The sequence below is a fragment of the Gallinula chloropus genome (assembly GCF_964237585.1).
Source record: "Gallinula chloropus genome assembly, chromosome: 2".
NCBI classification, from domain to species: Eukaryota; Metazoa; Chordata; class Aves; order Gruiformes; family Rallidae; genus Gallinula; species Gallinula chloropus.
In genome coordinates this window covers 146039051-146091371 of record NC_140086.1, presented here as the reverse complement: position 1 = coordinate 146091371, position 52321 = coordinate 146039051, and the positions used below count along the sequence as shown (strand labels likewise).

General features: G+C 40.7%; 2 protein-coding genes across 3 annotated transcripts; one reads left to right on the top strand and one right to left on the bottom strand.

Annotated features, from left to right (window-relative positions):
• Window positions 1-1135: 1135 nt before the first annotated feature.
• On the top strand, window positions 1136-12523 carry MASTL (microtubule associated serine/threonine kinase like; the record flags this gene model as incomplete). The annotated part of the gene is made up of 9 exons (XM_084260690.1): window positions 1136-1220; window positions 2619-2725; window positions 3004-3133; window positions 4280-4452; window positions 5595-6839; window positions 8451-8589; window positions 11496-11609; window positions 11698-11799; window positions 12366-12523. The coding sequence occupies exons 1-9, from the start codon at window positions 1151-1153 to the stop codon at window positions 12521-12523; spliced, it is 2238 nt and encodes a 745-aa protein (XP_084116816.1). The 5' UTR covers window positions 1136-1150.
• Window positions 12524-15109: 2586 nt separating this feature from the next.
• ACBD5 (acyl-CoA binding domain containing 5) lies at window positions 15110-44808 on the bottom strand (the record flags this gene model as incomplete). Of its 2 annotated transcripts, XM_084279917.1 has the most annotated exons (12): window positions 44660-44808; window positions 43231-43351; window positions 41711-41783; window positions 37980-38091; window positions 27320-27457; window positions 26361-26561; window positions 25548-25654; window positions 23285-23561; window positions 21210-21409; window positions 19606-19656; window positions 19202-19311; window positions 15110-17055 (listed from the first exon to the last, which is right to left on the bottom strand). In XM_084279917.1, exons 1-12 carry the CDS (start codon window positions 44733-44735, stop codon window positions 17043-17045), a joined length of 1479 nt encoding a protein of 492 aa, XP_084136043.1. In that variant the 5' UTR covers window positions 44736-44808. The 2 variants fall into 2 exon arrangements, with proteins under 2 accessions (XP_084136043.1, XP_084136044.1); XM_084279918.1 differs by lacking the exon at window positions 15110-17055 and having other exon boundaries at window positions 19198-19311.
• Between the last annotated feature and the right edge of the window lie 7513 nt (window positions 44809-52321).

Genomic DNA, 52321 nt, shown 5'->3' with positions numbered 1-52321 from the left:
GGCTAGCAAATAATGGTCTATTAAAAGCAAATGAAAATTGATCTCCTCTGTCATCTGAAGCTTTCATTACTTTATCCAAGTGAAAAGTATTGTGTGGGAAATGAAGTTAGCACAAGAAAGCTTCTATCAGAGTTTGCTCTTGGAAATTAATTTTTTTTTGAGAGGTAAAAGCTATTTTATGTTTTACTTGCAAACTTGAAATGTGTTTTAAAAAGTTAAATTTAAAACACTTGAATTGCAGGTGATGGAGTACCTTATTGGTGGTGATGTCAAATCTCTTCTCCATATTTATGGATATTTTGATGAAGAAATGGCTGTTAAGTATATTTCTGAAGCAGCATTGGCTCTTGATTATCTTCACAGGCATGGGATAATCCACAGGTAAAACCTCCTACTTTTCTTTTAAAACAAAGAAGTATTTGTTAGTGTGGGGCTTTCATTTTTCACTCAAGCACATAACCAATCACCATTTCATAGTAACAGCTACATCATTTGCTAGAGCTTCTGGAAGCTCTTATGGCATGTGTGTGCTGTAGCAATGCCATAAAATGCCCCCTAAAATAAAACTGGTGTGTGTATGTTAAGCAGACAAGTACAGCTGCTTTCCCCAGCCCGTGTGCTCTCTCCCCCAATACAGCAGTGTACTAGCAGCTATGCCACCTCATAGGTCCACTCTCCCTGTGGCATTTAAATGCCTGTTCAGGAACCCTCTGGATACTGCAAGCGGGCAACTGTATGACAAAGGGACATTGACTACACTAATGCTCCCCCTGTAAAGAGAGTTCTTTGCTGCATTCAGTAGTGCTGCAGAAAATACATGAACTTTTACTAGAGATTTGCTTGTCATGTGTAGGAGCTAAGCACTGGTACATATTGTGATGGTGATACTCATGAAGAATGTGTGTTTAACATACTAAGACTTAGATGGTGGGTTGACAGGCCTGAAACATTTGTATAATATTTAGTGCAGGATATGTTTAATTGCGTTAGGGTACTCAGCCAGTTGGGATCTTCTGGCTAAGATAATGTTATGGAGAAACAGCTATAGCCAGTGTTTTGTATTGAGTGTTTCTGGTCAGTTAACTTTCTTGGTATTGCTCTTTTTGCTGACTTCAATATTCATGTCTTCAGGGATCTGAAGCCAGACAATATGCTCATTTCTAATCAGGGTCACATAAAGTTGACAGACTTTGGGCTTTCCAGAGTTACTCTGAACAGAGGTAAGAGTTGTCAGTATCCTTTTGGTTGTATTAGAATGCATTTTTGTCACACTTCGATATTCTTGAATGCTTTACATTCCTGCAGAGGGCAGCTTTCAATTAAATAAGCATCAATGTTGCAGTAATACCCGATTTCTAGTAATTAAGCACTGATTAGGTACATGCTAACAAAGGATCTGCTCTATGCGCTGCACTTCAAAAGCTAAAATATTTATTCTTTGGGACAAGGATGTATGAAATAGGATCTAGAGTCATTTCTCTTCACAGAAAACTTTGAAATCTTTATCTCTGAAGTCCACTAAGAGAATTCAAAGGGTGAATGAATAAATCTGGCTTTTTCTCAGTGTTTCTCTGCTTATTTTGGTCCTTCAGTTCATATTCCCTTGTCCTTGTATATATTAATTTCCAACCTGATCTTGAACCTTCCAGATACTAATATGAGGAATGGGGGATGGTGGTGAGTCCCTAACAGGAGATTGTAAATGAGCACTTTTTCCTATGAATGTACTGTTTTCAAGTAGCAGAATATATAGCTGAACACTCAGGTGACTGTCTGGCACAGGCAGCAGGCTACAGATGTTGAAGTGAATAGCCAGTTCCTGAGCTAGCTTGCACTTCCAACCCCTTTTCCATATCAGACAAACTAATACTAGGCAGCACTAGTTTATTTTTGTCAGATGGGTACATCCTTTTTGTAAAGTTGAAGGAATGTAGAGATGCAGAGTTGTCTATGGAGTTTGATTCGTGGGTTTAATAGTATGGAAGAAAATCCCCAGTATAGTGTATTTTCTATAATATACTGCTTTAATGGGTAGGTTCCAATGAGGGTGTCCCTCCCCCCCCCACGGTGGGGGATTGGAACTAAATGATTTTTGAGGTCCCTTTGAACCCAAACCATTCTATGATTCTCTGATAGATTATTGTATCTAGAAAGCTATAAGCCTACTTGCTTCTAGTGAACAAAAAAAATGTCACCCAAGGTTAAATTTTCATCTATGAAAAATTCATCTGTAGTTCTTGATGTTTTTGGAAGAGAAGGAAGCTTCAAATAAAATCTGTTGTCTTAGCCCACAGGCCGTGGGCTGGAGTTGCCTCCTAAAAACCAAAGCTGGTATCATGTTAAAAAGCATAATATGACAGGGTATGTTGGGGAAAAAAATATTTACTTTTATGGTTTCTGTGTTTATGAACTGTAATTTGATGATGGATGTGCAGGAAAAAACAGCTTCTGTTGAGTAAGTATGTGTGCATATGTCTTCACTTGGGTTTGGCTTTTGTGTAATTGTTCAGTGCATGGCTAAATTTTTCCCTCTTGATAAAATTGAAGCAAAGTTACAGACATTTACTTAATAAATAACAAAAGGAAAACCTGACCTCTTTATTTTTTCTTGTCTGTAGAGATAAACATGATGGATATCCTTACTACACCATCAATGGCAAAGCCAAAACAAGACTACTCACGTACTCCAGGACAATTGTTGTCTCTCATCAGTTCTCTGGGTTTTGTAAGTAATTCTCACTGTCTTTGAATGGCTTCATTCTTTTGGCTTATAAGGCTATTTTTGCACCCCTTCTGCCAGCTGATGGAATGATTTATTACATGTTTCCAGTACCATGAAGTTCTGATTTTGTTACCTGGGACTGTCAAAAATAACTGGTAAATGGGTATGGCTAAGTTGCAATGCTCAAGTGTAACAAAGAATGTGTGAAGCTACACCCTCCATCCTGGATATTTTTGTTCAGGATCCATTAACTTTTAACTGTGCTTCTTCCTGCTTGCTAGTATACTGCCGGAATGAAAATGCCAAGGCGCACTTCAAGTCACTCGTCTGGCAGTCTGCATGAAATGACTTCTCCCTTACCTATGGTCCAAAAGGAAAACACCCCCCTCTCAACTAAATTGGTCAAAACATGTGAGTATCCCAAGCCTTGTTCTGAGTAATAGTCTCGTGAGTAACTTGTACCCACTTAATAGAACGTGCATGTATCAGTGTCTCAGTGTGTGCTATTCCTCCAGTACTTAAGGTCTGACATACTTTCACCTATACTACTTGTCATTTGATTTTTATGTTTTCAAATGTATGACCACTGAATTCGAAATGTCCCTTTGAGATTTTACATAAATAGTGTCAGTTCTTGGCATACTTACATAACTAGATAAAATCGTTTTCGGTGAGTGCTTTGGAGATTTCTTATCTGCTGCTTTCTCATTTCTAACCTGAAATAGAATGCTTTGGGTTGGAAGGGACCTCAGGGATCATCTGGTTCCAACCTCCATGCCATGGGCAGGGACACACTCACTAGATCGGGTTGCCCAAAGTCTCATCCAACCTGGCCCTGAACACTTCCCCAACATCTCTGGGTAACCTGTTCCAGTGCCTCACCACCCTCATAGGAAAGAATTTCTTCCAAATGTCTAAGCAAGACCTACCCTCTTTCAGCTTGAAGCTGTTACCCCTTGTCCTATCACTACAGCCCGTAATGAACAGCCTTTCTCCTGCTTTCCTATATGACCCTTCTAAGTATTGGTAGGCTGTAGCTAGGTCTCTCTGGAGCCTTCTGTTCTCCAGGCTGAATAATCCCAACTCTCAGTCTGTCTTCATAGCAGAGGTGCTCCAGCCCCTGGTCATCTTCATGTCCCTCCTCTGGACTTGTTCCAACAGCTCCATGTCTTTCCTGTACTGGGGACCCCAGAGCTAGACACAGGATTCCAGGTGGGGTCTCACAAGAGCAAAGGGGCAGAATCCCCTCCCTGGACCTGTCAGCCACACCGTTCTTGATGCAGCCCAGGACAGGGTTGGCCTTCTGAGCTGCTAGTGCACGCTGCTGGCTCATGTTGAAGGCTATTATGGTGCTACCCTTGACATTGCCTTTAAATTCTAATCAAGTTCCTACTTCAAAAAATGAGTGAATTGACTGTGCAGGAGAGATGATGAGAAATTATGATGTCATGCATGGCTTTCTATAAGTCCCTGTGATGTGAAAACTTGACATAATGTGAAGCTATTTAATGTGTTGCATATTTGTATCTACATTTGAATTTTTTTTTTTACTTCAAGATCTTGATACTTCCCAGTTAACTCCTGTGATGCCAGTGAGAAGTTTAACTCCCACTCTACTTCAGTCAAGAAAAAGGTTTGGTACTTCCAGTGTCAGTAGTCAGTCATACACACACCTGTCCAGTATGGAATCAGAATGCTACAGCAGCCCCAGGTGGGAGAAAGATGTAGAGGTCAGGACTGTTTCATCTTCCCAGTATAAATTAAAACTAGTTTGTGCTTGTAACTTGTATTGCGCATCTCTATCTACTCACCCCAGTTACTTTATGTGTAGAGAAGCCTTCCTAGAGGAGAAGGAGCAGAGGTGGTAATCCTTGCTGAGTAGGAGTTTTGGATCAAACAAATAGGTTTGGGTTTTTTCTTCAAACAAATAGTCCTGTGCAACATAACAGGAAAAGCAAATGACTTAGCCTGCAGCAAAGGAGTGAAAAGAGAAGGCTTCTACTGGATGTCACTGGTTTAGCCCTATACCAAGTGGGCTATGCTGGGAGCACTGGCTCTTTGGAAGCTGACCTTACCCTTCTAGTTTTATTAGCTCAGTCTGCAGACAGAAATATTTCTTTAAAAGGCAGAACTTGGGGAAAAACAATAAATAAAAATAATAATAAAAATACACCTCCAACTTCTATTAGCTGTTAAACTGAAGAGCTTAAGGCTTGTATTACTGAAGGTTTTTATATCAACTAATCTAATGCCAGTAATTACAGCTGCCTGTCTTATTTTAAACAGTTAATTCTGTACAAATGTAGATCTAAAAGAAAACGCTGCTGTGCTATTTAGCCCCTTGCTGCAATTTCTATTTAGGTCACACAAAGAATTATAAATTGTTTGAAACAAACTTTTGTTTTATCTGTCCATTTCCCAAGGCCATGTTTTTGGTGTTGTGTTGCCAACAGTAGCAGTATCAGATTTTCTTGTCATTTCTGAAGCATAATATGTCATAGTATTGGAGTTCTTTGGTTCAGGGCTTTGAAACTGAGAACTTCTGTTGCTTAACTACATAACATAAAATCACAAATACAATTTTAACTGCTATATTTCTTCATCCTTAAGCATTTTAAACCACTGCATTTTCTATTGTATTCCAGTAAACTTATTTATGTTCTTAAAGTCAAATGATGAAATTAACTTAGTTTTGAATTCTTGTGAATGTGTTATGTCACATTTGGCATTGCCAGTGTTTCTAAAGAATAGATAGCACTTGGCAGTTTTCAGTTCTGTATGGAGGTAGAACAAGGTATTTTAGAGGACACATTTCTGTAATGCTATAATCCTGTTTTTCTTGGTACTCAAAGCCTAATGTGCTCATTTCCAGCAAAGTGAAGATGACCTATGTTCTGCAACAGGCAAGACAAGTAACAGTGGGTCAGCTCTCCTTTCAAATGTGGAATTATTAAATAGCAATGGAATTAAAGTTTTAAAGAAAAAAGAGCTGGAGTCTGCCATTTCTCCCATCAGCAGCAATGATTCTGAGAGCAGGCAGAAGTTGGGAAGTGAACATTCCGAAATAACAGATACTCCTGTGACCACACTGGATGCGAAAGGCACAGTCAGAAAATGCCTTTCTGAGAATAAGATCTGGGAAGAAAAACTCTTTGTAGATAAAAGAGAGATGGCTAATCAAACAGGAGAAACTTCCAGTCAACAAAAGGCACCTTCGAGGCAGAATAAGCCTGTCGAGCCTATTGCAGAGGAAGAAGTTTTTGAAAAGCCAGGTGTAAAAAGAAACTTTGAATTAGTGGACACAAGTCCCTGTCAGGAGCTTAACTACGTTAAAAAAAGCAACGCAGAGTATAAACGTGGCTGTCAGATCTTGGAATTTCCTGCAGACAGAAGGACAGGTCTGACAGCAGACATTCAGTCCTTACTGCTCGGTGATGATGGGTGCCTACGTGACGCATGCAAAAGCAAGGAAGAAGTTAAGAGTCTTACTGGTAACCAGGAAACAGTAGAAAAATCACTTGCTCCAGTTATAGCCAAAAATCTTATGCATGATCTGGATGAAGACTATGAAAAAGATGATAAAAAGGAGTATATGAACTCAAGTTTTTTGGGCACTGATGATGAAAAACCTTTAGGAATCCTCAGTGCGGATTCAGACTTATTTCCTGAAACGTCTGCTACAGACAGCCAATTAGAAAAGCAGCTTCTAGATTTGGACAAAAGTGTCAAAGACCTCTCCTTTGAAGAGCAGAAACCAGAAGAGACACAAGCACTGTCACCAGAGTCCCCAGATGCCTCACAAAACAGAGAGGAGGAAGCACATGCTGGCCAGGGCAGCAAGCCATTAGATGTAAAAGATAATGACCAAAACCACATGAAAGAAACTTACCTTGACACGGCATCTCCTCCTGCAGAAAAGACAATGGAAACACTGAATCTCTTTAAAAAAAATGCTGTTGTTTTTCGAAGTTATAATAGTCCAATTAATATATCTAATGTGTCTGAGCCGTGCAGCATGGCTTCCTTGGATATACCGGAACTCTCCCCTGCGTGTAGTGGCTCTTACCCAGCAGCGATTACTCCGTTGCAGAAAGGAAGGCCGTATCAGGTCTGTCAGGTATGTCAGGAGACATGTGTTAGACATCAGGCATCTGAAATGATTTCGGGTGTTAATTTAGGGGAAAACTGAAGTAGTTTGAGGTAGCCTCTCAGAGTGGCCTTTGCTGATAGGCTTTCACATACTGCACCAGTGTGGCCAAAACTCTGTGCCACAAGTTTGCCTCTGGCTTCACGTGCATTGTCTGTCCACCTCTCCAAAAATTCCTTTGCTTTTACAGTGAACCAGTAAAGAAAGCCTGTGCTATTTTTGTCTCATCCTACTTTTAGTGAAGTACTACTTGGGAGTTATTACAGGTTTCCTGATGTAATGAGAAATATTTGATTTTTTTTTTTCCTTTTTCTTTCAATCCTGCACCCCTCTCAAAGCCTGCAGGTGAGGTTCAGCTGCTAGGAACTGCTGTTGTCCCTGCTGTTTTCTTCTTTGTCTTGGTAAAAGTGGTGCTGCAATACATACTCTCATGGACCAATTATAAGCCTATTACAAAGATCAATGCAAACAGTAACAGCTGCTTACAGGTTATGAAGTTTTTGCTTTGACCTTTTCAATTCTGATAGTAAACAAAAATCTTATGGTCCCAAAGTAAATTAGAACCCCAATGTGCGCCAAGTAAAAGGTTACATTTTAATCAGTGTTTCCTGTTTCTTTTTGGCACAGCTCTACAAGACCTTCATCCAGTTCCTTAGGTTCTAGCTGTAGAACTAAAGCTTTGACAGAACTGGCAGTGTTGAATGATTTGGTATGCCAGAAAGGGATGTTCAAAATTTTATTATTGGGAAAGCCCTTTTTCTGGTGTCTTTGTATTCCTAGCTTCTGTTTCATCTGCATAAAATTTTAATTGACTGAAATTTAGCTTGCATTCAGCTGAAAGGGAGTTAGTAGTAAGCATGTCAGCTCCTGAGAAATAAATGACTGATGGCACTGTATGTTTTTTGAGACTTAGACTTGAACAGGAGGATACATTTTTTTTATGTATTTTTGTGATGCTTTTTAAAATCACATCATTGTGACCTGACTACCTGTTTTCTGTTTTAATAGTGGATTCTGTAGCCTTTATGACATAGTCATAATGACTTGATCTCTGCTGCACTGAAGATGAAGTTGGAAACAAAACTATACAGTTATTTGGGAATTAAGGGTGCATTGAAAAATAAAGACTGAGGGTGTGCAAGACAACGTAGTAGGATCTTCAGGTCATAACAGGAAAGAGTTTGCTGCAGTCAGCCTGTTGTCTGGGAGAACATATTGATCTCAATGCTAAAACTGAAGGCTATTTTGATACTGTATTTACTATGTTATCTTCAGATTTGAGTTTGAAAGAGGAGTTTAGGATTGGTTGGGTGGGGGTTTTTTGAGGTGGTACTTGTGGATTTGATGCTGGAAGAAGAACTTAAGGAAAAGTTTCTTCAAAAATTAATACAAGGCTACTCCAAATACTTCAACTTTGTTGAGTTAGAAGTGCAGCTCACACATGCTTTTTGAGGGGAAAAATGTACGTTTTGTGATGTGTTTGACTTAAGTATCAACTGTTACACCCATTACTACACCTGGAGATGGGGGGTTCTCAGCTGGTTTTGTTTGACGTCTGAAATACTTGTTGCATCTTTTCAGACCCCTAATCAGGGAGATGCTGGCACACCATATAGGACTCCAAAGAGCGTAAGGAGAGGTGCTGCCCCAGCAGAAGGTGAACGCATCCTGGGGACCCCAGACTACCTGGCACCTGAGCTTCTTTTGACAAAGCCTCATGGTAAGATGGGTAAACCATGGAGTTTGTAAATACTTGAGACATTTAGAAGTGTAAATATGTCGATTTTCTAGAGCTCTAAAGCCTTCAAATGATACAATAGCAAGTTCTTTGACAAAAGCTACACACTAGGTATTTTTAATGTGGATGGCTGCGTTTGCTTCAGCTGCTCCTTCCATTTACTTTCCTCACAAGACCAGAGGTTTTGATTATCTAGTGTAGTCTTGCCTGCTGCTAATCTAATCCATTGGCAGTTGTACTTGGGCAGCCTGAAACTTGTGTATGGTTTAGCAATCACAGCCTTGTCATCCTGAGCATCCTTTGGGTTTCCTTGAGGTGAGGCAGGGGTAATTTAGGTTTAAGCCTCCAATTATTCTTAGAATGCATTTTGTGTTTATTGATCTTGAAGTGTTACATACATCCAGACAAGTTTATAAAGTATTAAAATCAGTTGTTGAGTTCAGTGACCTCACAAAACGCTTAAGATTTCTGGCAGCATCTCCATCAGAGTGGACAGGAGTAGCCATCAAGTTTAGGTTTTTTTGCAGAATACTATAATAAAATGGCACAACTTCAAAGTACATAAACTTCCTTAGCTCAGATCCTGAGCTCTACTGAGACTAGAGAAAGTCTGAAATATTTTCCTGCTAACTTGCAAGAACCATTAGCAGAAAATAAATGCAATGTATCCCTGGTGTGTTTGTTGTATTTATAGTTACATTTTATTGCCATGTCAAAAGTGCACTTTTATTTTGTGGCTCTAATAGTCTTAGGAAAATTGTATGAGATCTTCATTGAGAAATAGGGATTACTAATCTGTGGGACAATAAAAGCCTGCTGTATGCAGCTGATAGAGGTTAACTGTATGAAGAGATTTAACAACTTAATCATTACAACTACTAAGCATATATAGCTGTTGTTTTGTACTTCCATTTAGGAATCCTAGTAATTTGGCAGGCATTAAAACTGCATAATAGTTTGGAAATGCACCAGTTCTATCTGGACAGCGTGAAACTTGGTTGTGAGGTGATTTCTGTGCAAGTATTGAGTGTTTTCAGGTCTTTCGTGGTAACTTGGGAAGATCATGGGTTTTAAGTTGGGAAATGACAAATCCCATTACCTTCAGTGTTGACTTAGTTGTAAGTTCCCAAACTTGTAACACAGCTACAAACTATTTTATTCCCGTTTCTAACTTGGATTTAACATTACTGTCCTTATTGTTGAGTTACTAATTCAAAAAAATAATCTGCTTTCCCATGTCTTCAGAGATTCATACTTGATGTTTGTGTGTGTTAAGGTTTCTTTGCAATGGTTGTAATGTCCTTGCTTCATTGTCTTTTTGTACACAGGGACTCTGACCTCTGGTGAGTTTGCTATATGCTGTGCAGAAGTTGAATGTTCAGCGTAACTGAACAGTCAAAGCACAACTAGATCACAACTTCCAAGAAAGCTGTGTGTGTGTTTATATACAGAAAGATATGTCCAGTATGCATTCCACACAAAATGTGTGGTGCTTCCACAGGCCTCAGGGAACAGCAGTTATCACTGTGACTAGGCTGTCAGATATCACACATGTAAGCCTAAACTTCAGGAGTCAAGTCATCAGACACTGTGTGACAGGAAGTAAGCCAGAGACACTTTCTCTCACTGCCATCAGTCCGATTGCATACTTTGTGTACACGTGAAGAAGGCTCAGATGCTCAAGATCTGGGACTTCTGTTTCTTGCTCAGATACTGATAGACATGATTTAGCAGTGATACAGTAGGAGTTAAGCTAATATGTAGTTAAATTTTTTGAGTGGGAAAAATTGCTGCTGAAACCTGTGTTACTATATCCGGAGTTGTGATCTTGTTAGACTTTGACTGAAGCTGGGAACATTTTATCTGAGCATCCAAGTATCTCTAACAACAGTGGACGTGATCTCACTGCTTTGATTGTGCTTGGCTTGGTGGGGCACTCTTAATGCTGTTAAAAGTGCAATAGACTACTAGTAAAACTTCAGTTTTCAGCATTTCTATGCTTAGTCAGTCCTTTGAAATGGCTGAAAGCATTTGTTTTTCTAAACTTGAAGGTATCTTAATTTTTTTGATGTGCCAGAAAAATTACACTCTTGAAGTGGTCTAGTTTTGTATGTAGTGGTGATGTGGGGTTTTTTGGCTTGTTTTTTTCCAGCCAGTGTGGCATCTGTTCTTTATACAGTGGAGTGGGCACCACTTACAGATGTGGGAAGCTTAGAACGCATGCAGCGCAGTGGTGCCTGGGATTGCTTTGCCTGCTTGTTTAAGTAGGTTAATAAGATGGGTTTGGCAGAAATCCCACTCTGGAAATGTGGAAAAGCCAACTTAATAATAAGGGAGATGGCTTGTAACTATGCATTGCCCTAATCAACGGTGGTGTGATGGAAAGTAATTCCAGCTTCTTGCATGCTGGCTCATCTCTGCGAGTGGTCTTCAGTGTTTTTACATAAACTTACACAACAGAAAACGATGTTCAATAGTTTGAACTCTCTGAGTCTTCTCAAAGAACCTAGGGAAAGATAGGGGTCACGACACAGATCACTCATGCAAGCTCTAGAGCAGTTGTTAGACAACTGTTCCTTACCACAGAGCAATCTCTTGGAGAAGTCAGCTCTTGGATTCTCTGTGGTGGGAGTTAATTAGGTTGTTAAGAGCCCCCTTGCTTTTCTCAGCAAAACCTATAGTAATCTGTGACGAATTAAGGAGTGGACTGGCTTTAAAAAGTCTTTTAATGTATTTTTAGTCTTCTACATGATTAAGTACAACTGATTTTCTCTCTTCAATTTCCACAAAATTTTTCAGGATTTAAACACTTTCCAATTTCTGCCATGGCTAATCTTCAAATAGTTATAATTTGTGTTACCATAACAACCTGAATTTTTTCTTCTCAGGATCTGCTGTGGACTGGTGGGCCCTTGGAGTTTGTCTGTTTGAGTTTTTAACTGGAATTCCACCTTTTAATGATGAAACACCAACACAAGTCTTCCAAAATATTTTGACAAGAGGTAATCTATTTCAGTGATCTCAAGAAGTAAACTATGCATCTCCAATGTTTGTTTTATGGTATGAGTTAATTCATTTGTATCTTTCTAGATATTCCCTGGCCTGAGGATGATGAGAAGTTGTCTGATAATGCCCAAAATGCAATAGACATTCTTCTAACAATTGACAGTACTAAGAGAGCTGGTCTGAAGGGTTAGTATTAAAATTCTCTTGGGGTTTTTACTCATGAATCTTAAATCAGCATTAAAATGTACTAATCTATAGTTTCCCTGTATAGTGCCAGAACACTTAGTAGGTTGTATTTTCTGTATTGTGGGATTTGGCACTTCTGAATGAGGAAGTTTTAGGGGTGGACTGTTGGGTTTTTCTGAACTCTTGCTGTGATGCTGTTTTGCTATGAGGGGATTGCTCCATGAGCTAGCAAAACGCAGGTGGCTGGGAGTGACTCCCACCTGTCTACTTGGCACAGAACTTTAAGTGATGCTTAAAATCTCTGTGGTGCCTGTCCTGAGAAGTGCCCCTAGGGCACCTCTGATGTGGGGTGCATGCCCTGTAGGATGGATCCTCTGGGTAGAGGAAGAGTCAGTTGGCATGAGGGGTTTGGTCCCTCTGAGGCTGGGGGCAATCAAAACCCAACTGCAGTTTGTGCTTTTGTGACTTTCCAAACCAGCAAAATGGAGGAATGTCCTGTCAGTTACACACCTGGGGAACAAAGTGACCAAGGGGTACCATGTAATGCTCATGTGGGTTTGTTTCAGAACTGAAATGTCACCCCCTCTTCCATGGTGTGGACTGGGATAATCTGCAGAACCAAAGCATGCCGTTCATACCTCAGCCCGATGATGAAACAGATACCTCTTACTTTGAAGCCAGGAATAATACCCAGCACCTGACAGTGTCTGGATTTAGCTTCTAGCATCAAGATAAGTGAACTTCCTCCACATTTTTGTACATTTACAGGTTGACACAGAACACTAGTTTGGACTTAACTAAGCTTCCTTACCAAATTTAGCATGTTTTAAGTTATTAGTCTGTTTTTATTATATCCTTTATTCTCAAGCAAAACTACTGTGTGAAACTTAGCTGGTATCAAGTGCCTTCGTGCTACTTTCTCTCATGTACTGCACCTTACCAAGAGGCCAGCACATGGTGTTTTTATGAACTAACACCACCTGGCAATGATGGGGCTTTTTTAATAGCCATGAGTAACTCCGGTGAGGAGGTGTTGTAGCTATTTCCCAGTTAAGCATAATAAGGAAAGGACATAAATGCATGCTAATTGTACCTAATTCTAACTTACCTCTGGGTGGCTCAGTTTTGGGAGTAATCCTTTCTGACTAGTTTGAGTATGTATCCACTGGGCAAAACTGACTAGAGGTGGAAACCTGAAACTGTAACGCAGCATGGAAACCTCTTACTTCTGCTGCTCTCACCCTGAGAAGGGTTACAAGTGTTGTTCACAGTGAACTCAGGTGGATGTGGCTTGTGAGACTGGCAGCAGTAGCTGTCCTTCCCTAGACAAGGGGGTAGGGCACAGATACCTGGGGCAAGCCTGCCAGCAGTTTAAGCACTGCAGGAGATGAACTGAGCGAGGTACGTTTTAGCTGTTACTTGTTTTAAATGGAGAACGCAGAGTGTGTGTGTGTCCCTGCTCACTCATGTCAGAGGATGGAAAAGAATCACCAGGGTGTTAGCTGACAAGTGAAGCTTTACTCATACTGCAGCTGCTGTATATTAAGGACTATAATGTGTTGCAAATTACCAGACTGTTCTGTAGACTCCCAGTCAGATCTTAGATGTTGGCAGAACCTAAGCTACATGTGCATATTCACTGTTATCCTAATTAGGGGGAAATATGTTTAAACTCATTTTTAAATGCAACGCAACTTGCATCTGCTCAGTTTTAGAGATTCAGGTGAATCAGTTTAAATTAAATTATCTTCAGTATTGTTCTTGCAAGGGTGTCTGTCTCAGTTACTGAAGACTTTTATTTGTCAGGTTTGTACCTGGGTGCTAAGATTGCCTGTGCTAGGTGGTGGGGCTGGCCACCGGCCAGGGCAGAGGCCAAGCGGTCTGCTAGTTGCTTCAGCAGAGAGGCTTTCAGGGGAGAGAGCAGTCCTTTCATTGCCCTGCTTCCCAGAAGACAAGATGTATTGAGGATTTCTGAGCAAATGGTGTCTGCAGGGCTTCCTGCTGTCCCCCTGGGTAGCTGGGGGAGGAATGGGAACAGTGGAGAAAAAGGAAGTTTCCTAAAAGGATTGAGAGCTACTAATTCTTAATGGCTCCGAATTACCACACCTACAGCTGGGCTTTGTCACTCGTAGTAAAACAGTCTTGGCAAACTGCAAACCAGAGTGACTCTCATCCCCTGTGCGAAGGACTTTGATTTCAGAAAGCTGCTCCATTGTTGAGTCTTATGGAAATTAAAGTTATGTGAAAACAGAGCAAATATTTCAATGCAATAAATGCATCACTGAAGCACCATCCACAGATGATGTTCTCCAATTCTACCATGTTCTTCGGTGTTTTTCCTGTGTATGGTTAGAACATAAAAACTGGGGAAGGAAGAACAATACACAAATTTAAGTAATCATTAGTATTTCGTGCCATTGACCATTTCTAGTAATCTGAGTTAAAGTTCATCTTTGAATGAATCCATTTCACACTGTAGAACATGTTATTTCCTATCATGTTTTGAGCCTTACTGTGTTTTGGAGACCTTTCTGTACATAACCTGTATCTAAACTTGAGCTTCCAGCATAGCTTAGGAGAGGGTCTGTCTGGTGGTAGCTGGACAGAAGTGTGCTAAAAATGAGGGAGTAACTAACTGTTACACTTCCTTATCCAGGAGCAGCAGGTGGGGACAATTCTTACACCACTAACTCACATGTACCCTGCACAGCCCTTGAAGGTCCAGGCCCTGCACTGCTGCTGTGTGTTCCTAAGCTTGTAGGTTCCAGTGTGATCAGGCTTTACCTCAGGTCACTCTTACAGTAAAATACATTCTCTTCCTCTCCCTTGCTCTCAAAGCCTATATTTTGTGCACTTTTGTGTAAATAGATAAAATAAAAACCCTGCAGTCCTGCTGGTGTTTGCTTCTGATCCTCATTGTCTTTGAAGTGTCTCATGCTTAGGATCCTGCAGGGGGGTGGGAGGTGGATTTCTACAGAGAAGCCCAGACTCCATCCTGCTACCCAAAGCCAGGGATGATCTGTAGTTGAGCCATGTTGAGCTGGGTCTAGATGTTTCCAGTGCTACACAGAACTGTACTGCCCTCCAGCACCTCCACCACCATCTGCCACTTCTGCTTTCTCCAAGTTGAAGTATGTGTCTCTACCTGGGAAATTCTAAACAGAAGGTACTTTTCCTTACGTTTAAGACAAAAGACCAGCTCCTTTGAGAGCTGTTTGGGATACCCTGAGTAGCTGAGGCCTGGTTAGATGTACCGCCAAAGCACCCCAGGGACAGCAGTCACTAAGCATTAACAACATTCAAGAGCAAATACAAAATATTCAGGGATTGGTTTATTGAAACAGGAATAAATAACAAGGATGGCACATGCCTACATCTATTTCAGTGGGCTGTTAGCAGTTCAGTACCTGTGGGAATGTCTGGGCCACCTCCATCAGTGAGGCAACCGCAGCTGCCAGGGCTCCCACCACCCCGGAGGGAGGCACTGCAGGCTCCTTCCTCCTCTCAAGTGCTGCTTCAGGAGCTCTGGTGGGGTTTTTTAAAGTGACCTTCAAGCTCAAGTATTCTTCCTGTATAATTGTATCTATCAGGCTATGGTAAGAACCCAGGTGCTGTAAGAATGTCAAGCTCTGGGTCACACAGAACTTCCCCTCAGCCATTTGTTCAAACCTGAGCTTCCAGTAGGCCTCATGCCAGCACTCAGCTCTGGCAGTGGCAGCACTCTTCAAAGAGGGTCTGATCACATTGTTTTCATTTTACTCAGCTTTACAAGAAAATCAGAGGAGGGGGAAAAGTAACTCAAGCCCTTGCATTTGGCTAAAAAGATTGAAATTGCTCTGGTAAAACAAGCACTGAGTTGTGTGATTCTGTGTTTATACAGAACAGCTCGTATGAAAAAATGTTTTCAAACTATAAAAGATTTTCAGGAAGGTCAGAAAATAACTTTACTTGAGAATTATTTGTAACAATGAATGAGAACACACTGATAATATGGTGACAGTTCGGAACATTCAGCTCTTAACAGAACCTGTGTTTATGATGCAATTCTTTATAGCAAATGATGTCTTAGATTTGACAGAAAACCAATTTTAGTGCATTTCCCTTTTTCAGAGATTTAAACAACTCACATTATTTTACAATTCAGTATAAAGCTTGCTTTAATCAAGCAAACTTCAGACAGGTGTAACTCCATCTGTGGATCAGTTAATAAATAACCCGTGAAAAAAAAAATCAGCACCAAAATTAGCTTAGAAGTTCTGTTTTGCAAAGAAGTAGTGGAAGAGAGAACTCAAGCCTAATGGTGTTGGGAAAAGTCCACAATAGATTAGGGCTTGAGTAAATCTTAATTTAATTTGACAACAGAAAACTTACAGCGTGCTGAGCTTTTCTAAAGCCTTGAGAGATACGCTTACAGAGATAGCTTTCACCTCATTTTAAAGCACCTTGTGCCTAAAACTATGTATTTTGGTTAAAACAAGCCATTGTCAACAAGAATACAGTTATCAAAGTTAAAAATATAAGGTGCAGCATCTTTAGATGGATCCCTTGTACCACAGTTTCCACACTTAACATTTGACAGTCTCTCAGCTATGGCTCTAACCTGCCTGACACACATCAATTCCCCATCTCTGTTACAACATCAAAGGGCAGGTGAAGCATTCAGCTTCATTTCTGACCAATTTACATGGACATTTGCCCCACCTGGGTTTAGCAGCAAAAATAACCATCTGAATTCCTCAGAGTTGTTGTTGTATTTTTCCAACAGCTTCCAACATCCTGAATTCATACTTAGTTCTATCATCTGATAATATGGAACCCTGTGGAAAAACAAGCAGGGATGTCGTGATGGTAAAATTATTTCTATGTTAAAGTGGCAATTTTAAGTATTTCTCACTTATTCTTTTACAAAGATGATATTCTCTTCTTTATCTGACATCAGCCAGACCAGTAACAACTGAAGGCCCATCCACAAGCGTATTCCGAAACAATGTTCATCATATTCCAAAACAATTCATGTTCATAGGGTTTGGAAGATGGAGTTATTAAATTTATCTGTAGCCTAGGAGCTGTGAATCATTCAAGTTTCAGCATTAGTCCTTAAATGTTTAGCTCAAAGGTAGTACAAAATATTACTAGAACAGAAGGAACGTCATCCCAGATCCTGAGATTCTATGAGAATTCAGAATTCCTTCACTCTCCAGGCCCATCTTCTCCTAGCAGTCCTTAAGCCAAGCCAGGAATTCTCAGTTCAGTTTTCTAGAAGAGGAACCAAACACATTAGTTTAACGTGCCATCACTTAGGAGGTGCCTTTTCATTTGTATATTTAAAGAAATCCATTAAGGTTACACCTGAGTAATTTCCAAGCCATTGAACACAACGCCCTCCGTAAGTTACACAACAACCTGCGCCGCTTTCACTGAGGAGTGTGAAGTGCCAGGAGAAGCCTGAGCTGCCGGGGAGACTCCTCAGAACACCAGTCTGTGCTCTGCTGGCTCACAGCACAGCAACGCTCAGGAGCCAGTTTCCAGCCATTCCAGAAACCTGTCATCAGCACGTCCCAAATTCGGACGCCCTTGCTGACGAAACGGCAACCACCATTTACCAGAGCAAGACAAGGCAAGTGGGCACAACTGCCCAGAAGCCTCAGTGGTGCCACCTCTGGTTTCACCACACAGGGTGAGCACCACCAATGCTGCTAATGACAGCTCTGGGACAGGGCAACCACCCCGCAGACCTGTAGCCTCTGTGGGCACTGAGGTGGTCACGGTGCTGTGGGCTGGGCCTAGATGGTGCCGATCACTAACAAGTCTAGCTGGGGCCCAGTCATTAGTGGTGTGATGCCAGGGGTCGGTACTGGGTCCAGACCAGTTTAACATCTTTATTAATAACCTGGGTGATGGGGCAAGTCTGCAGATGACACAAAACTGGGCAGAGCGGTTGATATGCAGAGGGTGGTGCTGCCATCCAGAGGGACCTGACAGGCTGGAAAAATGGGCTGACAAGAACTTCATGAGGTTCAAGGAGGGGAAGGGACAAGTCCAGCACTTGAGAAGGAACAATCCCGGCCACCAGTACGTGCCAAGAAGCAGCTCAGTAGAAAAGGCCCTGTGGGTCCCTGTGGACACCAAGCTGAACATGAGCCAGCAAAGGCCCGTGGTACTGTGGGCTGTGTTACTTCTCCCAGCTGGTTGAGGGAGGTGATCCTTCACCTCTACTCAGTGCTGGAGAGGGTCCAATGAACAGCCATGAAGTTCAGTAAGGGACTGGAGCATCTCTTCTATACAGAGATGAACTCTGACACAGAGAGGTTGTGGAGTCTCCCTCCTTGCGAGGGAGCCAAACAAAGCCATTTGGGGACAGTCCTGGGCAACTGGCTTTAGGTGTGACTGCCTGAGCAGCGAGCATGGACCAGATGAGCTCCAGAGGAGCCTCCCAACCTCAACCATTCTGTGTTTCTGTGATTTACTGTATGAGAGAAACCCGTGAAAACTGTCAAACATTAAAAAGCTAGAATAATTTACACAAATTCTAGTAAGATCCTCACGTGTGCAGACTCTCTGCAGACTGACAGAGAAGAAAAACCTTAAAAGGTTAGAGCATAAAAAGCTAACAGAGCCAGGTGTGAGGCTGAGGTCGATAGCAACCAGAGATCATTCACTCCATTTTCTGATGCTTAGAGAGTTGAGAAAAGGTGAGAGCACAACTGTCCTTCAGCTGAAGGAAGTCAAGGTAGATATTAAAAGAACATCGTACCAAGGTGCTGGTAAATGTTAAATAAGAAATAGGTGACAGATGGGACCCTACAAAGAATCTGATAGAAAAACACCCTCATGGCACAAGGAGACTAGGGAATGTAGAAGCAGTGAAAGTGGATGAAGAGGATATTAGGAGTGAGAGGGTCAGAGAATGTCATGGAGACACTTCAAAGCTGTCCAGCCCCACCCAACTGTGTATAATCACTGGAATTACTTGTCCTGCACCACATTTCATGGATTTAACCTAAATTGCCACATCCAAAGTACACCACATACAAAGTAAAATCAACCAATGCTTTCTTATGCTGAGAAACTTCCAAGGCAAAGAAAACTATACATGTCTTTTCCTAGAATTCCCAGCTAATGGAAAGGACTCCTACAAGCTTTCAGAACTTCTTGTGCATTTGGCTTGCGTTCCTGGGCCTGAAACACACGCTTTCCTATCTTAACCATACCAAGGACTCTACTGCACAATCTGCTTTAGCCTGGTATCTTCTGAGCCACGAGTCTCTGATAACACCAGGGCACATTAAGCAACGTAAGGTGCATAAGACAGCGTCTCCTGTCTAAGTAACATGACCTCCCACCTGCTAGCTGCAGCGGATGAGATGCTGTAAATACACCCTACTGAACGGGTGTTCTTTACCTTCGCTTTCGTTGAAGATACACATGTACCAACCACTGGGCAATAAACGGCCATACAACAGCAAAAGCTAAAACACCAGGAGAAATTTCAAAGGGCCACCAGGAGGGTTTCTAAGGAAAACAGAAAAAAACAAATGTAGTCAGCAATCTGTGTGCACATAGTGAATAGCACACGTATACTTCCCAATGACTTCAAAAGCTACACTATCAAACTAGAAAATACTAGGAAAACCAGAAAAAGATTAATCTATCAAATAACTTCTTCAGACAGACATTATTTTGTATCTCCTAGTCAAGGGAGAGGCACTATGAAAAGCACATTCTAAGAGCAAGATATAAAGTATTTGTCTCATCTTTTTTCACCATTCACACTGCTTTTCACAAATAGAAAACCCAGTATTTTACCTTGACAGAGGAGGCAGGCTGATAATTCGACTGTAGTGTTGCAGATTTTGCCTTTAAATACAAACAAAGACTCATAAGTATAAAAAAGGAAACTGCAATTAATTTTTTTCTGTTTCACAAAATAAGAATATGAAGTTTCTCCTCTTGTGCAGGCTTTGCACTCTGTATATATGACAGTATAAGGCACAGAACCACCCTCATGCCACATCCCCTTTCACCACTTCGTTTCTGACTGCTCACATTTCCGTTACACTTTAAAGCATTCTTACAACATCTCTCTGTGTTCAAAAATGAATCAGTGTCATTTACTGGACCTTTATAGTTTTTCAAGGCCTGTCCTCTCCTAGCTTGTCATCACAACTTCCTCAACTCCGGTCCAGTCCCAGCAGTTGCAACGCAGAGTAGGAATCTCAGCGGCTTAATCTGCCTATTAAATGTTTGCTGACACTGGTTTATGCAAAGACAAAAAGTCCTGTTTCAGTGTGCCCTGAGCTGTAGCTACAGGCCTGTGTAACAGCATGAAGGAAAGAGAATAGTCTGCTCCAGATCTTCCAGGCAATCCAGAAACTGAGAAGCACCGGAAACTTTGAGACTTTTCTCACACACTATTGTGGTGCTTCCACAAAAACAGTCAGGATTTCAGGTCTTTTTGATTTATGTAAGTGTGAAGCAGAAGCTTCTGATTCTCCTTCAGTAAGGGTACCAAGCACAGCACGAACTGCTGGGGCAGTCATTTACTACTTTGTCATATACTGCTTGAGTTAAAAAATTAAAAAAAAAATTCAATCTGTATCCAAACATCAGGGTCTTGAACAGCTGTGATAGAGCTAAATCATGGTTTTAATAAATTCTTTTCCCTGGCTGCCTCAGATTTGTAGTGTGTGCATCCCATAGGATACTGCTTGTACAGCACTCTCATTCTCAGGTAGCTCAAAATACATCAGCAAGTCACACAAACCCAAATGTTTCAGGCTGCTGTTTGACTATTTTCACAGTACAGTCTATTCCCTGAATAAACAGTATTGCCACTGACACAGAAACACCACATCAATATACATTCACACTTGTATAAGACTTCTTTTGCTTATCTTGCATGCATGATGTGAAACTGCAAGAAAGCTGGATGTGGGGAAAGATGCCGTGAAGAATCAGTCTGCTAATGGAAAAATGGAGTCAGGTGTCTGCCTGCAAACATTCAGCCAGCTGGAAGAATGAGATAATTTCTCACTACTTTGAGATCTACTGATGTTAAGTTTTATCTGGAATCACATACTACTAATATTAACTGCAGAATCTCTGTATAGTGACTGTGTAATGTGTATCAGTAAATAGGGCCAAGATTTCCTGATCAGAAATCAGTAAAACAATATTTGGTTCATTTTTAGGTCAAAATGCATTGTTTTACTCATGTGTACAAGAGTCATGAATAATGTTCCTGACAGTAGGCACTAGGAAGACACTGTAAGCTGGAGTAAACTGTAGAGTATAACTGATATTTCTTTACAGTTTAAGAAAGTATTGTCTGAAGTTTTAATCTGAAAAAGCATAAAAGATACCAGAGTAAATTTAATAAAAATGAATCAAACAACTTCAATGAATCATACCTGTGATGCTGTAGCTGCCTCCAGCATATGCAACCTCTGAAGGACATTCTGCATATCTTCCTGCAACCGCATCAGCACCACAGCAATCTGTTCGTTGAGGCTACCCCTGGGTCCTCTGTCTGACCCCCAGCGCTCTCCATCCCCTCCACTGCCCATCTGTCCACCTTGTGAACCATCTCCTAGAGGCTGAAGTCTATGCCCTATGTTGAAGGAGAAAAACAGACACACAAGACACAGAATGGACAACTAACTCTACTGAAAATGTCTGCATAGAATCATAGAATCTCCTGAGTTGGAAGGGACTCAGTAAGGATCATCAAATCCAACTCCTGGCTCCACACAGGACCAGCCAAGTCAGAGCATGTGGCTGAGCACATCATCCAGACACTTCTTGAACTCAGTCAAGCTCAGTGCTGTGACCCCTTCCCTGGGGAGCCTGTTCCAGTGCCCGACCACCCTCTCAGTAAAGAACCTCTTCCTAATATCCAATCTGAACCTCCTCTGTCACAGCTTCATGCTGTTCCCTTGGGTTCTATCACTGGTCACCAAAGAGAGGAGATCTGTGCCTGCCCCTTCGCTCCTCCTTGTCAGGAAGTCACAGACCATGATGAGGTCTCCCCTCAGCTTCCTCCAGGCTGAACAAACCAAGGGACTTCAGCCTCTCCTCCCAAGACTTCCCCTCCAGACCCTTCACCATCCTCATCGCCCTCCTGGGATTGGGTTTAATAGTTCAATTTTCACCCTCCCCACCTGAGTGTGGGACTCCTAATCACAGGCTATGTTCAGGCTGTTCAAAAGCACTGGCAGGTTACTGCAACATCATTTAAGATGCTTCTTTACAGGCTCAGTGTGAGAGTTTCATTCAAGGTCCTAGAACTGCATAAACATTTAGCAAAAAATTACTAATTCAGATCCAGTCAAGTTCAGCAGTAAATTCTGCCCTAGTGAAAAGGACGTAAGATCTGTCTCATTATCAAGGGTAGGCATGTCTTAAGTTTGGCAGAGTCCCCATATGGAAAACAAGGAACATTGGAACAGAGTGATAAGAGAAGCATTTGAAACCAGTACTTTCCTTAACACTATATACAGCTAGCTTAACATAATAAAAACATAATAAAACAGCAGAGGGAAGGGGAGACTGTTAAACTCTGTGCAATCCTCTAATACGTTTTTCCTATCAGAGGTACCAACAGGCTGACTCCTGTTCTCACCTCTGCTGGCAGAGTGGTTCCAAAGAATGTTCATCAGTATGGTGATAGGTGCCTTTTATATATATATAAAATATACAAATGTTGTATTTGGAATGTCTCTTTAATTTTTGCATCTGATCACACACATGCAACATACAAAAAGGTATGCTATATATAAATAAAGTATGTCCTGGCTTTTTTTAAGTACAAGAATAGTAAACTTTATTCTTGCCTTTACAAACCACACCACTGGAATCTGGTGGTGTTCCTAGGGGATGGTATGAGAAGTGTTGTGGAATTGAAGAGAGCAGAGGGTCCAATTTAAGTTGAACATCTGGAGTATTAAGTGATTAAGAATCATTAAGTTTTAAGAATCCTAATAGATAGCATCATAATCCTTCTCAGGTGTGGCTAACACTACAGTTATATAGAAAAAAAGGTGTCACTGATACCTTTTCAGGATTTTCCATGGTTTAAAATAAGACACCGTAGAGGTATAAATGCATATGCATTTAAAAATAAGCGTGTACCTTGCAATGAAGCTCTTCTCATGCACAGACAACTCTGAGGATTACACTTCTTAAAAAGTCAGGTGCCATAAACAGCAGCTGGAGTTTAAGGTAAGCCAAAAGAGAAGAAGCCAGTATGCTTCAAGATCCACAGCAGGAGAAAATCCTTTTGTAATACTTGTTTTGAATGAAATAAACGCTCTGAACACAAAGCTGATGGCTACCCACTAGGATTTTGTTATCTATTTTTACTGTGAAGGACAGCAGCACTGCATGGTATGACTACCTCACCAGACAACGGTGACAAGTGCTTCTCAGGCACCAGAACTGAGGGCAATCAGGAGAGTGGGGAAAACAAAAGCCGCGTGCACAGTACCTCTCCCTCTTCTGACACTGTAGAAATCCGCTTTCTCTCCACCTTTCTTCTCCTTGTGAGGGCCCCCATTACTGGCTTTGCCATCTTCTCCTCCACACTTGACTTCACCATGTTCTTGAGCTGCTCCCTCTGCAGCATTTCCAGGTTGGAGATTTCCATAAGCCATGCAAGTGTGCCTTGGAAAATCCGTGTTTTCTAATGGAAGACTCTGATCTACATCCAAGAGATGGGATGAATGCTTTAAAGATCCTTTAGCTGACGCGATGATCTCCAAGGGCTACAAATTAACATTAGCAAGTAATTAAATTCTGTAAAATGTGACAGATAACCAATAAAAAGGAAGAAGCATCATCTCTACTTTCACTTCAAGGAAATAGTTTGCCCAGAACTAAGACCTTTAACAGGAGCAGTTGTTTTCCATACAATGTGCTTACTATTGTCTAAAGGTCCTTTTCAGAGGTAAGTATTCTCCAAACAGTGATACCCCTTGAATTACTTTAGACATTTACAACACAAGTAACACTCAGTAATCACTACAATAGAACATTAAGATCTGAAAGCATTCCATTTTCCCTTGTAAAATTGGTTTTGCCTCCCAGACAGTAAAGTGGTGTCCTAACTTGGATTTGTGAGCCACACCACCAGCAGTCACATTGTAGTAGCAACCTTGAGCAGGCAGTGTTTATGCTCATGGCAACGAGATCCCGTTGTTTATTATCAACCTGTTTGAAACAGCCTGGCTGCACCCTGTACCTCTCAGGAAACAAAAGAAAGGCATAGTACTGTATCAGCTTCTCACTCAAAATTGGTGGTTCTGTAGGAGGATAGTAAAAACAGGTAACATAAGTGTTGATCAGGTCACAATTACACGTTCTACAACAGGACTGCCTGAAGGTGGTTCAAGCAACCCTTTGTTCAGTGCAAGGACAAGCACTTGCACAAGCATATACTGAAGCAGACTGGGGATCTCACCTAGCTGAAAAATAACTCCATGAAAAAGTCAAAACAACCACAAGGAGAGGCAAAGAAATGGAAACAGTTGCCAAAATCCTGTTTGTCAAATAGCAGTTCATAAACCTGTACCACCAGAGCTGAAAGACAAGGTGTTTGCTACATCTTTTCCAATAAAAAGCTGTATTTAATTCTTTAAATGAATCTCTTCTATGTCTGAAATGGTACATTTGTAGCTCTACTTGTATATTTATCTACATATACCTGAACATTTCTTATTTTGTTGAAAACTGGATCTTTTCTCATGCTGCCTGGGAAATCCTGGCAAATTATCCACCCACTTCAGTTGAAGAATCTCAAACAAACTTGAACGATACACAGACGACTGGGAAATCTCGTAGTAAGAGTCCTTGCAGCACTTCTACTAAATCACTTTCCCAACACACTCCATTACTGGGTAAAATTTTGATTTGCTAAAAGGAATTCTCTAGGTCTTCAGAAAACAGCTAGACGAGAAAATGATGCAATAGCAGACGTCTTACTGGTCTTTCTGATCTCATGCATCATCCACATATTCCTTCTCAGAATCAGGAGACTGTCTGAGTACAATCTAGTAAGTCCACGCAAAAACTGGGCCTCTGAAGGAGGTCCATGCCAGTAAGTCAACGAAGATTACGATGAGCAGGAGTACAAATTCACTCAAAAGTAAGCCAGCACAGTTGGTGCCCACCTTTTATATGAAGGTCAGAGCTGTACATTATGACTGAAGAGAGCACAAGAGAACCCAGACATTGTGGTAACATCCCGCTTCTTTAGACCTAGGCCACTTTCAGGCACTGGCCTACAGGTCACCTGCTAGTGGTTGCTCTTCATTTATTGTCAGAAACAAACAGGGGATTCATTCATCAGTCCAGAAAAAGAGCATGCAAAAGGCCTTACCAAGACACTCCCTACTTCTTACAGAAAAAAGCTGGATTCTGGTCCCTATATATGTTATGAGACACTATATTTATTTATGGACACAACCCCTAGTTTCTTTGCACTGCCATTTCTGACAGTTGTTTCACTGCACTGTGTACCTTCCCTTCACATAAATTCTGAGGGCAAAATTTTCAAGGCTTTTATATCACTAGTAAATGAGCTATATAAGACCAAAATAATAAAAAGAACAAAACCCAGTAGTTGAAACAGGGGAAAAGTATGCATGAGTTACTTCATTCACCTCTGCACACCCATGTTCACCTGATAGGTGGGAGCCTATTTAAAAACAAGCATACCAGATCCAAGTACACCTAGGAATAATAACCCCTACCTCTTCCAGTCCAAGTTGTTCCATAGAATCACAATAGACCTCACTGTCTGAATCACTGGTTAAGTGCTGAGTTGCTGAGACCTCTTCAGTATTCTCTTCATTTGCACCTGTAAGGAAAGGAAATAATCACATGTGGTTTGTAAAGGTGAGACAAGCCTGGCAAAGAATAAAAAAAGGAGTGAAAATGGAAGTAAGCCTCAACTCATTGCCCCTTTTATCTATGATAATCATCCTAAAGTCAGATTCTGAATAAAGATGCTATATTATTATAGGAATTATCTAAAGCTTTTCCTATAACTCATATTTGCATTTCTGTATTATAAGTTGATACTTTTAATTTTTGCTTGTTTATTCCACTCTCCTTGCTAAGCTCAGTATAAAGAAGTTTTGCCTACCACTAGTTATCTTTTAAAATTATATATTTAGACATAAGTTTCAACAAGCCAACATTCATAATGCGTTCAGCCTTTAAGAATGACAAATATTAGCAATCTTCATTTCATAACAAATTAGCTTACAAACACAAACACTATTTGCATAAGTAGCACAACGATTTTGAAAGGAAACAATTGTTTTTCTGTGGGTTTGGGCCCCTCTGTCTCTGAATTCATCTTTCCATCTGCAGGAGATCCCATAACAAAGCCTTACTTTAAATGAGTATTGAACTACATTTTTGAGTGTTCTTTCTTCAAGTTTCTGCAACTGAAAGACACCACTGCTAGTCTCTGAATCCCAGGGCTAGGCTTTCAAGGAAAGAAATATTTTCCATGAAAACCATGTGCAAATGAAAACATGGTCTTGCAAGAACAATACCTTGGTGAGCACTGCTATTAGCTATTTCTAGGCTTGGCTCCGTTTTCTTTATTTCTTCCTCCGAGTTCAGGCCATTCAGGGCAGATTTGGTCTGGATGCCATTCTGCATGTCTGGGATAAAGCTGTCCTTGTAACAGCCATTAGCAACAATGCTTTCCAAATCCTTAGCAGCTGCTGATTCTGGTTTCACATTCTTATAGTCTGTAAAAGAACAAGAAAACTTTGCAAATAGAAAGTTACACACCTAATAGCTCAAAACCTACTTCTTCAAATAGCTAACTTTGTAATGGATTGTATGTACAATGTATCTGCAGAACAAAACACATAAATGCTCCTACAGTCACATTTGCAGGGGCTGTTTTGTTCTTGTAAAAGGTGTAAATAAAAAATTTCATTTACATGAAGAAAATATGATATTTAAAACATGAGTAAGCAAATCCAAAGTAGCTGCCTCTGATAAACTAAACAATAATCCTCATGCCTGGAGAAAAAATATCTGTATAAAATTCTAAATACATATTTTCATTTGGTTTTCACTTGATGCAGCTATTTCTCAAAACTCTTTATGGACCCCCTACACAAATCACACTGAAAGTGCTGTTTTATTTTCCCTGAAGAACTAAAAGTGATTTTCAATTCTATTGTTACAGCCCATGTAAGCATTCACAGCTCTTGCAAACTGCACTGGCAACCAAAACAATACAGGACACAGGCCCTTAGCAAACCTACCAACAGAACTTTCTAGCTTAGTCAAAAAATGTATGGCAGAGCTCACAGATTTCTACAGGTTCTAAATCTTACCCCAGGTTGAGACACTGCCATTTTTCACACACACACCCCCTTGTGCATTTTCATCTAAATCTCCTGAAGAAGTACAACAATCATAATTCTTTGGGATTTTCTGTCGCCTTAGGTGGTTAACTTTGGAAAAGACAATGGTCCCAGTGCAGAAAACATACCCTTTCCATTCAGCTGCAGTTCTTTTTCTTCCTCTTCACGAAGCCCTTCTTCTTCTGATTCTGCTCCACTATCACTGCTTTCAGCTTTTCCATTCACAGCCTTTATACTTGGAGCAGAATTCATGACATTACTAAGGTCTAAGAAAAAATTCAGAGAGGAAAAAAAAGATGTATTTCGAAACAAACAAACATACCCCCCCCCCAACAATCAATCACAGTTCTACAAAAGTATTTCTGTATTAGAAGATGTGCCAAATAATCCCAGCTTCATTTCTGTAAATTCTTCCTTAACTGGTTTAATGTATCTCTTTAGTCAGGCACTCTGTGGTGAGCCACAAGTGGTGAAGAGATTCTCAATGATACTGAGGAAGCCTAATAGAAAGAGACAGCAAGCCACTGTCATCTCAGTCTCAGACCAAGACTATTACCCACATTCACGGTACAGCTGCAGTGACTTTTTATCCAGGACCAGTGAGGCCACGTTTGTTCAAGCCCAGAAGTCAGCATTTTCATAGAAATTCCCCTTGGGGCTGAAATGCTTCAAACTGCTCTCAACTCAAAGGCAAATTTTAAAACATTCTATTCAATTATTTGAGCAACAGGATTCTCACATAAAGAAGTAAATACAACATCCCTATTCTCCTGCAGTGATTTAAGCAGACACAAAATGTGGTAAGATGACTCAAGTTTACACAGACCTTTATCTGGCAAAGGGCATATGGAAATAAATTCTCTGATTTCAGTGAAAAAAATGATGAAATAAATACACTGAGCATTTGTTTGCATGTCTAATTACATAAATATTAAAAATATATTGAAATAGACAAGGTAATTGTTAAATCCTTGTTTTACATATCTTTGATCACTCCAAGGATCACAATTTACTCTGTACAAGGAATTGCAAGGTCAAGATTCTTAAAAACCATGGAGAATTTAAGGGATGATACTACCACCTCCTGTACAGAAGATACAGTTAAATACATCCTGATGATCATGTAAGCATCCTACTTTAGGACAGAGTGATTAAGGTAACAGGAGGGGTTGACTCCAAGGCTGAAGCGTGTCCGTTTGAAGGGTCACCACAGCGTCCCATTTGCACAATTTCTCTGTTCCCTCATCAGAACCTTGAAAGATCAACTCTGACGTTTAGGCTTACGTTAAACAGCAATATAGTATCCAATTATACTGGAGTTGCTAAACCAGCTCCACTACTTTCTTGGCTGCACGGTAATTTAGAGCTAAGGGTTTTCTGCTTTAATGTTGCAATGAAGAGCCTTCCCACGTTCCTCTATTTTCAAAGCTTATCCATACTGCTTAAAAAAAAAAAAAAAGGCAAGCAAAATAACTTTACTTCTGTAGAAATACTGAGGATATAGAATATGCTGATCACCTTAGTTTTAGGGCATGATAAGCTTTCTGTGTGCATCACTGCTTTGGATTACTTTAATCCAGTCTTTATCTAAAGAGTAAAAAACCCCATGCTTTACTGTAAAAAGAGAACTGGAAAAACTATTGTCTGTGTTACTGACTGCAGAAATACAAGCTATCACATACTCATTTTCTCCTCACCAAAGAACACTTCTTATTTGCAAGGAGATTTGTTTCATGAAATAAAAATCCCAACATATTCCCAGATTATTTCTCACAAGCCTGCTTCATTTATTGTGAAACCCAGTTCTTGAGATGTTTTTCTGAGGAGCAGCAATGTGAGGAGAGTAAGGTAGCAGTTCAAGTTCTCCCAGCATGATCATTAAGCAGACACAGCTCCCTTGGCACCGTAAGGCATGAAACAAATAAGGTGTGGGAGCACAATCACCCATGTGTCCTACCCCATTGTGGGAGTAAACAGGAAAGACAAGACTAGGAGGAACATCAGTTGTGAAAGAAGGTGAATTAAAACTGTACACCTCCTCACGTTACCAAAGACACTGTAAAAAGCCCCAGCTTTACCATACGCTTTATTCTTAAGATTTACTTTTTTTCTTTTTGAAGGAAAGGTCTTTGAGCATTCAAGCTCTTCACTTAATTTCACTAAGGAGATTATTCATTTGGAGAAACTGCCAAATGACACATCTCATATTTAAATAAAGAGATGGGACTGTGGGGAAAGTATCAATAGTAAGAGATTGATGGTACAATGCCATGGGACACCTGAATAACTGAAATCCATCAGGTTTGTATTTCTTCCACAAAGTCATTCTTAGCAGCAGTGCTCCTAAACACAATAAAGAGGCACTGCTTTGATGCCCACTCTGAAGAACACAGCATCGTAGGCAGCTTTGGCCACTTGAAATACCCCACTTGAATGCATACTTCTCCTCAGAACCCATCTGTGCTATGATCACCAAGTCCTTCCCCCAGCTGCTTTTATACTACATAGGTAAAACCAGGGTTTGCTGCAGTTCTCCTTGTTACTTCAAGTATCTGGTAAGAAACCAGCAGCGATGATGACCAGTACTTGGGATGGTAGGACTAAAGACTAAGCAGAGCCAACTAGCAGTGAGCTCTACAGTCGCTGGTGTAGGTTAATGACTACTTCCTGAGAAAAGCATCTTTTAATACAAATTACAGAAGTCAACCCAACTTTTAAAACCTTATTTGCTTTTTGCTAAACCCACCCATGCCCCACCTCTCTATTCTGTTTACCTACTTCAACTGCAGGCAAATTGTTAGTAGTTTTTTCTGTTTCCCTAATTTAAATACTACAGAATCCCTCTCAGTTTATTATTTCCATCTCACTGTCTACACTACTGAACTGTGAGATTAGTGACAGTTTTCTAAACCAAAGTTGTACTGTTCCGTAGCTGTATAAGAAATTACATTCTTCTGTAAAAGCCTGGGATTTTTTTTCATGCTACATATCAAGAGCTGTGTAACAGTAACAGCATGCAAACAGAAGGATGAATGAAAAGGAAATGCCGGGATGGAAATGACTTGAAGGACACACCATGACTACTCAGTGACACAAAGCCTCTCAGCATGCTTTAAGAGATGTTTATTGTCTTCTGTCAGCTCTATTAAGCTATTTTAAGTGCAATTCTAAATATGTTTCTCTAAAAGCAGCACTACAGTTATTCTCAGTGATCTGTGTAATGGGGCCAAGATTCTCAAATATTTCATTTCTAACTCCCCAGATAGTTCAAGGCCATTTTTGTTACTTGTACAGAGGCGAGGAGCTTAAATGCCCCTGTGGATCTGCCCCAGCTCAAGGGTCATCTTACAAATAAAACCTAGCCTAGCAGGTTGGGGTTTTTTCAAATGCCTTGTAATTTTGGTTGTCTGATCAGGCAAGTAATTCTTACACAAAGCTGACATGCACTGAGGAGCTGTACTGTTGTCTGTCCCACTACAATGCAGTATCCTCACAAAGTCCTACAGCTTCTTTCATGCTTTGCAAATACCAGAGATCAGGAAATAGTCAACAACAGCAGGTGAAACACATTGTAAAACATTTAATTAGCTGTGTACAGCCTCATCATTTAATGAAAGTGATGTGCTTTTGTAAAATACCATAACTTTACTATCGGCTCAACAGCAGTAAAATCTTTGTCACTAAAGGATTACTTCCATGACCTACACTTACTTCACCTTATACAGAGATCCCTTTGCACTCCTGCTAAGTAGAGTCAAGCTCTGTCAAAATGTTAAGTATCAGAGAGACAGACCTATGCACTGCACAAAACTGTTCTGATAATCAGGTAACTAGAATTCTTTTCTTGCCATCACAGCCCAAGGCTTCATGCTTGCTACTGATCCAAGTAGGTTCCCTGCTTCAATTCCAGGTTTGTGCAACCACGTTCTGCCATTTCCAATTCACTCAGTTGCACAATCTCCACCTCCTCTCTGAAACTGATGTATCCCCAATACTGCGAGGCGTTATCACAGTGAGAAAGGTGGGGTACATGCAAGCATCTGGGAGCAATAAGCTCTTCAGCTAGAAGAACAAGAGCTTCCATACCCTCATTTCCTTCCATTCTTTTTAATATAGCACACTACAAAGAAAATTTCCAGGGGCCCAGTTTGCTCCAAAACATCTGTTGTGCAGTACTCAAATGAACCCTCATCACAAATAATGAGGTTTTAGAGAGGTCTCACAAAAATAGAAAAACATAAAATTCCTTACTTTGGCCACCACTGTTTTATCACTTTGAAGTGCATTAAGTGTAAGCTCTCTGAAAAATGTATTCCCCAAACACAGATTGCAGGAGCCAGATTTTCCTCTATACAGTTTTCCTTTTTTGAAGTTCAGGAAGACTTAACAACGCTACAACAGAGAAAAAGAAGCACCTCCTTTTTATTTCTTTTAATACACTCTAAAAGACTATAGCCTCATTTGGTCAGCATTCCACACTCTGCTTATGTGCTTTTTCAAGCTGTTACACTCAAAGAAATGTCACTGTGTTTCAAAAAAACAATTTAATCAACTATATCCATGTCTTTATTGACCATTTATAAACATCAAAACAATAGTTTGTGGATAAGAATGGAAACAGACAGACAATAGCAGCTTCTTAGACATCTGTATGAACTTGCAAAAACAGTACTTGGAATTACTGTCTAGTCATACTGGACCTTTATGGTTTTCAGTATCTATGGAGTTTCTCATCAATACCTATACCACCAGTACTTGCTCCCTTAATTTTCAGAGTACCTTCCATATAAATAAGGTTACCAAGCTTTTTGTGTTGACTTAGATCCTCACTCATCCCTGAGCCGTCTGCCAGTAGAGACAACCTGTCTGGGATGTCCTGACAGAGAGCAGCCCAGGGAGCAGAGCAGCTGCTGTGTACTGGCATTCCCAGTACTGGCAAGTAGTTCCACGAAGGCCACAGGACATCCCAAGTACAGGGCCACCAAGCACAGGCAGCTCAGTTACATGGTGCATGTGCAGCAAGACCAACAAATCCAGGCTCTGCCAGCTTACTGTCTACACCTTAGCCAACAACCATGTCAGAGAATGAACACAAAGAACAGCTGCTTCTTAGATATTTATAGTAATTTGCAAGAATAGCAAGATCATTCCAGGATGTCCCTGCATCTGGTACTACTCCCCTATGGGAGAATGAGCAGGGCTTGCTAAGCTCTCTTTGTGGAAGAGACACAGTCAACATTTGGAACTTTTCATGGCAAGCAGAGGAGCATTACAGTTCTGAGTTTTGTTCCAGAATATATAAAACATGAGCACAGTGAACTTAACCCATAACAAAAACTGAACTGTGCTTGAAAGCAACTGAAAACCGTATTGCTGAGTCATCTATAGTCCAGAAATTCTGGCCAACAATATTGTAGCCCAAATCAAAAGATGCTTTGCCTTCTACAAAAAAAAACCAAACCAAAACAAAACAAAAAAAAAAATAACCAAGGAAATAAACATTAAGATTATAATCTCCTGCCATCTACTCCAAGGCTACCAGTTGAACAGCCTTTTTCAATGCCAATATTAAACACTGCCTCACAGATAATACCGATGGCTTTTCCACACATCTTAGAAGCTATGATTAAAGTCATTATTTTTGCTATAATAAAGGTATGCAAGAAACACCAGCCTGTGCCCACTGGGCACTTTCCTGACAACAATCAAGACAGAGCTAACTACCTCTGTTCTTCCCCAGCTTCCTATACCTCTGTCTACTACTACTTTGCAGCATGTCTTTCTGGAACACAACTATGAGAAATGTGGATTTGAGTTCTCTAATCACAAGATTATGTCTACAAGTCAGACCCCAACGTTTTATAGCAAGTGGGTACATCTGCTATAACCTTAAGAGCTTTTGATAACTTATTTTCCCTTTTGCAGGAACTTGTCTGGGTGAAGGAAAAAAAATCCAGGTCCAACATCCAATTACACACAAAACCCGTTACTGTTGACTCAATCCAGCATGAAATGGAAAACAGAGAGGCTTTTCTTTTCATGGAAGAAAGCTTCTCTTAGCTCCCTTCACTCCAAAAGAAACAATTTTTATTCTTATATTTCCACATTTGGATACTGTGCTGCTCACCCTGTGGTGATACATTCACCATTATGTTTGAGAGAAGAGCTATTGATATCCTCAGGCTTGAGCTATACTGATGCTCTGCCCTAATTTCCAACGTAGTTAGAAAGCATTGGCATAGAACTGCTAATTTTAGGTCAAGTATCAAAGTAGGCTCAAAGTTGAACTGGAAAGCTTGAAACAGCTATGTACTGCAACAAGACAAGCCACAGCTTGTTGAGACACTGATCCACATCTCACTGAGACTCTCCACTGACTGGCACTTGCTGGCCCAGCCCCTTAATCCTATAATAATCCTATCTTGCATCAAACACTGCAGAGAGTATTCTAGATGCTTCTGAAGGGAAACTATTAAACTACAGAGGTAATAAAAAAAATATTTCCATACTAAGTTTCACACTAGCCTCCCCAAATATAATCTCTAACCTTGATTGTGGCTGTTAGCTTATAATTGGAAACCAGAAAAGGAGAAAGAGTTTAAAAAGTAGAATTTTACAAACCTCTCTCACCCACCCAGCAGCTCCTCCTGCCCCACCTTAATGCACTTGCCTTAATGCACCTCTCAGTTGTGCTGCTGCCACCCATGTGACATATCTATTAAATGATGGTAATTTCAGAGTAACAGGGATTTTAGTTCTGTTCCCACTTCTTACAAAGCATTAAAAAGACTCACAGCCATTGAGTTCCTTAAGAATCCTAATTAGGAAAGGAGGAAGGAGAAGGAAAGAAATCAGTTTAGCAGTATACTTGAAGTCAAACAGAAATGGAGAAGTCAGCATACGAAGCAGAGGGTGTTTCACAGAAGAGGCCCACAAACAAGCAGTAAGAAGGTGCCACCAAACACTCCATTATAAAGCAAAGATGTTGAAAATAACATGAGAAGCTCTTAGAGAAATTAGAACTATTTGAAAAGAGAAACTAATCATATGCAAGCTACAGAAACACAGTTGGAAAATAATCATATTTTAAGAGTAAGAGTAAGTGTTTCTACCTGGAAAGTAATAATTTGGAACAGTCTTGCTTTCCAAGCGTTGTCCTCCCCTGCAAGCCTGCCTACCTCCCGTACTGCCTTTGAAATAGAAGCATTTACATGCATCTGCTTGTTCTAAAACCACAGAGCTCAATATTGTCTTTCAAACCTCATTCCCATACCCAATGCAGGAAGACACTACACAAATATTAAATGCCTGTATCTGCCTGTGAGCCAGGCCAGCTCCTGCCATTCACACAAGCTGCTACTGAAACAGTGCCCTGTACGATGCAAGGTCGCTATGCTGCAACCAGCACTGCCCAAAGCCAGCACACACACCTTGCTTCAACAGGGCTTCATCTGGTGCAACTGGGAGAAATGCTCAGCAGGATGACAAAGGTGAGGAGTATTATACTGCTGAAACTTTACACAGCCTCTGCAGTGCAGAACTTGTCATTACTGGAGGCAATATTTAGTTTTCACGAAGGCTTACAAAGAATGCTGCTAGTCAGGGTAAAGGCCAAGGGTCATCTTTATTTAGGAGGATTTTAAAAGTCAATTAAATGCCTTGTCACAAAGCAGAAGGAGTACATAGAAAAATTCTACTGAAGAACTTGTGAACAATGTCCAGATACTTTGCTCAGCTGTTGAGATCATGTAGTGCAGACCTGTCAGGGAGGGATTTTCTTGCCCTCCTGATGGATTTGCTCACATTCAGAAAAAAGAAAAATAAAATCTACACACATTCTCAAGAAAACATTCAGAAGGATGAGTTGCCTCTGAAACTCCCAGTAGTTTTCGCTGAGCGACAAATCAGTAATGTGCTAATTGTAGCCACTTCTGGCTTCTTCAGGTATAACGTAAGACGAAAGCTTGAATGCCCATTCTGAAAATTTCATTATCTCAAAGCAATGGTATTTTGAAGCTTAGTTGCCTTTTTAGCATTGGCTTAGACATCAGATTTCTCATGCATTTATCAGCAAGTGCAAGAAGTTAAAAGGTTGCTCTTCTGAAGCACCCATCTTAACCAGCAGTCCTCCCTCTACACTTCCAGCAGTGGCAAACAAAAGGGTCCTCCTGTAATACTGCAAGTTACTTATTCTCTTCCTCAGCACTATGACAGCTAAGAGCCTACTTACTTCTTTGATGTCTAATATTTTATGACCCGGAAAATAATTTGTCAATAATTTCCTCTGTAAGGATGTACTTCATACCTCTCAGAAAGGGACTACTGACTAACTTTCCAGAGAATCTAAGCTTCTCACACAGCTGCAGGATAAGCTTTCAAAACACTACCCAGGTTATATCCTTTTGAAATACCTCAGCCTAGAGGGAATTCTCAATTTTCCTTTTTTCATAGCAAGTTTGTCCTGGTTATCCAGTGGACATCACGAGTCACTTTAATGCTGGCATATAAGACCTCAGTGTACTTCATTAAGGAGAGCAATGAGCTCTATCGATTCAGGAAGACAGTATTTCAATGGTTTGTATTTAACATTTTCAGTGAAACCACGAGGAGTAGAAATTAAATTTTAAAAGGCTACACTTTTCTGTTAAGGCCATTCTGCTAGAGTCAATACACACAGCCTATGCACATTAAACTTCCAGAAAATCTCTTCAACTAACTCAAGAATACGGTCAATTTTGAGGGAGTGGCATGCAATTCTTAGGCAGATAGTGATCCTCCTACAGACCAAAATCTGCTGGAAAAAAGAACGGAAGGCAAACTCAAGACAGAATGGGAAAATGGGGCGAATACAGTATGAGGACACACACTGAAGGGAAGGGTCCTGGTTTTCAGAACATACCAGTTACCTGCCTGTGAAAAAACACTGTCGACAACAAAAGCAATAGAGTAGGGGCTTGGGGCAGGGGAAGAAACAGCACTGGAGGCACTCATACAATCAAAACACAGCCATGCAGCTATTTTTAACAGTAGTGTAGACATGGGTGACAGTACCTCAAACACAGACTTTGACAAAGTTCTACTCTTTAACATGTATCTAGAAGTCCAAAGGTACTTATGCTTCCATACATCTGGGAAATATTTTGAGGTCTCTACTGTAAACAGTCATTATTTCCCACTTCATTTTTAATTGGAAGAGTAGTAGTAGCACTGAAGAAAGGATTTCAAAACAAAATGGTAAAGTTGTAACACACAACAGACTGAAAATTCTGCCTTAACTCACTGTGGCACAGTTAGATGTTGCATCTTTAAACCACACAAAAGACCAGATCCATTGCAACACTGACAGAACAAAGTGAAGTTAGATATGCTATTCTGTTTTACTTGCACTGCCATGTGTTTAAGCTGCCTCCTTAAAAAGCAAATATGCTAAATTTGTTACTGAAACAGGTATGGCATAACTTCTGTGACTCCGTCTAGATAAGTCACTTTTTCAGAAGTAGCTTGTGGCACAGTGCCACAGACACCAAGCCCAGGTAAATCCTTAGTACACAGATCACTGACGTGAATCTACTGATACTCTTACAATCTTGTCCATCAATCCAGCTGTATGGCAAGCTCATTAAATCCCACATATGAAGCATACACAAGTTTAGTTGAGGAAAAAAAAGTCACAGCTTTCAAAATGGCCATTGAAAGACTTCTACCATTACCTTTCCCCAAAAAGCAATTAAAAAATTTTCTCTAGAACTTGATACCAAAACTGTGTTCCTTTAGGTAGAGGGAAAAAAGAAGCCACACACAAAAGGCAACATAACTAGCTGATTCCTACTTCTTTAAACAGATTAAACAAATTAATTCATTTTTAACACTAATTCTAAGTAGTTTTTCTAAAAAAACTGTTTCCAAAATTGAAATGCAACAGGGCCAAGTTTAACTGTAATTTTAAACCAGATTTAAACAACTGTAATCCTTGTATTACAACCCTATGAACACATTACCCATAACATAAAGAACTGGCACTATCAAAACGTTCTCACAATGGTATTGCTAAATAAAAATCACAGCACTGATTTTTATGCAGCCATGACACCACTGGGTTTGCCACTTGTCAGCGATTTATAGTGTTTAAATAAATATTCCCCTCATGAACATGAGCCTGAAAAAACTTAACCTGAAAGTTTCCCAAACCCATCTTAGATTCTGTATGTATTACAGACACCATGATTTTTAAAAATGCATGGATTTTGATTGTGGGTTTTTTATTTTTAATTAGAGATAGGTGACAGAGCTGGATTACCAGTTCTGCATGCTGTTTGATAATCCACTGCAGTACACATTATAAATAGTTGTTCCTTTATTAATGAAAAGGCAGAAACTAGATTTGGTTGGGGGAGTTGTTTTAAACACTCTCCTTATTTTAGGAAGATGCTTCCTCCAGCAGCTCAAAAAGCCTGTAGACAAGGAGTAAACACACAGCTCCCTGGGGCTGTTTTGTACTTCAAAAGCAAAATCAACCAAAATCCAGCCTAATGAGGTGGCAAGCCCAGAAGTCACAAGTGTTAGCAGGAATTTACTACAGGACCAAAACAATGGAAAAGATGGACTTACACATAATTTATTATTCCTACCTTCCAAATACTTAGAGACTTTCTCCATTCGAACTGCCATATGGTAAAGAGAATGAACAGAAAGATGCAACATTTAGCTTTAAAATCATTTCTAGAAAACAAGCCCCAAAAATCTGGTACTGTGATTATTAGTAGTACAAAGGAAGTTATTTGTCCGAACCTGAGGTTAGGTCAGATCCTCTGTTCTTTTTATCTTCTACTATTTCATAGAACGGGCCTATTACTTGTAGTAATTCTTCAACTTTGTCCGTCATTGGCATACTCTCAAGAATCTGCACAAGTCCAAAATATGAAGCAACTTATGAAACAGCATTTCAACAGTGTATTCATTTCGACTGATTTCAGAAACTGCTGGTCACCATAAACCTCAGTAAGATTTCACTAAGTCACTTCAGACGTTAGTCCAATTTTTAATTTTTTTACTAAATGAAAACAATGTAAAACTAATTTAACAAACAAGAATCTTATCTAGCTGTATTAACTTTCTTTAGGTGAAGAGGAGATAGCTAATGTATTTGCCATCACAAAAGGACTGCCTCAGCACAGTATTAGACATTGGAATCCATTACTTCAGCAATTTCAAACTAAACCAACTCAAAGTTCAACAGGCTGCTATCTGATACAATTTATTTTACAGGCAAGTCTTCCCACAGAGAAAGTGAAACAGAAAGACTTCTTGTTAGAAGATTCTTCATATTTGTCAAACCTGCCATCTTCTGTAAGGAACAGATCAAACATGCCCCACTGGGTCCATCTAAACCCAAATGACAAAATGGGCAGAACACAGCAAAACGAAACAGTGCAAAGACACACTGAGCAGAGCAAACTAAACCCAAATTATTTTCTTGAAGTCATTTGGAGCATTTCCTTTTATAAAAGTTTATTAATTTTAAATTACAAAGCCAATACCTTTGATCATCTGAGAAGAATGCAAAATCTTAAATCTAAAATAAACAGAAGCAATTAAATACCTGAATGTTATTTTTAAAGTATACGATATTACTGTCCCATTCTATTTTTGCCAATAGCTTTGTTCCTCTTTCATCCTCTACTTCTTTATTATTGAGAGGCAATAGCTATAGGAGAAGACTTGGGTAGAAGCAAACGTAGAGCTACAGTACACCTCCACCTCCAGAAGAGCACCAAGAAAGCAACACAGGTACAAATTGCCACAGAACATGCTGTTCAAGAGCACCAAGCGCGTCACTAAGCAGCAGAAGCAAAAGCTACAGCATTACTTCACAAAGCAGGAGCTCCAGGCAGGCTTGCACAGTCATAAACCAATCAAGGATAGATACCAAGAGACAGTGATCCTATCAAACTGCAGTTTCATTGCCATGTCCCCAATCTATTCCACATATATAATTCACTCTGTATTTGTTAGAAATGCTCAGTGCTCAGGTACAGAGCTGGATACGAGCCAGAGACAAAACAACTGTGCAATTTATACTTCAGTAGCACTGAAACAAGAAACCTACTCTAATGTCACACTTGTATTCACTATGTATTTGCTTCTATAGCCTGTACTGTAAACTGCTTCATACGTGGATTTGTATCATGTTTGCACATAACTACTCTTCATCTATTCTAAAGAGACCTCAATATACTCTCTGAAACTTAAGGCAGTTCTCAGAATCTACCACACAGCTTCCATTAAAGTAAGCTTTGTAACTGCTAGCTTTCAGGTGAGCAGAAAAGAATACTTCCAAAACAAAATCAACTGCTTACTTATATAGCCTCTAGACACAATATGCATCTTAAAATTTGAAAATGCAAAATAAATTACATATCCCGAGTTACTGTTTTCTTTGGATGTCACACAATTCATATAGGAAGATTCTTATTTTAAATTAGAAACACCAAATCCTGTCAACATGTTTTTATGCTAAAATACTACTCTAATTTATTTACATTTCATAATATATTGTTTTGTTATATATTAGTTTACAACAAATGGGATATAACAGTTCAGAAGTGCTACCTGGAAGATAAATTAACCTTAAACAAAATGCTCAGATTCATCTTAGCTAAGACATCTCCTACCAGCATCTCAAAACCTCTCCCAAACACATCCCTCAACAGCTGTGATTTTTCAAGGCTACCACATGAAGGGAAAAAACCCCATCAAACAAGTTTACAATGAAAGTACCTTGTGATAGGGTCATCTGATACATGTATAGCCCAAACACACGTGCAAGTGCTAGGGACATGCCTCATGGGCAAGGGGGGGAATATGGCAATCTTATACACCCTTACAAAGAGCCCCATGATATCAGTACACAGGTGGGTTTTCAGCCCCTTCGGCACAGATAGCTACGCAGCAACAGCAGAACGGCCGCAGTACCACTACAGGCTTAGTGCAGGATATGCGGGTAACACAACCCGGTTGGATCCATCTGAAATGCACTTCTGTGGGCATTTCAAGTGGGATCAATCAGGTTGGAAAAGATGAAGCTAGTATTTCAAATGTGAGAGCTGAAGCAGCACCAAAGCAAGGTAAACAGATTTCCCAGTTTCAAAGCTGAGTGAGGCAATAAGTCATTTGCTCTCTGATCCCTAGATGTAATCTGTACAGAGGCAGAGTATTTGTGCTTCATTAGGGTGAAGTAAGTAGACTTTCTCACAGGAGACTTAATAGGGTCTTTTTAGAACAAACATTGCAGTTTCACTTAGTTTTAATGTCCTGGCCAAACCAGTTACTAGTTGAGAAAGCATAAGGTAATCTACTGAAGCATTAACACATTTTTTAATCCAAGATTTGAAATAAAGGACCAAATATCATGGTATGCATTCAAAAGGAATTATCAAAATTTAGTGGGCTTTTTGCCTAAATGAATAGTACTTTGCCTCCTGTGTTTCTGGAGCTGTTTTTCATTTTAAAGCAGCTACAGTACTAGCAGCAGGAGCTAACTTACCAAAATTACAGATAGGAAAGGGAGCCGTAGCCAGACTCCAGCTACTTGCCTACTACAAGTTTTTGTCATATCAACCATTAAACATGTCATGAGTTCAATGTCAATCAAGATAGTGGCCTAGCAGAAAAGCACGTGTGTTCGGAGTAGAACTATTTTCTCACCTTGATGCTAACCCCATTATAGTAAAAGTTCACAATTTTACTTTTATTTGTATCAGCTAAATAATCTTTAAGCTGAAAAGTGAAAAGACTGCAATGAAATGGGCTAGTTAATAAAGGACAAGCAAATTTAACTCAATGTTTACTTCAGTTAATACTGCAATTCCTGATTAATATAGCAAGCATGACTGTTTACACGTTGCACATCTATTTCAAAGACGACAGATCAAGTCACTCAATTTAACTGTTTAACTGCAACTACAACACAAAAGGAATATTTTCATGACAAATACAGAAGATTCAGGTTACTGAGTTCTTGGGAAAAAAAAAAATCAAAGATGATTAAGTGTACATATTATACTCATGTCTCCAGTCATGATAGTGAGATTCTCGCTTTTGAAGTCCTTCTGGAGGGTTGCTTTTCTTCCTTTCGAAAATACTTACCCCTTACCTCTCTCAACTCTGAGAACTGAGGCAGTTTCTTTTGTTGTACTTTTAAGTTCCACTGTTTTCCCCACTGCCCCCTTTACCATGACTTCAATACTTAAATTTGTTTGGCTCTGTCATTTAAGCTTCACAGCAGCTAGAACTCTCATGTTTCCTTGAAGTCAACCCGAAATTCTATAGCTTTGGAAGGAACTACATAATCTTCTTCTCCCTGCAGGCCAAACAGCCTAGTACTGAAATGTAACAGTTCACATAGGAATAGCTCATTTGGAGCTTTGACAGTAGTAGTCAGCAAGAGCCTCCTCATGTTCCTTAATTTATTTCTGGAACATTTGCTCTAGAAGATACCTTCCACTCATTAGCAAACTTACCTTTTTCATTTCTTCAACATAGGCTATCATGGCTTCTTCCTTGGACATGTCTCCCAAGGCACTCCAGGCATCCCTAGGAGAGAAAGTCGTGTACATCTTCAGTATCTGCAAGGCCTACTGGATTTTTTCAGTCTGGCCTTAAGTAGGTCAGTTATGTAATGCTCAGAGTGTCTCTGATACAAACAAATTGCATCAACAATTCACAACTTTATTTAAATTTTATTAAAAGTCCAAATATATAACTTTTTAGGATAATCACATAGTGGTTCATCAACAAAGAACAACAAACTGAACAGCTTGGGGAATGAAGAGTTCCTCACTGAGCAGCTATGATCTTGTACCCATTAAGTTATTAACAATCCCAGATAGGAGACACACACATTACCCTTTTGATTAGACTGATTTTAAGACCCTCTGCTACAGAAGAAGAAGAAAAAAAAAAGCAGACACAGACACTTCAGCCAGCACTTACAACAGCTGTCAGCAAGTTACAACAGGCTACAAGAAAAATCTGTCCTCTTGGAGTTTAGGAGGTGGGGAAAGACACATCAGTCACATGGACACACAGTTTAACAACTGCCCCCAGTTACCACAGCCGCTACTTATGACCTAAAAAATCTCACCCTCTCCAACTCTGCAAAATTCCAATCAAACTTATCAGTATTGCACAGGGAATGTCAGAACACAAAGCGGAATAAGACACTTCCTTACTCAGCCCTGCAGTTCATTTGACAGCATCCCTTCCTCTTGCCAGAGTATCTGTCCTACTTACAGCAAAACCCCAAGGTTGGCAGCTCACATTTCAGCTACAACCAACCAGGTGGGTGGAAGCTCACTACCCTACTCTCTGCACAGATACCCCTTCACCCTGACAAGAGAAGGAACAGAAGGGAGAAAACAAACAAACAAAAATATCAAAGGAATTATTTCACACATCCCAAGAAGACCACAACCATAAAGTAAATGATTATACCTCTTCTTTAGGAAAAATCATTCTTAAAGTATAATAAGCAAAGCATTCACATGGCTTTTCAAAGTGATCTTAGCAATTTAATGAATCAGAAGTCTTCCCAGCACAGGGAAGCCCTGCCACTGAGCAGACAAGCCAAAAAGACACATAAACCAGACCTCTCCCCAAGAGCATGAAGCTGTATCAATGACTGCCAATGAGCACTTGTTTACTTCAAGTTCACAGCATACATGATGTTTCACTTGAAAACGAAGAATTCCAGACTCTCTTCCACATCACTCATTCTGCAGAGCACCTACAATTTCATTCAACAACATTCAACCCAAGTAAATGTTTTCACCTGCAACTCTAAGGAGTTAAAAGTTATCTGAGCTAGAAAGTTGGAACACAAGACAGAAAACAAATTCAAGCATCAGAAGTTGTGACTGTTCTATTTGTTTTTTTTTTTAAATGAGAAATAAGCTCACTAAACTCTTTCTTCAAGTGCCACTCTTCTAAACACCTCCACTTCAAACATAAAAAAAACAAAAGAAGAGTCATTAAAAGTTACCATTTATATCTACCAATTGGATCCCAAAATCCAGGTCGTGGAATGTTACAGGGTCCTTGGGTTGCTTGCTTATAAAAGCTATAGAACTTGAGCATCATTTCATTTGTTGGCTGGAATGAACCTAGTGAAGCATTTTAAAATACAATTAAGTTATAATCAAGAATATTAATAAGTGTTTTACAAGCTTAGCATTTCTGTGAGAAAACAGCCTGCAGTTTGTTATGGCCTAATTCACAGCAGCACAATGTAAGTCAACAAAGAACATATTTTTGTTTCATCTACCAAGAAGCAGCACTACTGACAATATTTACTTTAGAAACAGCAAGTTTCAGGTTGTTTAAAGGACTATAACCTTTACTACTACTAAGGTCAGACTCCACAATTAGAATTAAAAAAGTAATAAGTAACATAAAGCAAGCATCTGTTCACTCAGTTTAAAGAGACAGATTCAAGCTCTCAATAAAGTATCCTGAATATCACTTCACTGTTACTATAACTTACTGAAAGATTCCCGAGTTAAACAAAATAAACCCCCGAAAAAGCCCTTAACAAAAAACCCTACAACCCCACAAACTCACACTCACAAAGAAAACCCCCAACCAAAACAGGCAGAACAAACCCAAACACAGCCTTCCACCTGTTATTTGTTTACTCTGGGTATTTGTCAGCACTCTCAACAGCTTTTTCACTATTTTTTCTTTTCTCTTCTTCCCTGTACAACACATTTTCATCGAGGGGGTGATTCAGGGAAGATTCAAAGCCAATCCATTAAATCAAATACTTTAAGGTTTTAGTCTAGTCATTGGAAAGTTACAGTGCCTTTAATCTTAGTATGTCAGCAAACTCAGGTTTACTTACACCAGGATTAATGATGTAGGCAATGACCAACTTTTGGTTTTAATTACTCTTATCAAAAAGATTCATTCTGATTTTCCTTTGCTTTTCCCTTTCAGCCGAGGCACTCAGCCTGACAGCTCCGAAGCCGTCAAACCAACCCCAGGATCGCAGAGGCCCTTCCCCGGCGCGCACCGCACCGCGGGCTGGGGGCGCGGCCAAGCCCCCTCCTCCCGGCGCCTGACCCAGGAACTTCTCTCCGGGCCTCTGGAGCCCCCGAACCGGCGTCTCTTCAGGGGATGCAGATGGCAGCACCAGGACTGAGGTTTCCAAGAGGTTCTCCAGCCGCCGTCTGCTGACCGGCCCGGGGCGGTTGAGAGAGGGCGGCCCTACTGCCCTAGTCTGAGCCGCCCGGCAGGCCGCGCCGCCGTCCCTGCTCGGGAATCGTCTGTCCCGAGGAAGCGGCCGCCGGGAGAAGAGGGGCCTCACCTCCCGGCGCCCTCCGGGCCCGGCCCGCCTCGCAGGTGCCGGCCGCGCGGCCAGGCCCCGCGGCGATGCCACTGGACTTCCCCCCGCCCCGCCAAGCCACACTTACCATTTTTGGGCAGGCTCTGAATCACCTTTACGGCTGCTTCGAACCTGGTGGCGTGCACGGAGCCGGTCTCCGCCATGTTCCTGTCCCGTCCCCTCTCCGCCCGCCGCCTGCTGATCGGCCGCCAGGCCGCGTCCGGCTGGGCGGGTTCAGCTCAGCCTCCCTCGGCGCAGCGCCTGCAGCCGACTGCACGGGAGACGGGCTGAGAGGCGCCAGGCCGTACGCAGCCACCCCCTCCGGAGACAGCAGGGCGTGGTACTCAGCCCCTGCCGCGCCCGGCGCCCGGCCCCCGCCCCGATCCCCAGCCCTCCCCCCGTCAAGGCTGAGCACAACCCGCTCGGCACCTCGGACCGGCTTCGCCCCGCAGGCCGAGCACGGCCCGCGGACACCAACAAACGACCCGCCCTCCCCCCACCTTCACCCCAGCTTCATGTCTCACAGCGGCGCCCTGCCCTTCCCTTCCCCTCCCCTCTCTTCCCTCCTCTTCGCGCCGCCCCGAGGCCGCCAGGAGCACGCCGGGAAAGGTAGTCCTGCCGCCGCCCCTCGCGGCATGGCCGGACCCCATGCAGGTGTCCCGGCCGCCCGTGTCCCGTTAGCGCCTTCTCCTCCTTCCGCCGCGGGGAGTAAGAACTAGCGGCCTTGAGGGAAGCGCTGGTCACCACAAGCAGCCGCCGTCGCAGGTCGCTGCCTCTCCGGCAGCGCCTCGCAGCGAAGGGCAAGAGCTGTTTGGGGGCGGCCGGCTATCCCCGGCGGCCCGGCAGAGGCTGAGTTGAGCCCCTGAGCCGGCCGGTCCCTGGGGCTGCCGTAGTTGGTTTGGGTGATGGCGAGTTCCGTCCTTGGGGCCGAGAAGACGTTGAAGTGCTGGTCCCAGGGAGTGGGACTGAGAAAAATTCGGTTTTCCCATTCTTTCCCTCGTTTCTTTTTCTCTGGTTTTCTCCTCTTTCTACCTTTTATCTTCCCAGTTTGTATATCTACATTTACACAGGATCACGGGATCCCAGAGCAGTAGGGGTAGGAAGGGACCTCTGGAGATCAACCAGTCTAACCCCCCTGCTAAAGGAGCATCACCTATAGGGGATTGCACAGAATCATATCCAGGCAGGTTTTTAGTACCTCCAGAGAAGGAGACTCCACAGCCTCTCTGGGCAGCCTGTCCCAGAGCTCTGCCACACTCAGAATAAAGACTGTTTCCTCATGTTGAGATGGAACTTCCTGTGTTCCAGTTTGTGCCCATTGCCCCTTGTCACTGGGCACCACTGGAAGGAGTCTGGCATCATTATAATGGGCATTTCAAAACATGCCATATTCCATCCATTTTATGGACCTTAGTTGTCCTCAAGAGATAAGCCCACCACTGTGGCAGTCTGCTTTGTTGCTTCCTCCCCTCCTCACAGCCACCCTCCTACCCATACCTAGTTCCATATAATTAATATAAATTACTACTGTAGCCACATATTTTTGTAATAGCTTTAAAGACTTCTATTTATATTAAAAGTTTAGGCATGAGATTTTAAAAGCCTGAAGCACACGGAGTAACTATTTCCATGGTATTCCGAGATGAAGATGAATACCAGTACAGTACCACCAGCTAGCTCAGTAGCTAAATAAATGAATGGCCTTATTGAAAAGCGCTGTGCATCCACTGCTCTACGAAGTCAAACAAAAGTGTGCTAAACCAACTGCTTTTGTAGCAGTTGGAATAATTTACCCAGTGAGCAACAGGAAGAATTAATAGCCCCTTTGAATAGAATCAAGTACAAAATCTTGGCATTTGAGCCAGTTCATTTATCTGGTATACAATATATATTTTAAATTCCTCTGAAGGCAGTTGTGTGTTCACAGTATATTCCCTCTGGAGGGAAAGCAAGCCCCCCTCAGAGAGGGAATTAGAGCAGATCAGCCCCTGCTCTGCTGAGCTGGTACATTCCACAAGGTCAGCAGCCAGCTGGCCAGGAGAGAGCTTTGCTGGAGAGAAGCTGACCCTTCAGAGGTGTTCAAATAGGATTCCCCACACTGGGCAAATGATGAGCCCATGTTATGAACACCTCTGTTCCACTCACGTGAACATCACAGATTAATTCCTCTGAATTTTTCAAGTGCTATATTTCTGAGGCTCTTGTGAGATTCATACTGAGATCTATCACCTTTTTTATCCATGAAGGTAGGAACAACAGAAGCTCAGATCAAAGGGAAGTGCTTATTTGAAGATAAGTGGGTCTCTGTATTTATACAGACGCTTTGAGCATGCAAAGAGTTAATTGCAAAAAAGTAATAAAAAATTAAGGGCCTCTTGTGAGGCCAGCTGATGTATAAATTCTATTTACCTGAGAAAATCTATTATGATGTTTGCCATTTTAATTGATTTAAGAGAAATGCAGTCTACATTTTTATAATGAATGCTCCAGACTTTCACTGGAAGTAGGCTTTAGAAGAGATGCAAATGCCAACCTATTTAATGGCTGTGCACAGAAACAGAAGCTGCCCTCTTTGCACTGCGATGTGTGAGAGTGTGAGATCTGCAGATCCAGAATGAGGCACTTGAAGTAACCCAAAATAATCAGTACTGTCATGCCCTAGGACAGGGATGAAATGGTAAATGAGAGGCAAATTTTGAGCACTGGTGAGCCTGTGAGAACGTATCGCAAATTATTAGTTAATTTAAATGCTTATATATAATACTAATTAGCAGTGCTATTAGCCATCCCTCTGCATACACTTTGCATTCTCATTGCAGTGACTTCCATGTAGAGTTAACACCAATCAGGTGTGGAATAGAGGTAATAAATGAGACCCTCTTGTCTGCTGCAGACATCCAGAAATGGATCTGCAGCTTTATCCAAAGGTGAGGATCTAGACTCCATTCTTTAGGGAACAAAATTATATCATGTTTGTCTGTTGTCTGGTGAGTACCTATTGGGACAACCACATGCTTGCAAAATCTAAGTGTGATCTGTGTGTTGAACTAGGCTGTGTTTCTGTTGCTCCACAAGAACAATCCTCAAAGCAATCACAAGAATGACCAGCTCTTACTCTTTTATGGTCCAGTATATGAGAAGCTCAACATTGGGAAGTGTGACAGAAAGATGGGTGATGCCCATCAGTGGCGACGTGAGGGAGGAGAGGCCATGGTACTCTGCTGCCAGTGTAATTTGGCAGTGAGTGCAATGTGTGACACTTAAGGTGTCTGAGTGCTTTGCTGTCTTCACACCTCACTTGGTGTTTCACAAACTCCTTATGGAGATCCTGTGAATTGCTAATACGATGCATTCCTGGCAATGTTGAGACATGTAAAATCTTGTATGGAAGCATGGTACTGTGGTTCCTGAAGGAGTGTCTGGAGAAAAGGTAGACAGGCGTGATCCCAAATGCAACTTTGGACCTATGCTTCACAGATGGATTAGGGATTGTTATCAAGTCCAGTGGTGTTATGGCACAGGTTAGTCTCTCAAAGTCTGATGTGTTGAGCTACCTTACAATCCTTATTTTGTGCTCTGTATAGGCTGCCAGTGTCCCTTCATGTTCTCATTTGTATCCCAGGTCTGCCTTGGTTTTCTAAGCACTTGCTTCCAGTGCCAGGGTACACCCAGTCCAGCTTGAAGAGTACCTTTGTTTTACTTGAGGGACAAAGAAGTCAATTAAGTTATGCAAGTAAAAAGCAGAAACTGGAACCAATTATGCCTGTTGGTCCCTCAAGGGTCTGAATCATAGCAGTGTATTTTACAGAAATATTTTTAAATGGTCCTTAAGGAAGTAGACCATAGTTTCATATGCATTATAAGCAAGTTCTGTAAGCCACCAGGTCCAAGAGCATGTAATTTTAGCAAAGATTACTTTTTGAAGTATGTAATGCAGCAAGGAGGGAGAATGAATTATTTAAAACCTAATAGTCATAATTATCAAGAACTAAGTTAGCATTAGAATTTCTAAGTCAAATCTACATGCTGATGAAGAATGGGAAGATGTTGTCAAAGGATAGAGCTTTTCATAAAGAGTAGTTTTCTACTTTGTTTACAGTAGAAAGGCTAATGTATCAAATGACATTTACTTACAGGATTTTAAAATGAAGTAATGAAGAATATTTGGCTACAAATAAACATCTCTGGAGAAAGAGAACCATTTGCCTACCATGAATATGATAAAAAAGAGCAGCTGAAGTTTGTCCACCTATGTAGGCCACTCCCTGTTCTTGATGAGAAAGCCCTTTGGGCAAGGGACTAGTTTGACACAAGCAAGAATGCTTTTGGGGATGGAAGTTTCCTTGTGCAGTTAATAACCCAACTAGAAATACTGATTCATTTCACAGTTGGGGATTAAGTAATGGAATTATTTTTAACCATTACTAACGGCAGCTGCTTTGCCTAAGGATTAGGCTCCATGTTGTCAAAGGCGTTAAAGTTAATATATCCCACTTCAAATCTCTTTTGAGTTACTAATTTCAGGTATCTTGTGTCTTTTGGTAATCAATATTTTGAGCTGCATTTTTGTTTCCCCTCATGCCTCTCCACTTCTCACATATTTCCAAAAAGAGGATGCAGTAACTGAACTATAAGCTTAGATTGGTTCTCTTTGAAGAACAAAACATGAACATACTTCCAAAGACATTTAGAAGCATTTGACTTTGCATTCAACTATAGGGTACTTACAAAGTCAAAACCTTTTACAGGTTTGTATCGTTGCAGGTCTGAAGTATAATGCAGTGCCATATTGTGTCCTAAGCCCCTCTTTTTTTTCCAAGCTTGCTATTAATTTCTTTTATGAAATTTTTAATAAAGTTCAGTTTTCCTTATAGCCTGAAGGTATTATTTTTGTAAAGCCAGCAGATAGTTATAACAGAATTGCTCAGATTTCACATACTCTAGAAAGAACATTTGAAAAAGCCTGTTCCCCTACACAGCTATGGACTGAGCTTTTAAGAGCATGTCGTTTCATCTTGCAGCAATGACGAACTGTGTCTTATTATAAACAGCAGCAGCAGACAGCTTACAACAAATCTTCAGTCTTTTCCCTTTAGTAAAAAATACAGTATCTGGAGGTCAAAATGTGTTTCAATTTACAGTGATATAAATTTGGAGTTACTTGGTTGATTTGGGGATATTTATGGTGTTACACATTTTCACAATGCAAATGAGAAGAATTCAACTCTGAAAAATCTAAATATGTCTGGTATATTATTTCTGTTTTGACATTCATGTTTCTTATCTTCACAACTACTGCTGGTAAACTTTTGGGAGCCTATCCTTGTGTAATTTGCCCCTTGGGAATAGCAAACAAACTGCTGTGACTGTATCATATTAATGTGCTTATGCAATGGCATATTTATAGCCAGGCAGCTCTTGTGATTTTTTTTCCCCGATATCTGGAAGGGAAGAAACCAAACCACACTTAGTTTATGTGTGTTTGAAAATTCTGGCAAAGGAAGGTTATTATTCTTTCTAGAGTAATTGAAAAATTTTGTGGAAATGTTTTCATGCACACCAGTGTGCAAAACCTGGAGTATAACTGAGAAAGATAACTGAACTCAAGCATTTTCAGGCCCATGTCTTATAATTTGGATTTTTATTCAGGTAGGAAAAAACCACTGCAGTTGTGGTCAGTGGGTTTCAACAACTTAATCTAACAGATTAGGTGTGATTTACTGGAGTGAGTCCTCCAACAAAGAAGCTCTCAGAAGGATTTCAGCCTGAGTTTAATTGCTTGTCTCAGCACAGGTCCACCACTTCATTACAAACCCCGTAAGTATCCAGCTCTCTTGCTGAATGAGACCTAGTGAAAAATCAGGTTTACTTAGAAGTCAGTGCCAGGTAGACACTTTTCCCAGCTATAAGCCACGGATTTTTCACTCTTGTATTCAGGTCAGGTCTGGTACTGGGTATTACCCAAGGAAGAAAGTTTGACATTCGGGAACTGTTTCTACACTGTTAGATCATTTCTGCTCAACAGAAATAGAGGAGTCATTCCTGCTTCAAAGTTTTGGGGTAAGAAGGCCTGTCTGTTTCACTGAGGTGAGGGACACGGGTGAACTATAGCAACGTACAGCATCTCAAGATCAGAACGTCCCAGGTTTTGCCATTCAAAAGAGAGAATTAATTTTTAGGCTGGGAATTCTTAAGCAGAAAATTATTGGGCGAATAAATGGGATGGATGTAAACAGGAAATTGTCTGGAGTGGTTTTTTACTTTCCTTTTGCACTAAAATGTTCTGGTTAGTATAACGTATGTTCAGCATAAGAAGCTTAATATCAGAGCTTCTGTAAATGCCAGAAAGGTTAATGAGGAAAGACACCTGTCAGTTCTTGTTCCCCCAAAAGTAGGAAAAAATATCAAAGAACTTGCCGAATTTTATTTCTAAGTAAATAACTGATGGATTCTGAAAGAAACAACCCAAGAAACAGAGACAAATGAGCTGTACGAAATAAAAATGAGCACTGAATACTCAGAAGTCTTTGAATGCACCTAAACAGAGGTGTTTAAAGGTCAAGTCGCTTTGCTCCAGATAATGATAGAAATGGAGCCCTAAACGAAGTGGGGAGCTGGGCAGCCACGTCACTGTGACAACTGTTATTCTGGAGTCCATGTGTCACAATGAGTAACCTAATAGAGGGCAGAGGGCAGTTTTGGGAGGGATTGTAAATCTTTAACCAAAGATGTACCGATTAAACAGCCCGAGTCTTCAGTGCCCTATAGACTGCTTTAAAACATCCTGAAATTCAAAGTTAGTACTATGTATTTGTCATGCAGAAGAAACAGAACAACAAAATATGTCCTTTTTCTTCTATTAGTTAGCCTAAATTTTATTATCAGTTTGTAATCTTTCTGCAGTTTTGTTTGCTGGACTAGAGAGCTCACTGTTATCCTCTGAAGGGATCTCCAGCAATCCCACGAATCCTTATAAATAAAACTCAAGCCACCCCTTGATTTCTTTTATTTAGAATTGAATTCAGCAATGCTTTCACTCCAGCAAATTAATTCTTTCATTCTTACCTCTTTCCAATATTTTAACATCTTTACTGAATCATAGATGTTACTGCTAGGTACAGTAATACTTGTATTCATGTCAGAGGCAATAGAAGGCTGAGGTGTTGCTGTCTCCAAACTCAATATTCTCATGTGTATGTCTGGAATTCATTGAGCATTTTGGATGCAGAGGTGGAGGAAGTCCTTAAAGCATAGGATTCCTCATACCCTACTTGTAGCAGAGGACCCACTTGATAAGTGTGCACTCCTAAAGCTTTGGTTCGGGGTGATGGAACGGTATTTGGTTGTATTCAGTTATGCTGGTTTTGCAGCTAGTTTATCAGATCATTTGATCATGTCAGCCTGTTCCTTTAATTATTTATCACTCTCCTAATTATTGTGCTCTCTGCATATTTTATCAGAAGTGATTTTATTGGTTTCTTGTAGGTTATTCAAAATAAGTTGTGACAAGGAGTCAAGGTCAGTACACTCTTTATGACCACACTCAAAGTCTGTCAGCCGTTTTTAAATGTAACATGCACCATGCTGATTTTATATCACAGTAATAATTTAATTTAAATTTTTTCCTTGTAGATTCTCAATCAAAAATTTATGCACTCAGATATTTTACAGAAGCATAAATACATTTCTTAAGACATTTACATTAATCTATTAAGCTTGTATTCTCACAGAAAAGGATATTGAGTTATCC